Raw genomic sequence first — 70,590 nt, 5'->3', positions numbered from 1 at the left:
AGCTTCCCGCTAGCTCAGGCCTCAACGAATTGAGGCAGCCAAGTTCAGAGGTTGCTTTTGAAAATGCGAGCCTCCGTGACTAGCCCAAGGCCGCAGAGTGAGTCGGAGGCAGAGCCAGGACTAAAACACAGCCCTCCTAGTGCTGTGCTCTGACCCCGTTGCCTTTACTACGGCAGGGAGTAACCCAGTGTAGCTGCACATTGGCGCCGCTTAGAGAGGAGACACAGCCCTACAATCTCCCAAGTGAGCCGGAGGAAGGACAAGCCAGAAGGGGAATAGAGGCGGCTGTGAACTTCCTCCTCAGACAGTGCCATATCGGGGCTGGCAAAGGCTGTCGTAGGCAGAGGGAAAGGTGCCTGGCGGGTCTGGAGCCACACGTACCGTTAGTGAAGGCGACGACCAGCCAGATGTCATCGGTGCTGTTCACGTACTGATCGAAGATGCAGATGGGCTGGTCCAGCGTGAAGGTGGTAGCGGTGAGCTTCCCTTCCAGCGACTTGGCAGTGATCTGGGGCGTGTAGGGGACCATCTCTGGAGAAACAAACACACAGAGTGAGGCCGCGAGGCTCGGGGCGGATACGGGGCCCAGCAGAGAGAGGGGCGGGGAACCCACCGTTTCTCATTTCCTGCTGAACGCAGTGTTCCCCGGCATTGTCACCGGGCTGACGGGCCCACGGCAGTGGTGACCATGGCGTGAGCATTGCTGGAGAGCCCCCTGTCGAGAGCCGTTCAGCCTCCACACCCTGGGGGCCAGATTCTGAGCTCAGCTGCATCCGCGTAAATCTGGAGTAACCCCCCTCAAATGAGTGTGAGGCAGCCGGTGAGCTGTGACAGCTGCTTACCCTGCTGCCCAGGATGGGCTCGGGGTTCCATGGGGCTCCCCTTGGTCCCTCCTCTCGCACGCCGCCTGCCCCGCTTTGGAGCGGTGTAACAGAGCCAAATCTGGCCCTCGGTCTCGCAGCAGAGACCACCCGCCAGGGCGCTCGTTAATAGTTCCAGTCGTCGTGCCCATTTCACCCAGGCGACCAACGAGGCTGTTGGCTCTTATCAGCTCAGTTCGCTGCTGACCCGGAGCGGCCCTGAACCCGTGTCCGAGATGAGACAGGCTCAGTCGCGCCCGCCCGGGACCCTCGCGGGTCCCTCAGCACGAGTCACAAAGGGACTGGACGTGGCTCTGGATCACAAGCAGATCCAGCGTTATCATACTTAGTGCTTCTGGGCCCAAGCCCGGGCCTCTGATCACGAGCCGGATTCATTGAATGGACCCTACTGGCATCTGGGGCCTGCTCCTCAGCTGGTGTCAGTTGGCTACCGGGGTAAATGGGCCCTGCTCCTTTGACTTCCCTGGATTTACACCAGCTGAGGATCTGGCCCTCAGCATCCAATGTGATGGATGCCCCCCTCCCCCCGCAGCGCTGGAAAGAGCTTCCTGCACACCATCTAAACTCAGTCCCTTAGAGCAGTGGGAATCCGGAGTCAAGCCAGATTCACACTGGTTTAGCTGAGCAAAGTTCCCCCGCACCCATATGAAATTAGAGCAGCCTGTGTCGGGGAGAACCGGGGGGCCCGATGAGAGAGCTGCTGAGCCGAAGGGGCAGGGTGGGTCCCCGCGGCTGCCATCCTGCAAGGCACAGGGAGTCCCCGTTGTCGTGGGCCCGGCAGCTGTTGATGTCGTGTGGCGTCAGTACTGACGCAGCACCCTGCCTGCCCCTGGGAGGCAGTGTCGCCCCGACCCGGTGTGATGTAGTGACTCGAACCCAGCCACGTCGTGACGCAGCAACACAATAGCACCAGCGGGTCACTGTGCCCTGCTGGGCAAACACAAACCCGCGCCGGGAGCGCCGTCCCTGCTGATGTGCTCAGCACACTGCGGGCCCAGGACCTCCGCGCTGGCCTGGCCGCCTGGAGCCCAGCTCCCCTGGTGGTGCTGTCGGCGTGGTAGCACCTGGGAGCCCCGCTGCCCCCCGGAGCTCACCTGCTCTGGCACGACGTGGGCAGCGCCAGCTTCTGGGATCACGTGCCCCCCTCGGGCATGGAAAGGCCTGAGAGGGCAATTCAGCCTCTGCAACCCAGCCAGCCTGAGCGCAAGGCTCTGTATCCCCATCGCCATCCACCTCCTGCCCAGGCTCTGCTGAGGGACCGTGCCTGGGACAAGGCCCCTGCTCCCCCTCGCCAAGGGAAAGCCCTGGTGGGAGCCAGCCCAGCTCCATCCTGAAGCCGAGGCTGCCTTCCCCAGCGGGTAACCGCCCCAGCCTGCAGCTAATGAACTCGCCAAGCGTCTGATTGCTCCAAACGCCTTGGAGGTCAAGGGGGCCCCCCAGTGGGCTTCGGCTCAGGCCCCAAACTGCTTCCCAACAGCAGTCTGAGCTCCCAATACACGCAGGGGGGTTGGATTCCCCCCGGCAAAGACCTTCTGGGGAAGAGAAGTCCCCCAGATTCTCTCCCTCTGCTAAGTATTTAGGGGAAGAGACCCTTCGACTCCCCAGCTTTCTTCTCACCCATTCACCCCACGGCTTCTCCATTCCTCTCCCCACCCCATAGCGTCCCTCCCCACCCACCCACCCCATCAGATCCCCCTCTCAGCCCATTCACCCCACGGCTTCTCCCTTCCTCTCCTGACCCCAGAGTGTCCTTCCTCACCCATCCATCCCCAAACCTCCCCTTCTCTGCCCATTCACTGCATAGCGTCCCTCTCCCTCCACCCACCCCGTCACTCTCCCTTCCCTCCCCATCCACCCACAGCTCTGCGCCTCCCCGGAGGGCAGCACCACCAGCCCACTCTCCGCTGTTACAGTCAAAAGATTCACCTAGGACCCTGCCCGCGCAGAGCCCAGTCAGCACCAGCAGCAGCAGCAGCAGCGGTAGCTCCATCGCAGCCCAGGACAGCCTGGGTTCTCTGTCTGTGTCTTGGCCTGGCCTGGAGCACGCAGCTGGGACAGCGAGGTCCCCTGTGCCTCGCTCTCTGTCCTGGGAACCAGTGTGAAGAGGATGGCAGAGGGGGAAGATCTCCCCCCACCACTTCCCCACCCTCCCAGTTCAGATATGTCCCTGCCCCCAGGGTCTCTGCTGTGCCCTCCAGTTCCCAGCCACCTGCATTCCTTGCAGGCCCAGAGAGCAAACAGGCCGGGCTGGTTCTTCAGCCAAGCGCCAGGGCCCCAAAGGCTGGCAATGAAAATGCAGTTGCTGAGCTGGGAGTGAGGACAATCCCCTCTGGCCAGGGCAGAGAGAGCCCAAGGCTAGAGGCCGTTCCCCCTACATCACAATGGCCCCTTCTGGTCTTGAAAGCCCTGAAGTTGAGGGGGGTTTGGCAGAGTTTTCATAGCCTCCCATCCACTCACACCCATTAAATTACCCTCGGCGGTAGGAGGGTATTGCTGATGGAGACACAGGGAGGTGTAGGACCAGCATGGTCAGATGGGCTCAGCACCCACCCTGGGCCAGATTTTCAGCCCATCAGCTGCTGAGATCTTTCCACCATCTGTCCCCTCGTTCGGTGCCTGCAGAGGAGCGGGGCTCTTTGAACCCCTAGCCCACTGCGGGGGCGTGAATGTCAGCACCCCAGGTGCCTTTTCCTCCATCACCCAGCAGGGCGGCGGCGGAGCTAGACGTTGAACGCGCATCTCCCGAGTGCCAGTCCAACGTCGGGGCTGCCAGGCCACCTGTCCTGAACCCACTCCAGCCTTATTCGATTTGGGTTAATCTCTAGAGTGGACTGACCCAAACCCACACATCCTTCCACGCGGGGTCCCGGTTCAACTCCAGCTCCGAGCGTTATGCCTCAGGCCTCTGATGATAAACAGAACCAGGGTGATTAGTGGATGGAGAGCGCTCTTCATTCGTGCATTTCACAGTGTTTTACACCGATGGGTCAATATGCCCATTTTATAGATGGGGAAACTGAGGCGCAGAGCCCTCCAGAGCTGACGTTCTCAAAGTGGGCTCTGAGTGGCTCAGTATTTGAGCCTCGTGGCTTCGAGTGGGGCACCTCTGCAAGCCAGGCCCTCTATGTGTCCAACACTGGGACCCCCAATTGGAGGCACCTACATTTAAAGGCCACTTTTGACAAGTTTGGCCCCCGTGACTTACCCAAGGTCACATAGTGAGCAAGTAGCAGAGCTTCCTGACGCCTGGGTGGTGCCTTTATCCACTGCACCATGCTGCCTTATGGGCTTCAGAGCTGTACTGTGCACACGTCAGCGACAGGCTAATTCCTATGTTGTCCCACTCCCTCCTGGGCCTGCGGGGCTGGAAACACGCCTGCCCCCCCAGCTTCCACACAGCATTCCTGCCATTCCAGAAAGCGCAGAAAAAACTCTTCCAGAACGTGGTGTTCCTGCAAAGTGAGAGGGCCCTGCCCCCAGTTCCGGCACTGAGGTTATTACAGAGACAGGTGGATCTATTTGAAGGGTAATTAGGAGAGAGGAGTGAACAAATCACCAGGAAAAGGAAGCTCTCTGGGCCAAACTGCATTTTCAGCGGCCAGAGAGTAAATCGGGGCTGGGGGCGGGGTTTCCAATGACACCAAATGTTACCTAAGGAGAATCAGACAGGCTGAAATCCTGCCCCACAGAGATCTTTGGGACTTTTGCCCCTGTCTTCAATGGGGCCAGGATTTCACCCTAAAGGTATAAATTGGGGCCACTCATTTAATCCCAGATATTTGGGGTGGGTTTTTTGGGGAGCATTTTTGTCAGAGAGAGAGATTGATGGGGCCAAACGAACCAGTATCTGCTCCGCTCTTTAGAAGGCCCCGTCCTTGCACTGGTCATTCGGTAAGTACCGTGGCTAGAACCCAGGCCTTGCCGCTTGTGTGCAGAACCTGGCCAGATGCGCGGGACAGACGCACGCTGCCCATGCAGTGAGACACGGATGCACTCAACACAGACAGCAGGTTTCCAGACAGCAAAGCCACATACCTTGACACGTCTCTATTTCCACTGAAGTGTCATTTCAACGAGCTAAACCACTTTGTCCTTAATTCCAATAAGCAACTTTAAGATCTCCGGCGGGTTTCCATTTTTTGCCCCTCAAATTCACCTTTCTTGCCATGAGATTTGCCTCCAGCTTTCAAACTGTACCTCGTTCTTTGCTGTTCCTCGTTACAGGCCCCAAGGCCCACTTGGCAATGGGCTCTGCCCCCATTGACTTCCTCTGTAAAGTGGGGTAATGCTACCCCCCGCCGGGGGAAGGTGCTTTGGGCTCTGCTGGTGAAAAGCGCTGGCCGAGAGCTCGGCGCTATTATCACAGTCAGGCCGTGGGACTCTGTGCAGGAGGAAGGTGAAAATCAGACCAGCTTTAATATGGCGATTTACACCGAGTGATCAGCTGGCCCCTTGCCTCCATTTGGGATCTAGGGGTAACTTGGATTCCTGTTACCTTGGAAACGTTTGACAGCAGCCTGAAGGGGGGTTCCAAAGAGGATGGAGCTCGGCTGTTCTCAGTGGCGGCAGATGACAGAACAAGGAGCAATGGTCTCAAGTTGCAGTGGGGGAGGTCTAGGTTGGATATTAGGAAACACTATTTCACTAGGAGGGTGGTGAAGCACTGGAATGGGTTCCCTAGGGAGGTGGTGGAATCTCCTTCCTTAGAGGTTTTTAAGGCCCAGCTTGACAAAGCCCTGGCTGGGATGATTTAGTTGGGGTTGGTCCTGCTTTGAGCAGGGGGTTGGACTAGATACCTCCTGAGGTCCCTTCCAACCCTGGTATTCCATGATTCTATGTACACGCTAGGGTCCCCCATTCACATTCACAGCCATAACCGCCCACAGACAACACCCCCCCACCCCAAGCACTAACCGGGCGGGGCAGCCAGGCAGAGCTAAGCAGCAAGGTGATGGCAAGAGATGTAGGGAAGAATCAGCTCTGCCAGCGGCTCTACGACCCATTACTCATAAAGAGCCGTGGGTGGCACACAGCCTGGCTAGGGGCACAGCCAGGGCACGCCGAACGGCTGCACGGGGCGACCACGTCGTCCTCTGCGACTCAGCATTACAGGGCGGCAGAAGGATCCTCCGGTGTGGAGCCCCGCAGACGTGGTGGGACTCAGCAGCGCCGTGTCCTGCTGCCAAGGGCTGCTCCCAGGCAAGGCTGGGGGAGCTCTGCCGGTGAGCTGGCCGGCATTAGGCGGTGGCCCGCCTTCGCCACGTGAGACATTTGTGTGCCACCACGAGTCACTGGTTGATGGAGCCCCTGGGCGCCGTTCAGAGGCTTGGCTGACATCGTTACAGGGGCAGTCCCCAGCTAATAACAAACCAACCAGTGGCCCTGGCCTAGGCACTAGAGATAATTGGAGAGAACCTGGATTCTCTGCATTCCTTACCGCACGGCCCATCCAGCTAGTACCAGGCTCACCCGAAAGGGTTCACAGTGCCGGCCTAGTCCAGCTGCAAGCTGCACAGGCGTCCAACCCCCCTTTCCCTGCCAGGGGTGCTGCTCCAGTCCGGCGCCCCCATCCAGGCCTGCGAATGCAGCGTGCTAATGACTTGCCTCATTTCCTGCTATCATCGGTCTCCCCCGGCTTCGCAGGGAAGGTTTGGGGTCAGTTCTTATTGTATTCAAGCCGCCTCTTGCGCCCTGGGGTGGGCTCTGGGTGCGCGGTGCTCGGAGAGACTGCCGCGGCCGTAGGAGGAGATCGCGCTGTGTTTGCAAACACTGCCCAAGGCTCTGATCCCCCAGCTTCCGAACACTGCGGCCAGCAGGGGCCTGGCTGGTCATTTGGACAGTAAGCGCCTCAGGGCAGAGACTCTTTGTTCTGGGCACGTACAGCACGTGGCCCAAGGGGGCTGGGGCCCGAGGTGCTGCCGCTACACCAATAATGAATAAAACCGAGTCACCTCCAGCACTAAAGAAACAATCTCCCCTCGGCCGGTTCCGCTCCCTTGTAAGCAGCATCATAAGGCCCCTGGGTTCTAGCGCAGTGGGCCCCGATTCCCAGCGAGAGCCCCCGGGGCGACCTGCAAACCCCCCCCGTGTTCCGCTCAGAGACAACGCAAGCCATTTGCAAAGGAGGAAGCCCAGGGCGAAAGGAAATGCAGCGGGTGGGTGTGAGAAAGAGGGACTCTGCTAGGGCCAGACAAAAGACAATGGGAGGTTTCGGTCAGGCCTGTCCTGCCACATTGCAAGAGCTCCTCTGCTGCCCTCACCCCTCTCCCTCTGGCCAGGCGTCTGCTTTCAGCTCAGACAGGTCCTGCAGCATTGGAGGAGTTCCTCTGCTTTGCCCCGCCACCAGCTCAGACTGACGCTGTGGGAGTTAATCTCTTATCTCCCCCGCGTTGGGCTCCCCAGCTCAGACCCGCCCTGCGGCATTACGAGTGCCTGGCCGTCCTCATCTCCCATTCGGAGGCAGGGCAGGATCCCCATTTTACAGACAGGGGAAACTGAAGCACCAAACTCTCTCCCGAGCAGCTCCGTTCACGTTGGTTCAGCCCTGAGCGAAGGCTGCTGTAGCATCAGTCCTCAGCAGGGGTTAAACCGCACCTGAGCCTTTCACATGGGCTCCCCCTACCCTCCACTAGCGTCTGGCTGCACAACGTCCAGTGCAGGCCTGCCCCACGCTGAGCAGGTTGGGGAGAGCCCCCAGGCTGTTCCACACACGCTAAATACCGTCTCATTCATGCACAATATCCCAGAGCACGGCTGGAAGCCCAAGATGCCGTCCCCACGGTAATTAGTGACCCAGCTGGTCTCGCAAGGAAAGTATCGTCTACGGGGATCGTCACCTTGCCGAGGTGCTGCGGCTGGATGAGCTCTCCCCGGGTTTCCGGTCTTTAGTGAGCTGGGTGCTATTCCCCTGCGGCCAAGGACCTGCTCTGCAACCGTGGCCAAGTCGCTGGCCCTGGTCTGTGCCTCAGTTTCCCCAGTTGTAAAGCAGGGAGGACGGTGGTGCCCTCCTCTGTAAAGTGCTTTGACATCTATGGGTGAGAAATGCCACAGTGTGTCACTGTCCTCAGGGGATCGGACAGGCCCCTGCTGTTCTGTTCCTCTTCCCTCTTCCAGCTGAGGACTTCCGCCCCTTGAGAAAGATTTTACTCTGGCCTTAGCCCATCTCAGCAGATTTGTCCAAGCTCTGTGGTGGGACAGGAGCAGAAGGGACTCCAGTCGCTCTCCTCTCTTGACTCGGTCCCTAGCAGCTGCCCCTCAACCCCTGTGACAACCTTCAGGAGCCTCACTGTCAAGTCACCCCCTGCCCCCCGGTCTCTGCTGCCAGCGATCTCTCCAGCACGGAGGCGGAGTGTATGCCAGGGAATAACATTGGTTTCATCTCTGCTATGCCTGTCCCATGCTGATCCCAGAGCAGGGCAGGGAGCCAGGAAGGAGGAACCTGGTAGGGGGAAGGAGGGACAGGGCTAGCTCCAGCTATCATTCCCTCTTCCCCCCACAAATCTCTTCCCTTCCCCACAATGCCCCCATAGCAGCACCCTCATAATCCAGTCGTGATGGTGCAAGGACTGGGCAGGGCTCTAAGGTTAACATGGGTTCTCTCACTCAGTTAACCCAGTAACGAGGCAGGATGTGAGCAAGACCCTTGGCGTCAGTAATGCCTGAAGCCCCGGTCCTGCAACCACTTACCCACATGCTCAGCTGAGCTCAGGAGTTGTCAGACCAGTGGTCCATCTCACCCACTCTCCTGTCTGGGATCACTCACATGCTCCAGGGTAAGCACAGGCGTGGGGTACTCGCCAAGCCAGGAGGAAACAGGTTAAGAGCTGGATCACCTCTGAGCTGAGCTGCCCTGGGCCTATCCCCAACTCTCATGGAATCAGGGAGCCATCATCTGGGAGGAGACGTCAGTCGCATTGCGGTAGCAGCAAGGAGGCCCAGTCGTGGACAGTGCTAGGCCCTGTACAAACACAGAGCAAAGAGCTTATCATCCCCTGCCTCCTCCACCCCCGCATCGTTTGTTCAAACAATTGCCGGGAGCCTGCTGCGCTCAGAGGATGAACGCCAGCCCTCGCTTGGCTGCATCCTGATGCCGCTACGGGGACAAGAGGTTGGAACAACACATGCAGCACTTGGTGAACTTGCTGCTTGGTTAGTTCCTTGTTCACTGACCTTTTAAAACTCCCCCACCGTGTTTATACCAAAATGGGCCACCCTGGTGCCTGGTCCTGGTTTGCCATTCCCTGGTTTGCTGCTTCTCTCTCCCTGGCGTCCTTTCGCCACATTCCTCCAAACTGGTCTCCACTGAAATTCAAACCGAGCTAAGACCAATGGTCCAGTTCCCTAGAGGTAGACAGACACCTGGCCCCATTAATTGCAACGGGAGCGAGGCACCTAAATATCTCTGAGTATCTGGGCCATCTGCACTAGGGGGTGGCCTGGGTTTAGTTACACTGGTTTCTAAACCAATGTAGCTAGATTGGTGCAACTTTTGGGTGTGGAGCCATGCACAGGCTCCGGCCAGGACACGAAAGCTAGCGCCAGTCAACGTAAGCAAGGCCGTGTCCACCCAGCCACTGCCATCGACCTTGGCTCGCCGCCTCTCGGGGAGGTGGAGCTAAGGGGGCGAGTGACATTTTAGTGTAGACACTGTTAGGTTGATGTGAGCTGCCTTGCGTTGACCTATCTTGTGTAGACTAGAGCTTAGCCTCACTAACTTGACAAAGCCCTGGCTGGGATGATTTAGTTGGGGTTGGTCCTGCTTTGAGCAGGGGGTTGGACTAGATACCTCCTGAGGTCCCTTCCAACCCTGAGATTCTAACTTACTCCTGCCTGGAAGGAAAGACACTTACCCCTCCTCAATTAACACTAATGCCTGCCCGGCCCCACTGCTGGAGTTGAAGGGAGGACTCTGGGAGGCCCCCTGGTTTTGTTCAGCCAGAAGCTGCAGTTGGGGAGGGGTTTTCTGGCTGTCACGTGCTAACCTGTCTCACCCAGGGACTGCCGCTGCTGGGTCTCAGCTCCTGTTGGACAGCTCTGTAATGCTGTAGGACAGTATCCGAGGAGGGTGGGGAATTGACCACAGACCCTAGACTCTGCTGCTGGGGAATGACACGCCCCGCTCTTTCCTCGAGACCTGCGGCACTATTTGCAAAGCCTCTGCCAGGAAAGGCACAGCTTGCACTGTGCTGCAGACCACCTCGCTACTCCTCATTCGACAACAGCACCATGAAAGGGAAGTCCCAATGACTAGAGCCCATCCACGGACTCCAGGAACCGTCCTTCCCCCTGGCAGGATTGCTCCTGCTGTATCCCTGCCACACTGGGTCACACCTGATGGAGAAGCCCTGCTATGGCAGGACAGGTGGCCACCACTATCTTTTGCTGAAGAACAGGAGGCCTGGCTCTCTCCAGCGTTAGCCAAACTCCAGGGAAGGACCACGTATCAGAACAAAATAGACTAGAGCATCAGACACACGAGATTCCTTCAAGGCTAATGACAACTCTCCATAGCAATGCAGCGTTTATTAGGAGCACAGCACATGTATTAAATCAGCTACCCGGGGAGAAGGGGGAGAAAGGATGCACTCGGCAGTGTCTGAGCAGTGCTCCGGTGCATTAGCCAGATGAGTACGGACATTTCTGGCCACTTGTTTGCTGATCCAGAGCCAGCAAGACGTCCCTCTACGCAGTGAGGGAGCAGGACTGGGACTTCCCAAGGGCTTCGAAAGTACACAGAGAAGCGAGTTGATCGGCCACCTAGGGAACATATTCCAAGCATGCCCTGGCTGCAGCAGGAGCGCTCCGGTGTCACGCCCGAGATCCCAACATCAGGACCCTTTGCTTATACAAAAATAACCTGCTCTCCAGAAAACAGACCGCACGTGATTCCCAAATACCATGTTATTGCTCAGAACACAAGTGATTAGAGACAGGAACTTAAGGCAACAGGAATAAGTGCACTAGCCGCCCGCCAGAGGCTGGAGCAGGCATTCGCTGTGCATTGCACAGACGCGCCGTGGAGCCGGGACAGAGGCGAGTTACTGTCTCAAGCAGGCCTCGGTGACGCCCTGAGCCGCCAGCTCCGCCAGCACATTGTCCAGGTAGTTGGGGTCGGGGTAACCGTGGCCGCTGAGATTGGTGTCCATCTCCGTCTTGTGGTGGATCTCGTTCCACACCACCGTGTTGCTCTCGCCGGTCGTGCTGGAAGTGCCTACGGTGAAAATCAGGCGCCTCTTCCAGGCCACCCTCAATAGATCCAGGACCTAGGGACGGCAAAGGGGAAAGCTCGATTATCCACCCAAGTCCAGGGCCGATTTCCCCTCCCTGCAGTTCCCTCCTTTCCCAGGCTCAATGGCCACATGGTGGGAGCGCTGCCCAAGTGGTGAAGGCAGCATGGCCTAGTGGTTGGGGCAACAGGCTGCAAGCCAGGAGCTCTATTCCTGAGCTAGCTGGTGCAGATCACATCCCCTCTCAGGTCCCGAGTTTCCTGGCTGTACAGTGTGGGGGAAATGACACTTAACCCCTTTCGCCTGAGGATCTCAAAGCACTCTGCAAAGGTGGGTAAGTATCAGTATTAATGACCCGCAGCACCAGCAGGCCGACTTCCTTCCCTCCCAGAGAGGCAGGAGATGCAAGCCCTGCTCCCTCTGGATCTATGCAATATCCTCCTAGTCCATCCCTGGTATGGGTACAAGCTAGCACCGACGGCTTCCAGTGCCTTTCCCCTCCTCCAAAAACATGGTATTAAACCAAGGAGATGCGGAGATTCCACAGCCTCCCTTATCAAACTGCTCCCTTTACCCAACTGTCCTTGCAGTTACCAAAGGGACCCACCCTGCCAGGTACTGAGTGCCAACACCCACTCAACTCAGTGGAAGTCCAAGGCACTCAGCTCCTTGCAGAAAACCCTGCCTGATCGTAGGAGGCGCGAAGTATGTGCTCGTGCTCCAGGCAGAGGACGCACCAGCCATGGACTAAGATTGCAAGTCACTTGTGATTTGCAAACTTAAGAGCCACCACGTGAATTCAGTTACTGCACAGACGGGGAGCAAGTGCGTGGCTCTTGTAAGACTTGAAGTAAGTCCATTCAGCCCCACTGGAAAAAGGTCGAGCGCCGGTTACTGGCGAAGTCACCACTTGGATCAGAACTTTCATTACCTTTCTGCCCTTCTCATTATCGGGAAGGTAACAGTACCGGGGAAAGCCTCTGGCTGTGTATGGCATCCCTGGATTGGGGTGCTCCGGCCCCTGCAACAGATAAAGGCAATCAATCCTGTACCATGCCGGCTCCTTTAGTTCACCGTCTGTGTATTAGGCGCATGACGACAGAACCTGGGTGTCTCAGTCACGGAGTAGGGCCTGGGGGATGTTCAGACAGAACCGGAGACAGTCGCTGCCCTGAGGGGCTTACGGCTGCCTGCGTACCTGAATTCCCCTGCTAATGGAGTACACGATCTGTATCGTCCCGCAGTCCTGGTGGCCGGGAAGGGACTGAGTGAAAGTTGAAACCTCCATCTTCCCTTTCGGCTGGGTGCCCGTCTTTTCGCCATAGATGGTTTTACAGGAGGGGCACTGCAGGCTGCCATCCTGTGGGTGAAAGGGGTCACTGTCAGCGGGATTTCACGGCAGTAGTGAGGACACTGGCACTATTATCGGTATTGCCGTCCTGGGCCCTACTCCTGGGTCAGGACCCGGCCGTGCTAGGTCTCGTAGGGAAGAGTGGGCCGGGCCGGTGCAGTACCTTGTTCCCATTGGCGTACATGGCCAGCACGCAGAGCAGGTGGAAAGCGTGCTGGCATTTGGTCAGTTGCCCCACCGCTTCCGGCTTGATTGTCTTGCACTCACAGGCATCACTGTAGCCAGAGGGCGATGCCAGCTTTTCCATACAGATGATACAGTCCTTGAAACAGAGCAAGGAGAGACGCCATTTACCGTCAGCATTGGGCTGCATCCAACATTAGCTCCGTTGATGCATCAGCTTGCCAGAGAGACTATTTAGAAATTAGTCTTCAGTGGCATTAAAAACCCCCTTTGAAGTCTGAGGAAGTCTCTGCCCCCCCCCAGAGCTTTTACCTGTTGGGAAAACATTGATTCTTCTAGTTTATTTGACTTGTCTATCGGTGTGATCTCTAGAGGTCTGTCCCTATAATCTAATTTTAAAAAAGTATTTCTACAACACCTCCCATCCTGAAGGACCCCAAAGTCCTATACAGTAACTCCTCTCACTTAATGTTGTATTGATCTTACGTCCTTGCTTCATTACAGAACATGCTCTTGAAAGTTGTGCAATGCTCCGCTATGTCGTCATTTGGCCGCCTGCTTTGTCCATGGCTGGCAGCCCCCCCCTCAGCTCCCCTTTGCGACCCCCAGCACCTCCCATCCGCCAGCGGCCCCTGCGAATCAGCGCCTTCCCCCTCGGCCCCCACACCTCCTGCCCGCGGCAATCAGCTGGTTTGTGGCGTTCAAGAGGCAGGGGAGGGAGGGGGGAGGCTGTGTGCCGCTTCCTCGCTCCTCCCCCAGCCTCCTGAATGCCACGAGATAGCGGATTGCTGCATGCAGGAGGCGGGGTGAGGAGAGGGAAGGCGCTGATCTGCAGGGTCCGCTGGCAGGTGGGAGGCGCTGGGGGGACGTAGGGGAGCTGGTAGGGGGGCTGCCAGGCTGTTTAATACCGGTTTTAAATTGCTTGTTTAAAGTGTATATGTCTTGTCTGGCAAAAAAAATAAATAATAATAATAATTCCCTGGAACCTAACGCCCCCGCCTCCCCCATTTACATTAATTCTTATGGGGAAATTGGATTCACTTGACATCGTTTTGCTTAAAGTGGCATTTTCAGGAACAGGACGAACGTTAAGTGAGGAGTTACTGTACACACCCTGAAACCCTAACCTCTGGCTTAGAGGCCAGCAACTAACGAGTGCACGGCTGGCATCGGACGTTTACACCCTGGAGTTTTTGGTGAAAGGTGGAGGTGGTGGGACGAGACGGTTTTCGTAGCTACGGGAGGAGAGCGCCCTGGAAAGCTGGGCCAGCCCAACCTGGGAGCGGGGTTCGCTAGCCTGGTCTCTGCCCGTGAGCAGCGTACTCGCTTACAGATTAGAAGAAGCCAAACCTCTTCACACTCGAGTATTAGGCTAAATAAGGAGGCAGCCTTGTGTAACTTCCTATCCCGCCTCAGAGCTCCTGGAGCCAAAGCGGACTCGGGGGCGCTGAAATGTATTTTGTTAGCTGCTGAGCAAGGCAGTTTTCCCCCCCATTAGATCTCTGTAGGCAACACACATTTGAGCTGCATATATTCTGCTGGGAGGTCCCATTGCAGCTGTCTCCTCAAAGCACTAGAGTCTGCACACGGGACCCTCTAAATAAATGTCCCAGCCTTTGGGGGCACTTTTACCAGTCTAAGGTCCCAAGTCAGCATCCACCACTGCCTCCCATTCGTTTGGGTGCTTCCCAACAGACAGGGAAGTTTGGGCTGCTTCAGACTCTGGCTGTGTTGGAGTCTGGAGAAGCTCCAGTTCACACACCCACCAGCAAGGCAGAGAGCAGTGGTGTCCCAGAGTAGGAACAGGGACCCTGGAGTGTCACTCACATGCATTGTTAGGTACGGTCTGGGAGCTCAAGGCAGCGTACAGGCCTTGCAGAGAGATTCCAACCAACAGGCCTTTTCACCTAGTGCTGACAAGACCATTAACAGGGGGTCCATTGGGAAGTCATCTGTGGGCCAGATCCTCAGCTGGTGTGTGAGCATAGCATCTGTGAAGTGACCAGCTGAGGATCTGGCGAACAGTCTAAAGAATTGTGTAGGTTTCACACGAGCCTTTCCCGATATGCAGTAGGGCGGCCTCTTATCCAGCCCACAACTGCTTTCGTTTCTTCCGTTCTCCCCTCTCTGGGGGAAGAACACTGTGATCAGAGACTCCTGGGAGTCCTCGCACTCACCTCATCAGCGGGGGCTCCTCTCAGCTCTTCCAAGTATTTCCTCACCACCTGCTCGTGCTCGCTTGGGCTCACTGAAGAAAGGGAGGGAAGAAGAGAAAAAAAAAGCCCATCGGGAAATAAAGATCCCAGGAGGTACAACATGAGCGAGAGGCGGCTAAGGAGGGAGGAAAGCAAAGCAAGGAAAACGGTTAAGGGTTAGAGTTGGAGCAAGTTAGTCCAGCGGGGGCCATAGTGACTGGTCAGCGCTACTCTGCTACAGGGCTCAGGTGCTACGGGTGCAGGAAATGTGTCGGTTTTAAGGCCAAAAAAAAAAAAAAAGGGACCAGCGCTCACACGTCCTGCAAAACACAGGCCAGAAAATGTCTCCCGGTAAATGCCAAAGAGATAAAGAATCAGGCTGTAAAAGCTACCACTGCGCGGGGCGAACAGCCACTGCTCCATCTGAAGTCAATGGGAGCTGCGGATGCTCAGTCAATCTGAAGCAGACCTCAGGATCTTCTCTAGTCTGCCGACACTTTGCTGTCCTATGCCCTCCCCTCATACTAGACACTGCCACCTTTCAAAGACCCGTATTTTGCTACCCTGTGTCTCAGAACCAGGCTCAAGGACCATACACACTGCAACGATGGAAGAGTGCCATGGATCCTACATCATTGGGACACATACTCTATGGATCGTACATATTTAGTCTGAAAACCATTATCTATATGCACTAGTGCTCCCATCCCAAAGAGAGCCCGGCAAAAATCTCAAGTGAAGACACAACCAAGGTCAGACCCAGCACTTGTCAAGGTGTTCTCCTTATGCCAGGAAGCAGCACGAGAGTGCAATAAGCGTCACTGCTGGATATTGCATTCCTAGCAGGAAAGCAAACCCTTCCTCGGAAAGGAAAGGGCCTTTCTTGTGAACGTCTCACGGCTGATCTTGGCCGGCAACTCCCATGGAACACAAGTCACTGGGGTTTCTAAAATAAGCGGGTTTCTTAATAAAATGGAAGCAAGTCTCCAGAATTATTAACTGGGCAGAGGCCCGGATCCACAAAGGTGTTGAGGCATCCCACTGATTTCATGTAAGTTGTGCCTAGGATCATGGCCTGAGGATCATGGCCTGAAATCCTTATATTCACCTGAGTTCTCCCCAAGCTGAGCGCCAGTGCAAGCACATATGCCCCACTGCGGTCCCACGGCTTGCCCTTCAGCACAGGAATGGATTTCCTTCCTGCTGGTACCTCAGGGTATCCTTCCCTCCCCACCCACCACCCTACCCGGACTCTGGTCTAGGACCACCGCTGGGGATGGGGAGGTACAGCGCTTTTCACTGAGCTCACCTACGTGGCAGAGAACCCGTAGTGCCACAATGGTGGACACTGGTCCATGAGGCTCTGAATGGAGACTTCTAGTCCCCCTCAGGTAGGACATCAAACAGCTGTCAAAGACCAGCTTCCTGCCAGCCCTGACATGGGCCGTGGGGCCAGCTGCTCCCGACCAGCATGGTTAGGGTGGCATTTCACCACACTCCTTCCCACAGGTGAAAAGCCCCCTGGAGGCTCCCCCACCCCTGCCCTGAAACATGGGGAGAAGGAGGAAGAATCCCAAGTCATGGCCCTGACCCAGCCCAGGTGTAGGAAGAGAATGAACTCCTCCCCTTGAACCCAAGGAGATGGGATGAACCACTCCCTCCCCCAATGGCAATGCCCCCCCAAACACGCACACAAAGCTCAGGTGGGATTTGCAGACCATCCCGTGAGCTGCCTGCTGAATGGCAGCAGGCTGCTGGGGCTGGGTTTGGCAGAGGGGCCTCGGGGCATCCATGCCCAGTGCCCACTGAAATGCAATGAGAGCTGGGCAGCTCAGGGGTTCACCTGCTCTAGCAGACACCTTGACCCTGAAATTCGGCACTCAGGGGGTCATAAAGGACAAGGGGGCTCCATTAAGCAGCTCACTTGCCTCCCAAACGGGTTAGACTGGGATTGGCTCCTTGTGGGACGGAGGCGCTCAGGAAGCCCCCACCACGCAGCTGGGAGCCAAGAACCTGTGATGGGTCACACGAGCCAGGGCAAAGTGGGCCGGTGCCCCTCGCGCTGTCACCAGGTGCCACGCGACCCGACGGCAGGGCGACAAAGCTCCTTACCAGTAACCGTGTCCATCATAGACGCGATCAGGCTCTTCCACCAGCCTGTAAAGGGAAACATTTGCACAATCGACGTTATGACTCCACCTAGCAGAGGGCAAAAGAGAGGACTAGTCACTCAGCTGGTCTCGAGTGCTCGGCCACTCCCTCCCCACTCAGCCCTCCTGAAAAGCCAAATAGACTTACAGACGAGAGCGGGGCCGGAGGGGTGCAGGGTGGGGGAAGAGGAGTGCCACGACAAATGCCATTACCAGTAAGTAATTCTTCCTTGCCCCTTCTCCTCTTCCTCCATCCCAGCCAGCAGAGCTAGAGGGGCCCACAGGACCTGGCAAAGGCAGCTTGCAATGAGGAACTCAGGCCTACCACAAGGCAGAGGAGTTTCAGTGGCTGACGCTCCAAGCCCCTCCACCCAAGAGGACACCACGTTCTCAGTGTCCCTGGAAGGGCAAAACTGGCTCTCAGCGTCCCCTGGTCAGGTTTCCTCCATTTGCCACTCCAAAAGGCATTTCCCTAAGCGCCGCAAACACCCTGTGCGCCTCCTGCAGGGTCCCCAAGAGTGAAGGCTCATTAAGGCAGATCCACCTCGGTGACCCTGTCTTCCAATTCTGTCACCCTGTTAACCCCACCGCTGTGGAGCAGGATGCAGGCTCCTGGGCTCAGGCGTGGCCAAGAGCAGGCTCTCTAAAGGCAACTCAATAAACAACCCCACCACCAATGAACAGCCTAGGTTCCAGCACTCTCTCCGACAGCTCGGAAACGCTAACAGGAAAATACAGGAGTTACAGCTTGTTTTGGTCACTGAAGAGAGCAGTTGTGGTTACACAGGGATTGGGTCTGACGGGCACCATTCATGCAGAGTCACTTTTCAGAGTAGAAAGTAGTTTTACGAAGCAGACAGAGAGGACCATCCACTTTTATGCGAAGGTGACATTCCTTGATCAAGTGGGCAAAGGTTCTGCTGCCTCAGGTCCCTCCCTTTGCTCTGGATGTCGGACAAATTGGTCTCTTCAGTTCTCAAACACCTGGATTTGGGGCACAAAGAATTCCAGGGGCACTCGACAGCCAGCTTTCACCCAGAAGACGTGGCCAGGTTCCAGGCTACATACCGATGAATAGGAACGCACGAATGAATAACCCTTCTGGACAGTGAGAGGGGAGAAGAAAAGCTACCTTGTCCGGTAAGAAACGATTCCATTGCATCTGCCTTCCTGGATGAAGAAAGGGCTATTGAAAGGCTACTTTCTGAGGGCTAATTCTGACTTGCACTGGAGTCAACGGCTAAACTCCCACTAATATCAACGGGACCAAGATCCAGCCCAAGGCCTGTAGCTCCAGGGAAACCCGCCCCATCAAGACAAGAGACCCCCCTGCCCCTGCAGCAGAGTTATGCTAGCAACAAAGAGTTTCTAGCTGATGGCCTGGAACAGAGATTCCTAGATTTTAAAGGCCAGAAGGGGCCACAAAGACCCTCTAGTCTGACCTCCTGAAGAGCACAGCATGGAGAACTTCACCCAGCAAGCCCAGAACTTCAAATAAGCACAAGAAACTAAGGTCCAGCCAGGCCCAGGAGCCCCACTAGCACAAATGGCTGCTAGTTACACCCCCACAGTGCTAGTCCGCGAGAAGCCTGGTCTTAAGGAAACCCCACTGCACGTTGTGAGACAAGATTAGGGACCAGGAGCTCGGGCCTGTGCCAAGAAATCCCATCCTCATGCTGCCAGCCATCAGATTCCCTGACGTGGAACGCTCGGGGCGGGGGAAGAAATGGGGGAGGAGATCTTCCTGACTGACCTGACAAGTGGGCTCAGGGAGAGAAAACCATGATGGCCAGGGCCAGCCCGGGACTGAGCAGATGGCAGGGGCCCTGCCTCAGTTTGCCTATTACTCTCTGAGATGTAGGAGGCAGCAGGATGCTGTTCCCAAGGACCTCACTCAGAGAACGGCTTAAAGGGTCTGGCGAAGATGCTTAGCGTCTCTGCTCGGCCAGTACAGATGCAATCTAGCTGGGCAGTTTCTGGGCTCATCCAGCCCTTGACAAACTTAGCAGCCCTCTCCAGGGGAGCACAGACAGTCCCACGGACAGGAAGCAGTGGCTTGGCATAGCCACAAGAACTGGTGAATCCCAGGGATTCCCCCCTTCAGCTGTGGGCATAACTGCCTGTCTCAACAAGCCAAGACACAATGACCACATAGGGAAGCCTCGGTGGCCAGGCTACAGCACATGCGCCTACAAGGCTGAGAGACCCCACAGACCCCTCAAAGGTCCTAACTGACAAAAGCAGCTCTAGGAGCTAGCATGTACCAGCTGGGCCTAGAGGAACCAGACACCCACCGCAGCACAAACTGATACCAAGATCCTCACTGTAGGCAGGTCCGTACCTGAGATGGCATCAGGAGCCTGTGAAACAGACACTTCAGATGATTTCAATACAAATAGCTCAGGGGTTCCTCACCAGAAGGCTGCCTGCGTTAAGGAGCCCTTTTGAAAGAAGGCTCTGCCCCCCACCCCCGTAGATCACAGCTAGACCCAATTTCAGAGAGGGAGCTGTTTGCACTGCCCTTTGAGGGAGCTATTAAAAGGAAGAAGATTCACCTGTGGGAGAGGCCATCCCTGATTGGGGAGGAGCCATGGGAGATTATAGGGAGGAGTGTGTTTGGGGGAGCAAACCAGGGATACTCAGAGAGGGGAGAGTGTGTGTGTGAATTTAAACACTGTCCTGGTCTTAACTGATAACGCCACTCTTGTATTCAGCCTTGCTATGGGGAGCCAGGGGTGGGACTGGCTCAGGGAGGGGTGTGTGGTGGAGGAAAGATGTGTTTTTTGTTCCTCATGGAGTTGGCCAATCGGGATCTTCATGAAGCTCCTAAAGACACCAACCCAAAGGGGGGGGATACGAGTGACCAGCTGCCAGTCACTGGGCTAGGTGGAGAGGGGTGAATGCACATCCTTGGAATGAAGGAAACAGACGTAATCCTGAGGGTACCAACCTGGGCTCAGGAGACCTGGAGTCTATTCCCAGCTCCACCACAGCCCCATCTGTGTGACCCTGGGCAAGTTCCTAGCTCATTCTCTGGGTCCCTAACCCTTCCCCGCTCCCACGGACCTTTGGGCTCTCTGGGTTGAAAGGCTCTCTTGGCATGAAGGATTACTGTTCGGGGTCCGGATAGTCTTGTGCAGGACGGCCCTGACCCCAAGTGTTGGTGGACTGTGAGGTTTATCCTTCTGGCCATGTCCGGGGACAGAGCATGAAAAGAGAGATGAGACAGAGAGGAAGAGATGCAGGCAAGGACAAGGCCCTGACGTTTCTCAGTCTTCTCCACCACAGCTCGGTTCTTTAGGTGGGGTGGCATACACAGCAAGTGTGAGCCCTGGGGGTTCGGAAGGGGTCAGTGAGAGCCTCTACCCCAGGCCTGACGGACTGGTAAAGCAGCGTGTGTATCTTCAGGTCTCTCTTTCCAGCCCCCTGAGATTAGATCCAGCTGCTTGTGCTCCTTCCGTCCTAGAGAGGGCACGGTCGCCTCTATGGAAGCTGAGACTCTCCTTTACTTTCTAGTTCCCACCAAATGCGAGAGCAAGACTGCACCATTCACGGGAACCTTCGCTGCGATTCTGTTAGGTAAATTAGGTAATAATTGGAGATATACCAATCTCCTAGAACTGGAAGGGACCTCGAAAGGTCATCGAGTCCAGCGCCCTGCCTTCACTAGCAGGACCAAGTACTGATTTTGCCCCAGATCCCTAAGTGGACCCCTCGAGGATTGAACTCACAACCCTGGGTTTAGCAGGCCAATGCTCAAACCACTGAATGTTGCCCTCTGAATGTTCGTAGCCTTGCGCTCATCCAGCGCCGCCAGAGGAGATAGAGGTCGGGGGTACTGGGCTCCTGCCACCAGGAGCCCTGTGAAAATCTTACCCAGCAGCTTATTTGATGACTGTAGACTTGGGTTCTTCCCCCAGCCAATGGGCATCTCACCAGGGCGAAGGCAAGCTCCCAGCAGGATTGATGGGATGGGGACGGGGAAGACACTCTGCCCAGCCACGCTGTCAAAACCATCCCCCCGCACCCCTGGACTGGCCTAGCCCCAGGGACACGATGGAGTCTAGCCTCTCAGAGCCAAAGGGAGGCCCGTGGGCCCTCGGGCAGCAGGAAAATCTCAGCTTCAGCCATGGGGAGATGCTAGGGTGGAGGGGGGCGGGGTTGGTTCCAGCTGCTTGGTACCAGCCAGCAGGAGCGGGAAGGTTGAGTTACCTTGCGTGGGTCCAGGAGTGTTTCTAAGCAATCCCTCCTGCCCCCTCCATTCACAGGGGCAGCGCCGGCACCCAGAACAGGCTGACTCCCTTTGGCGCCAGAAGGGGGAGACCCGGAGCCGAGCAGCGCTCGCTATGGCCTGTGCTGTCAGTCCCCTCTGCCACGGTCCCAGGGTGAAGAGAGGGGGTCCCAGCTCCCCCTGCCCAGCACTTACCCTGACAGAAAATCCCTGTGGGGGGGGGATGTTCCTAGAAGGCAACTGCCACGTTAGCCTAACAGTTGTGGAATGCAGGGGGCTGGAGGAGGAGGGGAGGGGATTGGGTTCCATGCACGGCTGGCAGGTGGGACCAGCCGAGCAAGCCGTGCAGGGCTGGAAATCTCTCAGGTGGTTGTGGTCGCTGCGAAGCCAGCAGCTCCAGCTTTCCTCGCAGGGAAACAAGCCTGCTCTGCAGGTTCTGGGCCAGCCTGGAGGCAGACAACCGGCCCGCAGGCTTGTGAAGCGCTTTGAGATCTATGGCTGCAGAGCACGGGCTGAGCCCTAAGCAGCAGATTAGCTACATGGACGGCTGCAGGTGACGCTCAACACTGCCCACTTCTTCCAAGGTGGCCCAGTCTGGTAGCACGTCAACGCCAGTCTCAGGCCCGTGGCTGGGATCTTGAGCTCGGACTGCGGGATCAGGCACCAGATACCTCACTCTGGAGCGTTTGCTTCTGGGCTGTTCCTTTCTAAGATTCTTCTTGTCCTCTGGGCTGGGAGCTGGAGAGGGAAAGGAGGCCGACAAGGAGGCGGCAGCAAAAGGACAGAGGGAAGCAGCTGGCTGGAGTTACGCCAGCAGCGAGGTCTGCTTAGGAGGCACCATAACACCATCGACCCGTGTGTCCCTTTCTACAGCACAAGACAAATGAAAGCTGTTAGCGAGATTCACCCACATGCGGAAATACTGAGGACGCTCCTTGCTCCAACCTTCCGCGGCCCAGACGCATAAACCCTGGGTTCTCCCGAATTATTTATGGAGCACCACATAGGAGCGTGGGGTTTTACAGAGCAACTAAGGAGAGATCCCCTGCCCAGAAGACCCCCCAGTCTCTGATAAAACGAGGACAGGAAGAGGAGGCTAACCCTACAGAGACGGGCTAGGACAATGGGGTCATGCAGAGACTTCGAAAGCTAGGATGGGTCTTGCTGGGCACAGCGGCTGGGACACCCGCCTCAGAATACTGAGGGTTCTGCCATCTCACAAGCTAGAGACTCCTCTGAGCCTGGGGTATAAAATGATCACACACTCCTGTGGTGCTGGCCCTCTGACACCTGCTGCTACACACGACACCAGCTGAATTCGTAGCCTCCTGCCGGCTCTTTTCGCTTTGCATCTCCGCTAAGCACTGCGCCGATGGAGGGGAGCAGGGTTTTTGCCGGCCTCAATGTTGCACAGGCCTGTATCCACAGCAGAGGGCCCCGTAGGAATGGGTATGTAAAAAGGCATCACAGTTTGGCAGGATGTAACCTAGCCTCCATGGGGAGGAGCGGCTTGGGTCACCCTATGCAATCTCCTCTGGCACTGCGCTAACCCACAGCGCCAAGGGGAAGGTGCCAACAGGGGAGTGTTTGAGAGCAAGGGGCCCCCCATAGGTTCTGTCTCCTGCCCTGAGCAGGATGGATTCATTCACTAGAGGACTGGCTAGTTTCTACCAAAGAGGCACCAGATTTTGGCACATTATCCCCATCCATTAGTATTATGCCAATAATTCCCATGAGAAGCTACAAGAGCCCTGTCAAGCCCTAAGAAGCTCCCGGCAAAGCTAGAGGCCTTGGGTTCAGGGCAGCTGGAGACAGGTTTTCAAAGATCTCTGCACCACAGGCACCACGGGAGGTAACCAGGTTCTCCAGGGGATACTAGCGTGCCTCATGCATGCCAGCTGCTCAGCTCTTTTGAAAATTCAGCCCCAATAGTGGGTGCTGAGCATTTGGGAATTTGGAAATTTAGAAAGAGCTAAACGCAGAGACCTAAGCAGTTATACCTACCAAGAGGTTAAGACACAATCTGAGAACAACCACATATGATTCACCAGATGTACCACCTTGTATTACCCCAATCTGTAACTTAAGGATATTTGCTTCGAGGCCTTTGTCCAAATCTTTAATCGACCCCCGCCCTGGTTCATCTAACACTAAACACTCTTCCATGGCTCTTTTGCATCAACACTGGGTTGAAAAAATACTACAGCATAATCTAACCATCTTGTCCATCACCCACCGGTCCTTTGGTGCTTTATTGATCATTTGGGAAGGGAAGAAAGGTTCAAGGCGTGAGGATAAACCATTTTCCTAACGCTGCCCATTTGCTGGAGAGAGTAGGAGGTTGATAAGATGAGGACTTTCCAGGGATAACATTTCACAGCTGTGTTTTGGGGGCTTACAGCAGTAACACACCTCCTTCTGGAGATGAAAAGGAGCCATATGGTTTGCAGCAGCTATTATTTCACACACAACACATGGAGACGTTATTTCTCATTAAAGTTAGGGAAAGTGAGTTCCCCCCTCCCCCAAATATTTTTGCACAGCTTTCTCCTGTTTTTGAAGCCAGGGGATTTAAGCTTCAGCTACACTGAGGGCTTGCACACACTGATGCCAGTATAATTTACGTCACTCAGGGGTGTGAATAAGCCTCCTCCCTGAGTGACGTCACTTACACCGACCTAAGCGCAGGGGGGGGATAGTGCTATAGTGGCAGAAGAGCTTCTCCTGCTGCCACCTGCCCCTCGCGGAGGTGGATTTGTTGTGCTGACGGGACAGCTCTCTCCTGGCGGCACAGAGCGTCTGCACTACCAGCACTACAGCTGCGCTGATGGAGCGTTTCTAGCATAGACTCGCCCTCCATTGAATAACCCAGCTGTGCCCGACGTGCTTTCGGGCAGTTGGTTTTTCCTGTTCTTTGGCATGGATGAGTCCTTGAGTGGAGTTTTTATTTCATTTTCCTCTTGCTAATCCCATGTCTCTAGTGACCTCAGAGGAAGGACCTCCCTTGAGGCAATCGGGAGAGGCTAGAAGACCAATGCGGCATAGGACCCTTGGTGGAGGAATCCGTCCCCATTGTAACAGGGTGCTCTGTCCCTTTAAGAAGGGGGTTTGAGACCCCCTTTCAGCTCTTTCCTGTGGCATGAGTGTGAAATGAATCAGGTACAGGAGGTACTTTCCTTTAGTTCCTCACTGCTCCGGTCTGCAGCTTTCTGCCGGCCGAAGGACAATCGGCAAATGCTTACGCTCATCTGAGAGCTAGCGGGGGTGAGTTGCTGGACTAGGGCGGGCGACGGATTAGCCACGCCCCCATGGAGAAACAGACCAGCAACTGGGAACACGAGGCAACCCCACCCTGCTCCTGCCCCCCAAAAACCCACCTCAGGAGAAGGGAAGCTATGGCTGAGGCGCTAGCTAGAGAACCTCATGCTAGGTGGTTGGTTCTGAGACAGCCAGGAAGAAGAAATGGTGGGGTGGCCCTAATCTCAAGGTATTCATTGTTTTACTTTCCCCTTTGCACTGATGGAGTCCGATTCTCTTGCTGTAGCTTTATACCAAGGTAAAGATGTTGTGTTCTCTGTTTTACATAAGGTAGAAATGCTGAGGCAACTTGAAATGCACTAGCTGTATGAATCATCTATACCAGAAAATCATCTGCGGAACTGAGAGAACAACAGGGTATCCACTAATTATCTTCCTCAGTCAATACAGGCTGGGCATTTGCAGAAGAGCACCATAATCCACTTTGGGTTTCTTTAACTCTTTCTTTTAAACAGCATGTAGCTTGGAAGTGCTGATGCACAGATCTGATCTCTTCATTAAAACGCTCTGTGAGATCAGCTGTGAAATCCCGCAGTGCTGCTATGGAAACAAACTGCAACAACACAGGCATTTGGGATGGCTGATGTAGGACTTAAAACTAGCCATCAGCGAAATTGACAAAGTTCAGCCTCCTGGGTTCTAGGATGCTAGAAGCGACTGATGTTTAGGTTCAGAAAGCATCCCACTACCACGCCTCTGGGCACCCGAACAGAGAGATTCGAATTATTTACACAGTTTACTGATGCCTTCACGCAAGGATGCATCAGTTTACAAATCTCGCTGGGATACAAGAATGTGTGTGTTTGTGATGCAACAACTTATGAAGCATAACAGGACCAAAGGGATAAAACTGTCATTTCTGATCTTTACAGCTATCAGATCTACAAAGAATGACTGGGCAAAAGATTAATTAAAATGAAACACACCCTTGAAGTAGCCCTTGCTTATTTCCATGGCAGTAATGGCTAAGGATCTCCAGCAGGGACAGAGGCCTTTAATACTAGCAGGGACATAATAATTTAGAGGGCCTGATCCTGGGAGGTGCTGAGCACCCTTTATTCCCAGGGAGCTGAATGCTCAGAACCTCGCAGGGTTGGGCCCACACCACATAAAGCAAACGAACCTCAATGAGCAAACAAAACGGTTAATGGAATAAGTCATTCTCCTCTTCCAGGGGGGAGACACCCAACCATTGTGTAGTAATATGGGACATCTGTGCTGGAAAAGGCCCGGCTAGGGAAGTACGTCCATGCAGCACCCCTCAGACCATGCCCGAGTGCCATGAGCGATCATTCGCCCACTGACGTGGTACCACCCCTCACTCATTGCTGGAAGAAAAGCTTGTATTTCCTCCAGCAGACAGAGGTGCTGGTACCCTGAGGAGGGTTGGTCCACGCGAGTTACCTGGCGGGCAGTGAGGCGAATTCCCACAGTCCGGCTGGCAGGCGATTGGCAAGTCCCAGCAGGCAGACTGGGGCAGGAGGATTCAGCTGAGCGTGTGCAGTCTAGGGCCAGCTCCATGCAATGTCAGAAAGCCCCCAGCTATTCCCCTGCCAGGCTGGAACTGCTAAACTCATTCAGTGACTCTCACAGCTGGGCCCAGGGCACGGCTGCAGGAAGCACTGCTCCATATCTGGGCTCAGTGACGCTAACAGCTCTAGGCTGCATGTGAGGATCACTACAAAAGAGATCTCAGCCAGGGCGGCACTTAACGCCCTCAGCAAACAGGGGAGCAGGCCTGCTTTTCAGGGTGGCACTAGGGCAATACACATAATGCTCCAGCCGGATCAGATGGAAGGAGAAGGGCTAATGGATTAGGCAGGAGGGCGACGTGACATCCATCATGGGAACACTGACCCCTCTGTTCTCCCGGGGACCGACACCCTCCTCTGTCCCTTCTGTCGGCTTCCTGGCTCATTCCCCATCACCTTGAAACTCCCGAGCCCTTTCTGAGTCCGGCACCGCACTGTCCTAGCCCCATTACCACCCCTCCCGTCGGCAGCGTGACATCCACTGTGCTCCTGCTTCACAGCCAGTCACTCACTCATAGTGCGACGGTGCTTAGAGGCTCCCCTTGCGCTAGGCCCTGTACAAACCTCCTGTCACCGCCCCACAGAACTTACAATTGGACCGAGCTAGGAGGATCTGTCTAGGGCCGGATCCTCAGCTGGGGCAAAGGAGAACAGCTCCATTGAAGTCAATGGGGCTATGACCAGAGTCTAGACCTAATCTCCTATTACACCCACCACACCCGCCTGTTTCAGCCTCGCCTGGTGCCCTTCCCCACCCTGTTCCTTCACGCTGCTCCCTGTCTGTGCGAAAGCTCCAGCAGGCCAAGCAACCTCCCTCCCGCTTCAGTTCCTCCGGCTGCATTCGGTGGCAAGCACCCCCCTGCTGTGACTCACCCCTCCTGGGCCTTCAATGCAGCTTGAACTGCAGCAGAATAATTCAGAGCCCTAAACAAGTAAATCTGGGACCCAGGGAGCCCAATTTAAGCTTGTGGGCCCAGATCCTCACAGGAATTTCGGCCCCCAACTCCCACTGAAATCAGTTTGGTGCAGGGCCGCCCGGGGGAAGTGGGGGGAAGTGGGGCAATTTGCCCCAGGCTCCAGGCCCCACAGGGGCCCCCACAAGAATATAGTATTCTATAGAATTGCAACTTTTTTTTTTTTTATGGAAGAGGCCCCGGAAATTGCTTTGCCCCAGGCCCCCTGAATCCTCTGGGCAGCCCTGGTTCGGTGCCTAAATACCTGAGGATCTGGTCCTCAGTCATTCTGAGGGCATCTTCCCGCCCCCCAATTAGATCAGAAGCACGTTGGCACAGGCACCCCTCTCTGTATGTGGGTGAGAAGTGCCAGGCAGGGTGTTTCAATCATACACGTTCTGTAATAACGCCAGCAGCTCAATGCCCACACTGCCAGGGCAGAGCTCTTCACCCAGCTCGGCCCTTCATCACTGCTCTCCATTTCCACGCTACGTCTCTTCTCCACCTCACCTCCTCTCGTTCCTCCTGCCCATTCCGAAGTCTGGTGTCCCCCACTCCTTGCTCATCCTCCTTTCCTTCCTCTCCTCTTCCACTTGCAGCCTGGTGTCTCTGTCCCCTTTCCCTTCTCTTCTGTTCCCCTCCTTTCATTACTCCCCCAGAATCACTCTCCTCCTGCCCATTCCATCTCCCTCTCTAGTCCTCCCTCAAGGGTCCCCTCATCTTCACCTTTCTCTCCCCACCTCCCTGCAACCCACTTCCCTCCCTCCATTGACTGCCAAGATCTCCAGTATCTCCCCCCCACCCCGCAAAACGCATTCATAGAACCTTTTCCCTCTGCCCCTTTAGTGACCCCATTGGGGTTTCCAGGTAGGAGGGGGCACCAGTGGCACATGGCTGGACAAACACCGGTCAGGGACGGTCTAGGTGTACTTGGTCCTGCCTCGGTGCAAGGGGCTGGACTAGCTGATCTCTCCAGGTCCCCTCCAGGCCGACATTTCTATGAGTCTGTGCTGCTTAAACCTGCTGTGTTGCCTCTCTCAGCCCTCCTCCCCCATCTGCAAACAGCCCAAAGTGCAGAATGAGGGGGAGGGGGGCACTCTGATGGGAGGCCTGGCCAGGCAGAAGTGGCGCATCCCTAGGACACTCCCTGCTAGCTTGAGACTTGGCAGCTCAGGCTGCAGCTCTGGGTACAAGACCCGTTCTTTCTGGTAGTGTAGTTCCGCACCAAGTGCCCTCTTCAGGCAGAAACCTGGGCCCAGCAGCTTCACCTGGGCCGGAAAGGGAAACTATCCCAGTGGCTCTGGGGCTGGGCTGGCAAGCAGTCAGCACACTAGCGCCAGGATGGAAGAACCTAGATTTCCACCTTAGCTCTGCCGTTGGCCTTTCCCCATGGTAGAGCACAGGGCTGGGCTGGCACACACAGACACGCAGGCCCGGCTCTCCCAACCCGGCCGGCGGCTTGTGAAACAATGACCTCCACAAAGCTGAGCCTGCATGGCTTGGGAGATGGGGAAGGGCAGGAAGTGGAGAAACCACTGGGGAGATGACTAAGCCTTGCACCAGGGCCCCGGGAGCTGCTACTGCTGTCATTCTGGGCAGAGATACTGAAAACCAACACGCAGCCGGCCCCGTTCCACCGCTTCAACCCAATGCTGAGCTGTAGGAAGTGGCTTTAACACATTTCATCCGGCAAAGCCCTACATGGCCAGGGAGTGAGTTGTCTGAAAGACACCTATCGGAGGGGGAGCCGTGGGAGTCTGGAGCTGTAAAAGCAGCAAAGAGTCCTGTGGCATCCGACGAAGTGGGGATTCACCCACGAAAGCTCATGCTCCAAAACGTCTGTTAGTCTATAAGGTGCCACAGGACTCTTTGCTGCTCTGAAAGACGCCTCTTTCCCTGTGCTCAGGGACGACCTGCAGGGCCACCCAAGCTGAAGACCCACTGGAGAGCAGCTGAAGGATGTATTCCACAAGGGCCCCACAACTCTGGGACTCACCAGCTCCCTGGTCAGCAAGGGATCCCCAGCCCACTGGGTCCTGGGCCATGACTCTCCTTGGTGCTACAGTAATACAAATAATAGATAGTAATAACTGACCTCCAGAGTGCCCAGCGAGCCCTGGCTGTCAGGGATAGAGGATCCTGGTGGGACAGGTCTGAACTGAGTGTCTGGCTGCCGGGTTATTCAATGTTAATCACCGGTTGAAAGGGGTTGGGTTAGTTAGAGGCACGGTCTATTTTTACAAGCTTATTTTCCGATGTACCAAGGAGCGTTTAGAGCAAGGGAGAAGAGCCCTGCTCCTCTTTATGAAAGGAGTGCACCAATCACGGCAATTTAGACAGGCAGGCCAAAGGGGGGGACGGGACGAATAGTGAGCGCAGAGATAAAGAGAAGGAGATTGAAGCAAATACCAGAGAGTTTGAGCAGCAACTACCTTTCTTGGACACTTTCCTCCCTTCCTTAACTGAGCTGTGTTTTTTAGTGGGTCTACGGGTGCTGGCAGGTTGTGGCGCACAGGTCAGACGCACAGGAAGTCCAGTGGCTGACATCAGCATAGCCGTCATGCCTACAGGGGACACGAGGTCAACATGCAGGAAGGAAACAAGGCGGAAATAAATTTATTTAAAGGGGGGGAGGGAAAAGGAATAAATTTTTCAAAGAAAATAAAAAAAAACCCTTGATTCAAAGAACCCAAAGTATTTGTAAAGCAAATAAACGGGAAAGGTGATTCAGTTTGATTTCAGTGCAAGGACAGGAACTGGGGAATCCAGAGGAGGGAACAGCTTGGATAGTAAATTAAAGCGGAGGAATATGTTCATGAATACGATAAATGCTACCTGAAGCCGCTGCTTTAAGCGGCCTGTCTCCACCTCGGGCTTGGAGCCTACGGATTAGCGGTGAGGTAGGGCTCCGCTAGTTAGATGGTAAGTGCCTCTAAGGCTCAGCTCTGCGAGGTGGTGAGTACTTCTGACTCCACATGAAGAGGCTCAGCACTTTCCAAATCCGTTCCTTAGATTGTAAACTCCTTGGGGCTGAGACTGAGGGCCCTGCTTTCCTTTACGCTGGTGTGAATCTGGAGTGGCTCAACTGGTTTCCATGGAGTTACGCCGGATTCACACCAGTGCAACAGCACAATTGGGCTCACTGTCATGTTCTAGGCCTCGTACAGTCTGGAACACGTTGTCTGCACATCGACCCCGACTCATTAAAACACGTAAGCACATGCTTAGCTTCACGCATGACAGCATCCCATTGACTTCAGCCGGATCTCTTCAGTGCTTTGCTAATCAAAGCCACAGGACAGCACTGTCCTACCATGGATTTGTTGAATTCAGTTTCTTAACGTTAATTATTCCTCTTAAAAGGACACCTGTTCCCTAAAGGGAACTTGGCACAGACAAAACTTCAGGGTTGACGCTATTGATCTAACGCTGCAACATTCACTATTGAAATACAGGCCAGTTCCAATCCTGTAACGTAACATAATGCAATCTAATGTAATAAAACTGCCCTAATGCTGACATATTCAAGGAACCGCCTGCCTGCCTCACTCCCCAGCAGAAGAGCATTCGACCCTGACAGACACCAGGATATTTAGAAAATCTCTTTTAAATGCAGCTCTTCACAGTGGTCAACTTTTAGCAAGAGTTCACCACCAGGGTAGTACATGAGATGTAGCGATGTGTATTTCCCTGTTCTTAGGGCACTGATTCTCAAACTTTTGTACTGGTGACCCCTTTCACACAGCAAGCCTCTGAATGCGACCCCCCACCCCCCATAAGTTAAAAAACACTTTTTAATATGCTGGAGGCAAAGCGGGGTTTGGGGTGGAGGCTGATAGCTTGCGACCCCCCACATCATAACCCCCTAAGGGGTCCCAACCCCTAGTTTGAGAACCCCTGTCTTAGGGTTCCTCCTACATGAGGAGTGTTGGTAACCAATAGCTTATAACTCTGTTAGCTGATACTTAAAAACTATTTTGTTTTTCAAACCCTTGTTTGGCTGGGGAGGGAAAGGCAGCATAAAAGATGCACAAAATGAAATGGTTCTTTAACTAGTAGAATAAAATACCACATACATGCACACAAGCGAAAAGCAACTGAAAACAGGGTATTATCATGGGACGTCTCAGGCGACACTATCAGCTCGGCCTAAAATATAAAACTCACTAAGAGCATCTATGGACTTTGCAGAGCCAAACGTCCCTGTGCAAGGTCAGGGCGAAATGCTGTCCAGTAAGAATTCTCCACTCGCAGCACTGACGGCGTTCTGTACCCATTTTACAGTAACTCCTACAGCTCCTTCTTATACAGCTGCAGACAGCCCCTGACTCTAAGACCTGACAACCTCAGGGTCTGATCCAAAGCCCATGGAAGATGAGAGACAGGAAAGATTATTAACCCCTTTTACAGATGGGAAAGTGGGGCACAGCGATTAAGTGACTCACCCAAGGTCACCTGCAACACCTGTGGCAGAGCTGGGAATTAAACTGAGATCTCCCAAGCCACAGTCCATCATCTTAACAACAAGATCATCCTTCCTCTCTAACAAGCGACTACCAGAGGTGCAAGGCAGTGAAGAACTGGGCCTGATATCTGTATCCTTTCTACAGCACTGCAAAAGCTATCACAGATCGTTCCTCTGACAGGCAAGGATTATGGTGATAGGCATTTTAGAACTGCATGTCAGACTAAACCAGAGATGATGCAAGAAACAAGGCAACCTCTTTTAAATGGAAGATTGAAAGGGGGGAAATGAGAGAAAAATAAAGGGAAGAGGAAAAAAGGATAGAAGCTAGAGGAGGGAGAGGCTTTTAGGAGATGAATGAAGTTCTATCCAAGATCTAGACACATGCACATGGATAAACTACAAGCCACGCTCCAACAGACATGAAACATCGTTTTTTAACTCAATCTCCGAGGAACGTCAATCGCTGGGATTCCTTTCACATCACTCCTGCTTACCAAGAGACATGAGAAAACGGAAGCCCACTGCCTCCTCACCAGCTAACGGCGTCTGCCACACACCGTGCTGGAGGCCAGCACTCCTGATCTCCAAACACCTTCCACCGTGGTGGACTGCGACACCGCAACACGCACGCACTCCTTAAGCGGCAGCAATGGGACAGGAAATGCAGAGAGCGCCCCCAGCGGTTGCGGTAAAGAGAGACTCTTGATTTTTAGTGGGTGAAAACATTAAGCTATTGGCCTATTGTCCTGGTTCAGAGCTAGGTTCTCAGCTGTTAGAAATCAATGTACCTCTGCCAAAGTCAGAGCTATGCCAGTTTACACTGAGCTAAGAATCAGGCCTATAAGATTACCAATGAAAAATGCCAGTCAGAACCGAATTTCTTTTTAATCCTGGACTAAAAACCTGGTTCCTGCAAGACTGCTGTGCACCCTTGATTTCCAGTGCAAGCCGAGGGTACTCCTCAATTTCCAGGAAGCACCGAGCACGACTAGACCTTAAATCCTTTTGCAATATCCTAAGCATTTCCACAGCAATGGGACGCGACCTTCTTTTCATTAATGGAGAATACGTGGATCATTTTTATTCCAGCCTTCTTAACCTCAGCCATTGCAAGCACGCTATTTCCGACTGGCTGCACATACGTGCCACCGGCCACTTTTCATTGGCCGAAGGACGAACAAATTCATTCTTAGCATTGGTGGGTATGGACCTGCTGAGTTTGGAGTCAGAACACCATTCAATTTGCTTTACCACGTTTATTAAGGATTTTGGCTACAAAAACTCAAGTGTTTTGTGCCTCTCTAGACTGTCAAAATGGTCCTAACGCAGGAAGATTCACAAATCCACACTGGAATATTAGCCCTAGGAATAACACACTTTCATATTCAGAAGGAGACAAGATATATTGTTCTCTGTAGAACCAAGGCATCTCCTGGTTACATTTTCGAACAAGCACCATCGCACTGTCTCCCATGCTGCCCCTGGCGCTTGGGAGGGGCTCCCTGTAAACGTCTGCAAAGCTGCCTCATTAGCCTCCTTCAAATCCCTCCTCAAAACTCCCCTTTGCCATGAAGCCTATACTTGACAACCGGTGGAGTGCTGAGTCCACTGCCTGTCACCAAGAGCGCCTCGCTGTTTCCCTGTACATCCCTATTGGTCCCAATCCATTTGCCTCTTGTCACATTTAGATTGTAAGCTCTTTGGGGCAGGGACTATCTTTTTGTTCTGTGTTTGTACAGCTCCTAACGCAACGGGATCCTGATCCATAACTAGGGTCCTAGGTGCTATGGTAATTATACTAGCTCTCAATCCAGAGCTTTTCATCTGGAGATCTCAAAGCACTTTATAAAGGAGATCAGTATCATTATCCCCATTTTACAGATGGAGAAACAGAGGCAAGGTGTGGGGAAATGACTTGTCCATGGTTACTCTGCAGGCCAGTGGCAGAGCCAGGAATAGAACCCAGGTCTTTTGAGCCCCAGTCCAGTGTTCTAGCCACTAGGCAAAACTGCTTCTACTAAATAATAAATCAGCTTACAAGTTTCTGATCAGGCAGGGATGTAAACACAATTCTTCAGCTTGCCACAGAGGAGAAATGGTAAAGCTCCTCTTAACTGTCATCTTTATTGGACAATTTGATTATGTTAATCAATCAGCTAAAGTTTGTAAGGAACTTCGAACATGGTCCAAGTGCATCTTCAAATGTACACAGCTGATATGGAACTGAACAGTTAATGATCTAAGCTTAACTGCTCGAGGGAATATCACTGAAATATTGTGCGTATGCCATTAGAAAGCACAGGAGCTGCAGAACTGTGCACCTGAAAAAACTGAGTTAACAGATTTTTATGGCTACAAGGGACCATTATGATAATCTAGTCTGACCTCCTGTAGAACACAGGCCATAGAATATATCAGTTTCATTAGTTAATCTTTACCAAAGCAATAATGATCCCAGTGTGCATCTGGGACAATATACTAACAATGCATATTCATGGTGATGAATCATCATAAATAAAATAGAAATGTATTACATGAACTTTATACCCACACAGCATGTCAGGAGGTGAAACCATATCTACTATTCAACATAGACAGCAATGATCACATGACATCACGAGCAATTCCTCCTCGGAGCATCTAGCATGAAGGCAGGAATATGGACGAGGTGAACAACTGGGCTGTCTTCCTCCTCTACTGTCTGTTGTCTTTGGGGAAGACACGTGGCAGAGAAATCAAACAGCACGAAACGAAGTGCGCAACAGTGACAAAGCACATCCTTCCTGAAACCAAGGAATCACTGAGCAAGAGGCCAGTGCATCACTCTTTGGGCTCACTCACATTTGAATCATTTGCGTAGCCAGCAGCTGTTTTTCCCGTCTAACACAACACAGGAAATCTTAGCACTCAGCAATCAACCCTTGTGGACCCTGATGGTAAAAATTACTTGTGATGCTTCCTTATGCAGATAAGCCGGCTTCGCTGTTGAAACGGTGGCTTATCATGCTTGACTCCTCTTCGGCACCCGGAAATCACTGGGTACGTCCACACTGCAATCAGGAGGTGTGACTGCAGGTGGGTGGACAGACCCACGCTAGCTTAAATTTAGCTGGCACAGCTAAAAATAGCAGGGAAGCAGCAGCAGCCCAGACTGTACCAGCCCACCTGGAACCCAGGGTACGTAACCACGTTCCCAGCTCTTGCTCAAGTCCATGCCGTGGTGAGCTCCTGGCTATTTTTAGCTGTGTTGGGCGGATTAAAGCGAGCGCAAGTACGCCTACCCGAGCAGCCTTCCGACTGCAACCCAGTGACACTGTTAACTCTGCCTCATCACTGGGGCTCCTGGCATCAATTTAACATGAGGGAGCCAATTACTTTTGTATCCATTAATGACAAGTATTTATAGGCATGTGCCCAGCACCTTAGAACCAGGGCACGTATTACGAGGCTCAAAGAAGGTATTTCTGGCTCTTTCTATTACCACGCTGATCTACGTGGGGATGAAACAGAAGAAACAGCACGAGGATAATTCGTGATTTAAACTAAGTTTTCCTTAAAGTTGGCTAGTGAGTGGCAAGAGCTTTTTAAGGAATGCAGATTTCCCACTGCAGGAGAGCGGCAAATGAGGACTAAACTTTTGTCTAGGAACAGGATGGGTTTGTATTTTCAGAGCTACTCAGCCGTGCGACACATACAGCACTGCAGCGGCACCAATCAATCCGAAGAAGTGGGTATTCGCCCACGAAAGCTCATGCTGCAAAATGTCTGTTAGTCTATAAGGTGCCACAGGATTCTTTGCTGCTTCTACATGTGTGTTGTAAGCCAGGTTAGCCTCACCTCTGGCAATGGTCACAGCAATCAAGGATCTAACTGGTCTCCCATTCAAAGAAATTCTTACTGTTCTGTGCTGTGCAAGGACTGAAGATGGGGAGCACCCGTCAATGAAACGGAGTGTGGCAGGGGCAGAGGTTGTGTGCGTACAGGCTGGATACGTGAGCAAGCCAGAACTCGTCACTTCGTCCGGCTGCCAGGTTTTGTTCAAATGTCAAGACCTGCCCAGGGACCGGAACTGTCCTTTGAACAACAATGGAGACCCTACGCAGTATTGCCAACTCTCACAATGTTAGATTGATATTGATCTTCTGATACTGATCTTGTGATATTGAGGGTTTGGTTGTTTTTTTTTCAAAGCCCCAGCCCCTGGAATCATGTGGATACATGAGAATCTCAGCTTGCGTTTTAAAAGAAGATCATTCCTGACCTCCATGGTTATGGAGCTTTAACGCTGGAAACCAGGGGCCTTAACGTATCAAAAACCAGAAGGTAAATACAAAGAACCCCAAAGTGTACTTTTAGTATGGTGTTACTTTTAGTTACTAGGCCCGCTTCCAACATGTGGAGGAGCATCTCTGACTGGTATCCAAAGCTCCTGAGACACCAGTCCATTCGTCCCAGAATATAACTAGTTTCCTAATGAATGGCCAAAATGAGAGAGAATCCAGCATAGCGATAGATTTATTACTCTACAGCAGCTGGCTAGGCTTAGTTTGGTGCCTGCTTTTTTCACCCCAGAAGGGGGTCTCTCTGCACAGCCAACGATGAGCAGACTATTAAGATTGGTGGTACAGACCGTCACTGAACTGCCTCTGTGAGGTTCTCACATGGCTCTATGGCTCTCCAGTGACCTGCACAGACCTTCCTGCTGATCCACAGAACAAAATAGTTTGAGGACCGCGCAGTGGAGCTCAGAAGGTGTCCAAGGAGGGGATCTTCGCCTTATTGAGTCATCTGAAGCCTGAAAAGTTGGGGAATCAAGATCAACAGAGGCTTTTCAAGTTTCCAAAGAGAGGTCCTAAAGTTACCAAAGACACAGTAGCCAAATAAGCTGGGAAAGAGAGGTCACCAATTAAAGGCTATGTCAAGTAAAGCCTTGATGAAATTCAGTATTCCTGTCCCCCAAACTCCACTACCTTCTGTTCTTCAGAGATGTTCCTGGGCATTTTCTTTCCTTACACAGACTAGTTAAGCTACCCACACCCTTCCTCTGTGACTTCTTTCACAATCATGTTCTAATATAGATTTTCTGCTGAAAAAGAAAAATTGTGTCCTGCTGTAGCTCCCTCAGACCTTTTAAAGGCTGCTACACTGAACAAAAGGCGACATGGTGCTTCCGTTAAAGATGACCACCCTCCGCCCCAGTCAAAGCCAGGCTCTGTAAAGATTCAGATCTAAACAAGAGGAGCATTTGCCTTTTAGAAGCTAGCATTTGCCCATTGATCGCGCCCTAGTCTGAGCATTTCTGGGCTCCAGTAGTGCAGTGTGCATCTTGTCAGTTGCTTTACATATGATCTTGCAGACCTTGGCCTCATTTTTAAACTAAAGAGATTAAAAAAGTTTTAAAATTCTTGTTCCTGCATCCCCTGCGTCCAACAAGAATAGAAGAATTGATTGCAAAAGTGACTTTTTAAACAAAGGGGGTGGTAAAAGGCTGGTGCTATCGACCGGTTATCTCCTGGAGTTCCTCTATATTAAAGCATGCCATCGGATGAACAATCTGTTCAAGTCCAACTGCTTCTTCCAGACTGAGAATGGATGAGCCGTATATGGAACATACCAGGAGCCGGTTATTAATACAGCTCCGATTCAGCAATACCTTTCAGCATGTGCTTTGTTGAATCTGGATCTATACGGTTAACCTAGACGTGCCTATAGAATGGGTCCATTTGACGTGTCGCTGCAGATAGTAACGAGCCAAATTCAGAGCACGTAAAAAGGTGAAACTCCACTGAGGTCAGCCACTTACACCAGGTCTGAGTCTGGCCCAAAGTCTCACGTCCACTAAGTAGGTTTGAGAATTTTTAGCGGAGGGAGGGATCAGTTTGGCTTAACCTTTTCGATGATTTCCAATATGGCATTGCTACGACTAACTGGAGAGCACCAATAGTGCACTAGGCGCTTTCTGGATGTACAAGGACACGACTACAGACACGGCCCCTGTGCTGGAGGACGGACACACCCAGGTTGTGGAGTATTCGCCTCGGTAAGCTCCCCCGCTCAGAAGAGCCCACAGTCCAAACAAAGGATGGGAGTTGGAGAGAGCAGTGGAGGATGTTCTGTTACGTACTGAAAGATGTCCTGCCATGCAAGGGCAACATTGGACAACACCATACGGGCCTTGTGGCCGTTCTGTCCTGGGACAGCAACACTGTACTGTGCTATTATTAAAGGGCATGGACTGCATTAGTATGCAGAAGATATCATGTGATCAGCAGAGCATCCAGTTTCAGAAGATGCTACCAAACTAGAATCCCAGTTGCTGTGCACTAGCTGAATTAAGAATGGCAAACATACCGGCAAGCTTTCCACCCTCTGGGACACAGACAAGCAGTGCTTACATGGCAAACCGCACGGGTGTGGGATCATTATCCAGGCAATGCCGTTTAGAGTCGCGGGCTGCAATTCTACCCTGAAAAGCAACTATGTAAAAATGGATTCCTCCTTCCCTGACAGATCTGCAACCTGGGAGTATTCCGAGTCAGAGCTGCAGACTCCAATGACAAACGTAAGCTCCTCCTACTTCCTCCCGCAGGTACAAGAGAACTCATGCTTCATCTACAGCATTGCTAACCAAGTTCCAAATGCTTGACTCCACCCCCTAGGCTACAGTGCCCGACTTCCCCTCTCTGTCAGCCTTTGCCCTTCTAGGTAACAAGTCTACACACTGTAGCATTGTAGAAAGACAAGGGTGGGACCGTTCCCACCCTATTACCAAAGCAAGAACAGCAATACAAAGCCAAGTAGGTACTTACCGCAATGTGGTTGAGAAAAGCCTACCAGCCGCTGGTGTGTGCACTTTCTATACATTTTCAAACACACTAGCTTTATTCTCTATTGCGTGCCAGGTCCTGTCTACACGACAGGACACTCTAGATTCTGATCAGAGGCTACGTGTGGAAGCAAGTTACAAAGGAACGGGAAAAAACCTAGGGAGAAAACAAGTAATCGAGGAGGAGTCATTACCTGCCAAAGCTTGGTTCACTTTGCTGGGCTTGGGCATCTCGACCGGCAGATTCGGGACACTGGGGAGAAAAAAAAAATAACAACAACAAAACGAAATGTTTAACATCACCGCACGGATGACAGACAAGATGGGGCAATTCAGCGGCACGTGGCATTCTGGCCAGTGGCCACTGAGAGAACTGTGCTTGTGTTAGCTGCATTTTCCCATCGTACCCTAGCAAAGTCAATCACTGCAGAATTAGGTCTCTGGTGCATACCAAAGTACAGCGGGGGATACAGCAAAGGCAGAAAGGCATTAGACCTTCCCAGTGACTTGCTGCACTGGTGGCTGATGCTAATGGAAATAAAAGCAACCTCACTGCAAAATAATAATACCAACTACTCTCATATAGTGACATGCAGCAGTAGATCTCAAAGCACGTGACAATGGAGATGAGCCCCATTTTACAGGTGGGGAAAAATGAAACACAGGGAGGTGAAAGTCGCAGCAGAAGTCTGGTGTGAATCCCAGTCCGAGCACCTTATCCACTGGACCCAGGGGCGGCTCCAGGCACCAGGGCACTAAGCGCGTGCCTGGGGCGGCAAGCCACGGGGGGGCGCCCTGCCAGTCGCTGCGAGGGCGGCAGTCAGGCTGCCTTCGGCGGCGCGCCTGGGGGAGGTCCGCCGGTCCCGCAGTTTCAGCGGCAATTCGGCGGTGGGTACGCCCAAGGCGCGGGACCAGCGGACGTCCCGCAGGCATGCCGCCGAAAGCCACCTGCCTGCCATGCTTGGGGCGGCAAAATACATAGATCCGCCCCTGACTGGACCGCACTGGGAAATGGGAATGGGAACGCAATGGGAGGTCCAAGAGACCTAAAGGAGTGAGGTGTCCAATTTCCCTTTAGTCTGACCGCCCCGCTTGGAAAGCCCAGCCTAGCGCCTTTAGGAATTGTGGGGGGGAGGGGGTTTCCAGCGGCCTGCAAGGGGACGGAATTTGAGATACCTGGGCATGGGCCGCAGAAGCGTGTTCTGCCGCCGCCGCCGATTAGGAAGGAGAGCGAGGGCAGCAGATTGAAAACACACAGACAAGAGGTCACAGCAGGAGGAAGAGGGTCCGGGTTATGTGGAGCGGGGAAAGGAGACCAAGGGCTTGTCTACACGGACAGCAAGCCAGAGCGTGAATCTACAGCACGCTAGCTGGCCACGAAGTCACGTCCCGTGTGGACCCTGCTATAGCACAGTAGATTCACACCCTGGCTTGCCGTGTGGTAGCCGCCCATGTAGACAAGGCCCATATAAATGGAAAGGGAACATCCAACTCTGATGTTTCAGGTACTGGGGTTGAGAGACCACTTCAGTCTAGGATGGAGTATTAGCCAAGGAGGACTGGTGGCCGTGCTCTGCAGCAGGGAGATAGTCCGTCAATCCCAATTCACTCAGTGTAAGATAGGAACAATCATGTTTTACACTTGCACAGTGCCTGTCACCTCAAAGGAACCCCACAGGGCATCACAAACTATGCACATACAAGACTACTGAAATGCAGCCATCTCTGGGGTGGAGGGAAGAAAGCAACAGGCACAAGCACACAGCACAACGGAGGGGAGGGCAATTTTGCACAGGATATTAGAGCAAGAGAAGCGGCAGCACCACTTTTACAAAAAGCAACGGCCACGAGGTCTAAGGGCTCTGGGACGGATGGACCGATCCCCCCTCTCCCCCCACATGCCAAGAGAAGCTTCTGTTTCTAGGCCAAAAGAAATGAGATCGACCGCCATTAAAAATCAGATTCCAAATACTGCACAAAGCAGGTTCTCTAGTTAATAACTTTCAAAACCCACTTTCCTGTTTTCTCCCCCCATTTCTCCTCCTACCTGACGTGCCTTGAGACGCACTGTAACTCAGACAGAAGTTATGGGCTCAAGGCAGGAATCCACTGGCTGAGGTGCTATAGCCTGCGTTTTGCGGGCAGTCAGAGGAGAGGATTATAATGGTTTCTTCTGGCCCTACGAATCTGCATCATGGTGTTTTCCCAGCCGGCTATTTCAGTGGCTGGGTTTTCCTCCTCACACTAAGCTGTCCAGAATTTCGCAATCTTTTCAAGTGACACATCCCTTCACTGCTCTCTCTAAGGGCATGATCCCAAGCCCACCGAAGTCCCTGGAAGGGCCCCAAGGGATTGCCAAGGGCTTGGATTAGACCCTAAAATCCATTTCATTCTTCACAACATTCCTCTTCTGATTTGGCCGCTTCCTAGCAGTTCTCTTCTTGGTGTTTTTTAATCTCTTTCCTCTCTAGCCCAATCTCTTCCCACACCCCGTTTCTACCCTCCACCACCACCCTCCCCGGTCACCTCTCAGGAGCAGAGCCACAGCAAGGAACGTTTTCGAGGCTCAATGAGCGAAGGTGAATTTGAGGATCGCTCTACCAACATCAATGAGCTGACAAGCCTGAACCAAAAGGGCTCGCCTCCTCCCTCCCGAACACCGCACAGGACAGAGCGACGTCCCATCCGGAAGAGCTGTTCTCTCAAGTTCTAAGCTTTGGGTCTGCGATCCCAGCACATGACAGCTGGAAATCCCCCCAGCTTCACTATTCTGGGTGGAGCTATCTCCCGCTCCACCGCACCTCCATGTCATTACACACCACACCCCCACACCCCAACAGCTAGCCTTTTCATCCCCCGCCCCGAGTGGAGAGTTGCTGACTCTAGTGCTATCACTTCACTTTTTTTTTCCTTCTTGTGGATGGCAGAAAACACTAAAAAATGCAACCAAATCCTTGGCTCTGCGGGGAAGGTGGGTGGATAAGTGAGGCTCTCTTACAAGGTATGTCTTCAGAGAATGACACAAGAACGGCATAGCTCTCCTCCCCATTTGCAAGAGTACTAAAAAGCTCCAGAGAGGCCTCTACAGATGAGAGAGAGCAGCAGAGGTGCCTCATGTATAATTCCTCATAAATGCAACTTCAATGGTGGTAACAACACTGGAAGCTCAAGAGCAGCAGGGCTCAGGTGTTTTTACCACCCTGCACTCGTGGGCACTGGTGGTGAACTGCACGTCCCATTTTTGCCAGCTAAGGAAAGAGCAAGTAATGCAGATACCCGGCATCCACTAAGTAGTTGTACGTCCCGCCTCGCCGGAGTAGCTGAACTGGCGAAAGCACCACTGCCCCCTGCAAAGCAGAAGCAAAATCCCTCAGCTGGAACAAATATATCGAGGTTTCCTGTCACTGCTACTGTATATAGAAGGGTGGAACATTGGCTAATCTGTGCTCAAAATGTGCGCCGGACGCCCACGAGGACAAGCACACCATCTCCTGTGCCTAGTGCGTATTTTTTCGTTAGGGTCACAGACCCGAGCCTGGTGAAATGGAGGGAAGTGATGGGTCCTCTTGCTGGATAGACTCCTCACCATATGGTTTTGCGGGTCTATTCAAAGCCACAGTCCAGGGTATAAAGTTTTGTGCCAATGAGTCACTCATCAAAGACTGACCCTAGATGCGGGAACCACAGGGCAAGCCAGCTGACCAAGCTGCAGCGAAATGAATTGGGAGCATTTTGTCCTTCGGCTACACGAGATGTTAAGGAGTTGGGCAAAAGGGCAGAGCCTGAGACTCCCGCTGTTGCTACCATAAACGGAGCTACAGCAGAAGTAATATTTTGGGGGGCAGGACACGCCCCTCAAAGACTCCTCTCATCTGCTGACATAGTCAAGCTCATGGAGCAGTATTTCCCTCGGTCCATGTCTCCGACAGATGCCTGCACACCGACGCGTCTCACCAGACTTCCCAGACACTTGTCTGAAGCTGCACGAGACAGAGAGGCCTTGCCGTGAGACTACTCGCTGTTACGTCAGCGGCATCTTTGTTTTAAGAGCCTTTATTTTAAAGCCGCTCTCTCTACCTTGGCACAGGAAGAGCTGACTGGGTTTGACCCAGACTAAATCGTTCTGAACAAGTAAAGCATCTGCCACACATACATGCTCAAAGAGAAAAAGGCAGACATGACAACACTGCTGCATCACCTTCCTTGCAGGCGCCGGGGAAGAAATCAGACCGTCTTTGACATCCATTTCGTCTGCAGTTGCCTGTTTAGGACAGAGTGGATTTTACTCCCATGACACCAGAGTGCCAACGACTCTGGGCAACTCACACTAACACGCCTAAAGCTTGGGGTCTGTATCACCCTCTATCCAGCCAAAGTTCTGCAGCCCCCCATCACCACAGCCGCTGAGCCCCTCCCCGTCTTTAACGCAGCAAGCCTCACAGTACCTCTGTGAAACAGGGCACGTTCCCAGGGAGGGGAAAAGGTGGGTCAACCCCCCTCACTGGGGCAGCCCTTGCTAAGGGTCAGGACACAGGCACGTCCCTAAAGCAATACCCCTCTGAAGGATAATTAAGCCGATCTAAGTCTCCATATGGACAGCGCTAGGTTGGTGACAGAATTCTTCCATCAACCCAGCCATCGCCTCTCAGGGAGGTGGATTACTGATGCGGATGGGAGAACTCCTCCTGTTGGCGTAGGCAATGTCTACGCTCCACTGGAATTTGACCCACGTGTTTCTAACGGAAACAGTGCCAAGCTGGGGAACAGTAAAAGTTTAAAGCTTGGATTAAAACCCCAAAGTCAAATAACTCCAAGGCCTTCGGAGTACAATAGTTCTCTTATGTTTTGCAGATGCCTGATCATTTTGTACCGCCTGCCTGAACAAACAGCTGCTCGTAGAGTGATGGTGGAGGCCCGTCAAGCAGAAGCCTGAACAGCTGCAGAACTGCTTTTACTGTGGCACAAACAGGAAGAATTTGCTGCAATAATTTACCTTAAAGTGCCTTGGCTATAATGGGGACATGACATGAAGCATTGTTTTAATGGGAACCATAACACCTAGCTCTTTTCAGCAGTACATCTCCAAGCACTACTCAAAGGAGGTCAGTGGCTTTATCCCCATTTTACAGATGGGGAAACTGAGGCACAGAGAGGCAAAGTGATTTGCCCAAGGTCACCCAGTAGGTCAGTAGCAGAGGCAGGAATAGAACCAAGGTCTCCTGAGTCCTAGCCCAGTGCCCCATCCACTAGGCCACATTGCTATGCTGTAAGTACACTGAAGCTGAGGGAGGTTTGACTCACTCAAACTAGCCACCTGAGCTCAACCCCAGGGGGCTGGGCAAGCTTTGACTTGTGTGGCTAGCAAGGTGGTGCAGTGGCTATAATCAGTGGGCTGTAATGAAAACTCTTCCCACCCACCCCTTAGTAGCCTGAGAAAACTCCTCATGTACCCACCCAGTTGGTCTTCTGTCCATGCTCTGAATAACTAGAGCTAAGCTGCCGATGTGAATAAGGAAGCAACAGCACGACAGAATCACTGGGCTTGGGAAAACTCTGTTTCTACAGAAGATCTGTTCCTCTTTCCATCAATGTTTTAAAGGTTGCCCAGGCTCTCTGCAGCACTCTGTATTGCTCTCTTAGGATGCAAATGGCCATGCCTGACCTGATTCTGAACAACAGAAAGCAGACTGAGCACTACAAACCCAGCCCCAAAAATACATTTCCTGCTTCAGAGTGGCCCAAACTCGCCGCTACTTGTGTTTTTACAGAGGACACAGAAGTCTAAATCAGATCTCACTCAAGAGAGACATTTTGCGTTGTGACACCCGGCCACCTGGGGACGTCTACACTCCAGCTGGGAGGTGTGTGCCCCAGCCCGGGTAGACAGATTCGCACTAGCTGTGCTCAAGCTAGTGCCCTGAAAACAGCAGCGTGGATCCCCGCCCAAGTGGATCCCCTCTGGGTCTGAGCGCAGGCGCATAGCCCGGGACTGCGCATGCCGCAACAGCCACACGGCTGCTTTTGGCAGGCCGGCTTGAGCGAATCAAACCTCCCAGCTGCACCCATGGATCGTTAGCAGTTAATCCTGAGCAACATCAGGAGTAAAATCACCTGCTCCTGGGAGGCAGCATGGCTGGGTAGGTAGCACACAATGAAAATTCTGGACTCCCATTTCACAGAATTCTCATCACACTAGCTAGATTTCTTTAGGGTTTTTTAACAAAATGGAAAACAATAGAAAGTGGTTTGCTATTCTTTGTATCTCAGCTGTGCTATGTGAACACAGTGAGAAAGTCCCTGCCCTAAAGCGTTTCCCTCCTCGTCTACAGACCAGACAGGTGACTGGTGGGAGGGGAAAAAGAGGAAGTTGCAGAGCAGGAATCCAACCCAGCCCTGATTCCCTCCTCCTTGCTCTAGCCACTGCGCCCTGCTGCTTCTCACATGGTGCTCCACCCTGACAAATGCTGAACATCTGCCCACCTCCAGTACAGTCAATGCAAATTGTGGGTATTCGGCACCACACCCATAATCTGCAAATACTGTGTATGTCAAACCACTGTAAACTCACCCCCGCTTTGATTTTTAAACTCACAGAAACTAGCTTACAGCTATGAAAGCCTCCTGCCACCACATGCTGCTGAACTGAACATTTGGGGCCAGAGCTACCCTGGGTTCAATTTCAGTCACGTTAATGGAATTACATCAGGGATTACGTTGGCCCGCTTTATAATTATTACGTTGTCGAGCGGCTTCCCGCAGCAGTGTTAGATCTTCCTTTATTACATCAAGGACGCTTCTTACCAACCGTCAGCGATTTATTCCTCTCTGTAATTAACCAGCGCGATGCAAAGAGCATTACTACGCTGCGGTTCCCAGCGCTTTGAAATCCACCCTTTCCCACTCCTGGGGTTATCTTCAGAAAGCAGCCGAGCTCCCAACAGGCCCAGGGCGCCAGCAATTGTCAGGTGCTGACTGTGCTGTAGTTTCTCGCTGCTACACATCCGGCTGGCAGTGGGAATAGTGAGCACACCATTCTTACAGAGAGGTGTTGCAGCTGCCAATTTCACAGCGCTTTGCAAAAGAAGGTCGGCGTCCCCACCCCCATGTTACAGATGGGAAAATAAGGCACCGAGAAACAAAATGACTCCCAAAGGCAACCCAGTGGGGTAGTGGCAGGGCCAAGAATGAACCCCCTCCACCCCCGTCTCCTGAGTTCCAATCCAGTGCCCCACCCACTGGGCCATACTGTTTCCTGCTCCTCTCTGTAATTCCCTTGATCTAGCAATGATTCACGGGAATCAGGAATTTAACCTCCCTTTGAAAAACGTGTTGAATCCCTCTGCACTGCCCAGGATAAATGTAAACTTAATGCATTTTGTTCAGCTGCTCCCCCTGTTCAAACCATATTCTAACCTGCCATGTTCTTGCCAGTGTAGAGAGAAATACACGTTATAATTGTGTTTCAGACCTAGGTATCCTCCAGGGGGGACGCACGGTTGCAGCTCTGCCTATTTCTTAATTCGGTTACATTCAATTAAAGCTACACTGATCTGTCGCCAATTTAATTCTGAATATGAGCATCCACACAGGGGTTTAATGTGATTTAACTAATCCACTTAAAATTCACTCGTATTAACTTTCCCGAGGGCCCCCCTCTCCATGTGTAGACAAGTCTTTGGACAGGAAACACCCAGAGATGAAAGGAGGGAAAACCTGTTCATTGGGTGGTTGCTCTGGAGACCCAAATCTCTTCACTGCCCCCTGTACACACAGGTCAGCGTCACAAAACCCAGACTCAGAACGGTCATCAGACCAGTCGGGGCTCTGAGCGCGGCCTCCAAAACTGGCAAGGGTCCGTCACAACGGAGATGCATCAGCAGAGCTCGGTGCTCTTGCCCTTATGTTCACTGACACTGAATCAGCCACAAACACTAACATTCCCCTGAAATGTACAAGCGACAAAGGAGGAGACGCATATGGACTGTGAGGGAAGAAAAGAAGAAACATTTTGCAGAAACAAAGCCTAGCTGAGGAGGGAAAGGGGAGGAGGGGGGATCTAGTGTATAAAGTAACCCAGGAATGTCACAGCTAGAAGTAAAATGAAACACATTGTGAGAGTCGGCTGCTCGGGTTTCCTCTAATACAGGGGTATTAGAATCTTTTCTGTTGGAAAATGGAATTTCACAAGCTGGAGAACAGAACCCCAGACAGGAATAATTAACTGGGCTTCCGACTCATGTGGAAAGAAAGGGAGAAGCCATCCAGGGCTGTCTGCTCGGGGTAAAATCGTCCCGTTCACAGCCTGCCTTTTACATCTGCTGCTATTTCAGGCCCAAATTACCCTCACTGTCCCCCTTCCCGTTGAATCCCTGTGTGTAGGGTCAGACGGGGGAGGGAGAACACAAGAAAACCCCCAGAGATTCAAAATCCAGAGTTAGGAGGATGCCACAAGGCATCCAGAAACATCCTCTGACACGAAGAGTTGCACTGCCCATCCTTTCCTGAATCCCAGGGTTTGAGCTTACTCCTCCGAAGCTACTGTCCTCTCCCCATCAGTGCAAGCCGCCCCAGAGTCTCCCCCAGCTCTACTGATAGCCATCTGCCAGCATCAAATCAAGGACCAGCTTTTCAAGTGAATTTCACATGGAGTGCACCCGAAACAAATGACAAGGGAATGGCTAGGATACAGGCTAATATTAGATATCATCCCCCCCCACCCCTCCAACCCCCCCCACAGCTAAGGCAGAAACCTCCACAGCCAGAAGCTCACAGGAAGAAAGCCAACAAAACTCTCACCTTCCAAACCAAGTTCCAGTCCCCCAAATTTGGCCTGACACTCTCCTCACAGCGATGTCAGTGGCTCTCTCCTGCTCCATGCACTGACTCTAACAGCCAGAGGATGATCTGGAATGAGCTAGGGTCAAGCCACAAAGGCAGATTTCATAGTCTGCAGGTAGGACCACTCCTGTCTCACCTTTTGCAGGTGTCTCTCGTTTCCCACACCCCTCCAGTGACCCTGAAAGGATAAGCCATATTCCCTGTGGTGCTGCATTGTTCCCAGCAGATGCCTGATCAAGTAACCCCTCTACAAGGCTTAATGGGCCATGGATTACTGTGAATGTTGTGGGCACCACACTGTCTGCAAGTAAAGTCAGCCCGTTTCATGGCTTCACCAGTGGGCACCCCCACCTGCCAGGCGACGGACCAGCTTCCTCCAAAGCCACCTTTGATATACTAACAGCTCACAGCCAGGGCTGTGAGACTCAGTCCAAATCCTAACCACGGCCCTAGGGAGCAGTTTTCAATGGGTCCCAAAAGCTTAGTGCACGTGGGGAAGAGAAGGAAATGCAATGGCTCTTCGGGCGCTCTGGTACTATGCTGCTCAGTGGGGATTAAGAATCAATCCAGTCCAGCATCAGTGACAAAGCATATTAGTTAGGAGTGAGCTTATCTGAGCATCCCTTAATGCTCCTGAGATGACAGAACAGTTTGGTTCTGTTTGTGAACCAGTGTTTCCAAACCGGCTGTGTGTTTAGTACAGGAAACAGTATCCCACAAAGAGCTCACGCCACCCTCCCGACTAACAGATTTATCTGGGCATAAGCTTTCGTGGGTAAAAAACCTCACTTCTTCAGATGCATGGAGTGAAAGTTACAGGACTCCATGCATCTGAAGAAGTGAGGTTTTTTTACCCACGAAAGCTTATGCCCAGGTAAATCTGTTAGTCTTCAAGGTGTCACCGGACTCCTTGTTGTTTTTGTGGATACAGACTAACACCGTCGCCCCCTGATACTTGACCACCCTACTGCTAGTACCTAACCTAGTCTTAGGGAAGGTCTGTCTTTGGGTGATGTCTGCAGTACCTCTCTGTTCGTTCCTAAAGCCTCCTCCTACATGGCTCAGTACGCACTTCGCAAACGATGTATATAAATGCCCCACTGAAATGCAGCCACCTCTGGGGAGGAAAGTCAGCAGCCAGCTAGGCCAATAGCCTAGCGCACTGTGTAGTAGTTTGGAAAGAGAAGGGGAATTTGGGACAGGAAGAATCTTTTCCTCATATGCAAAATGCTAGAGATTTAATGTTCAGCCAGGGCTTCATCTGTAAACGTCTCGTCTGAATGTAGACTATAACACCGCAATATCAGAAATCAGAGTAAATGTTTCTTTTTAAAATCAGGACACTGAGGCTCAAAAATAATTTTAAAAAAACCATTCAAATCCCCCTTACTACCATCCTCTTGTATTAACAATACAAAGCACTTTAAAAGTCCTATAGACTATTCAACCTTCATGTTGTTTATATTTTTACACTGGATCAGCCTGGACAATTCAACTAGCCCAGTGAACTAGCAAGTTCGTGTTCAGATTCTCCTGCACACATACGATGTTATTATTATTACAGTGAAACACACATAGCTCTGTATCAGCGGGGTGGCCGTGTTAGTCTGGATCTGTAAAAGCAGCAGAGAGTCCTGTGGCACCTTATAGACTAACAGACGCTACATAGCTCTGTGACCGGACACAGCACTTTACAAACACATGGGCTCAGGCAAACTTTCACTGGACATGAAGTTCTCCCACTTTCTTTCCAGGAGGCCACTCACACGAGTAACAGCTACATGGGTAATACTTTGCAGGATCGGGCCCACAGGTAAATCACGTGTTGGGTCCACAAACAGCTTTGCAAACACTGCTAGGGGAGGTTTAAATCCACAACAGGGAATTGTTGTCACTGGAAATCAGACAAAAACAGTCACAAAAACGTTTCCATTAGTCCTAGTTTTGGTAATGTCCTTTTTAAACCACAAATCTAAGAGCCAACAATATTTAGTGCTTTTCATTTACATAGCGCCAAACGTTTTACAGAGGAAGGTCAATATTATCCCCACCTGGAAAATGGGGAAACTGAGGCACAGTGTGGTGAGGTGACTTCCCAAGGCCACACAGAAACTCAAAGGCAGAACTGGGGAAAGACCCAAAGTCTCTTGACTCCCGACCCAGTCCCAAAGGAGTTCTTTGAATTCTGCTGGGGGCAGGGGAGTTGTGGACAGAGGAAAGAAAGCCTCCAGAGAGCCAAGGAGATCTCTTTGGAGTCATTGCCTGGGTCCTGGCATTGTGATCTTCAGACCATGCAGACTGCACCTTTCAAGCATCTGAAACTGACTTAACAGGCCAAGCAGGTTTCTTGTGTTTTATTGAGCAGAAAGCAGGCAGTGCGGAGAGATGGAATGCAACGGTAACAAACTGGCCCATGAACTGAGAGAGTCCTTGCAGCAAAGTGTACTGCAAACCATGGCCTTTTGTATAGCCAACAATTCATTTTTTACATATAGCTACATTACAACTTGTAAACGGCAACCTGCAGGGGTCTCTGGGCAATGCCCAAAATAGCGGGACAGATAAGCAGCAGCTTAATTTCTGAAACAGTTTTCAGAAATCACTGCCTGCCGTTATTTTGGGATCTCTATTCAGCTGTCCTCTCCGCTACTGGGGGAAGTGCACATGATACCACACTGCACTTCTCCGCATGAGGCCTGGCCAAATGATGCACAATAGGACTGAGAAAATTCAGCTCTTTAGAAAGTGCAGAGAAACCAGAACGATTCCAAGATCATAACAGCTGGGAAATGAGCCCCCTGACTTCCGAATGCTTTCCAATGGGACAGGAATGCTCAATCTGATTTTGCACCACAACAAGGCTGCTGAGACAGCAGCTTCCTCTAGGAGTGTTAATTGCACCTCGGAGAGTTTAAAGAAACATTATTTAGTGATCAACAGAGCTCTGCAGTTTGGATGCAGTGACCACATTACATTGGAGTTTTCCTTTCAACTCAATCTGATTCTCCATCAGGAATAGCTTTGTGTAGCGCTCCCTTATTTGTTCTGTAGTTTGAGAGAGGACGGGAGATGTTATTTGTTGATGGGTGAAGGATCTGAAGTATCATAAAAGCGGCACATAAGCGACATACAAGAGCAACAGCGGTCAGGAGAACTGGAGAACCTCTGCACCGGAAAAATATGCCTCCAGCCAGCGAGTCTCAGGGATTGTCTACACTGCAAAAAAACCACACCAGCCCCAAAACCACACACACAACTGGCGGTACAGTCTCAGAGCCTGGATCCACTGACTAGGGCTTGCAGGGCTAAAAATAGCATTGTCGATATTCATGCTTGGGCTGGAGCCTGGGCTCGGAGACCCACCCTGCTCACTGGGTTTCAGAGCCCGGGGTCCAACGTCTACCCTGTTATTTTTAGCCCGACAGATAACTCGGGCTCTGAGTTGAGTCTCGCTACTGCAGGCTCCTCCCCGCCCCCTTCAAGTATTGATAAACCCCTAGAAGAGTGTATTCCTGACTCTTGTGGCTGACCCGCTGTGTGACCCTGGGGAAGGCCCATCTGTGCCTCGGTTTCCCCATCTGTAAAATGGAACATAGATCTACCTCCTGGGTGGGAGGGGTTTGCGGTCTTAGCTCTTCTCTGTTTGCAAAACACTTGGAACGGAAAGTGCTTTACAACTAACAATCCACCTCTTGCTGCTGCCATTTGTAAAGGGAAAGAATCCTATGCAGGCTGGAATGTTTCTGAAGAAAGGAGGACATCAGCTTGTTCCACTTGGGGAACTGAGTCAGGCTGACACTTCTGCTGCTGGGAGGGAGCAAAAATGGGATGTGTCACAAAAGAGCCGTGTCGCACTAAAACCCAGAGAGGAAGCAAGCAGGAGAACAGGGCTGAGAGGTGCACATTGGCTTGTCAGTTTACAGAGCCTCATCAGGTCAGGTACACACTGGAGTCTCCTCCCTCTCTGAACAGATAAACAGGAGAGGGCACGCTCAGCTTCACTGCTTTCCTGGGAACGGGGGCACGAACCACTCCAAGAAATGTAACACCATGACACAGAAGTGGGGCAGCTCTAGGGTGAGCAGACAGCAAGTGTGAAAAATCGGGACGGGGTGGGGAGTAATAAGAGCCTATGTAAGAAAAAGCCCCAAATATCGGGACTGTCCCTATAAAAATCGGGACATCTGGTCACCCTAGGCAGCTGTTAAAGGCAGAACAATGAAATGATCGAGAAGAACTCCTACACCCACCTCTGCACCCAGTCACAACACAGTCGCCCCCTCCCCAACACAGCCACGACGCTCATTGAAACACTTACCTTGTAGCGTAGGCAGGAACCAAACATGTCCCCGCCCCAGTTCCCTTTGCCGCGCTGTAGCCCAGTTCAGGAGACACAGCTAAGAGCCCACTTACACCACAAGATGGAAACCTGTCTCACCGGGGTCAGGGAACAGCCAACCGTGCAGTGGCTGTAGCATGAACAGAATTCTGCACCGGGGAGGACTGTAGTGACGCAGAATCAAGTGAGACCAAATCCCTGGATAGAACATGGGACCAAGTGCAGCACTTCTGCTCCACCTCGGCTCCTCTCTTGAGAGCATTCGGAAGCCGTCCAGAAGCCCTCACCAGAAAGCGGAGAAAACAGAGGCCCCGAGCAGCCAGCCCTCACGATGCAAGCCTCCGACTGTGTTTTCAAAAACGGACCTTTTTGCTGTGCTTTCAGTCCTGCCACGACAGGCAGACGCTGCTCATGGCTAAGGCTAAGATTTTGTCATGATTATTTTTTAGTAGAAGCCACAGACAGGTCACGGGCAATGACCAAAAATCCACGTGACCTGGTCCTGACTTTTATTAGAAATAACTATGACAAAATGGGAAGTGAGGAGGGTCCAGTACCCACGGTAACTGGGGCTTCTGGGTCCCCAGCTGCCACTGCAAGCTGGGAGCTGGGGGGGGGCCTGGTGCAAACCCCCTCCCCAGCCACTGGTGGTGGCTGGGAGCTGCAGGGAGGGCTCCCTGCTGCCTGCATTGGTTCGGAGCTGCAAGAGCTCCCTGCTACCCACAGCGGCTGGGAGCTGTGCGATCCCTTGCTTCCCGGCAGCCGAGAGCTGCTGGGCCCCTGCCAGCTGACACCTCCAGCCACGCTGCCCCGGGGTTGAAGCGGAAAACGTCACCGAGGTCTCGAAGTTATAGATTCCGCGACCTCCGTGACAAGATCTTAGCCTTACTCACCGCATCAGAGCACATGGAGAACAAACCGCAGCTCTGATTATCCAGTCAGACCTCAGCATTTAACCTTATAAAGCTGGAGGCTCTGTCAAATATAATGGGTCAAATTTGTCAGTGGCATCACTCCACTGACTTCAGATATGCCAGAGATGAACCTGGCTTAGTGCCTTCAAAGGTGAGCAGCACAAGAAAAACAACACTGGATTTATGCTTTTTCCTTTTTTTTTTTTTTAAGTTCTTTGTCCTGATAAAAGACCTTCCCCGATTTTTTAATTTCATAAAAACTAAACTTAGAGCTATCAAGGAGGGACTTTCCTGGATGACTTACTGGCGGTCTCAGACACACGCCGTGAGCACTCTCGGCCCGTCGTTGACGGGACGGGGTTCTGAACGCGACTCTTTTACAGCTGGCTGTTTTTGGGGGGGCTTCTGTGTTAACTCAGTTTTAAACTGCCTGAATAAAACCCTGTCCCTTCCATTGACCACCTCCCCCTTCCTGGAATGTGCCGCATCAGAATCCTACCAAATTCTCCAGGAGCCCATAGAGACTTCTAGAGAAGACCTGGCCTGGATTCCTAATGTGAAAAAACAAGCGGGGAAGGAGAACACAATAGCTTCCTTCCAGGCCACCTTTATCCATCACAAAGCAGCCAGACAGGGCAAAACTACATTTTTTTCTTTCCTTTGTCATATCCAACCACTGTTATGTGGGTCTGGACTCAAATACCTGGTACGTGGCAAATTCTAGCAGGTTAGACTATGCTCTCAAAAGCCCTAAACGCACTCGGTTTCTGTACCTGACTCCGTTAGACGCCGACAGTCCTGGGCTTGGGCCTCCGGCTCCCCCGGGCTGAGGCGGCGCCCAGGCACTCTGTGTATTGAGTCTCGGCGCTGACCTTGCTCCAGACAAGGTTGGTTTGTTATAGGGCACAAAGCCGAGCCCAGAAGAGCTTAGTGCAGCTGTCCGACTGGAAACCTGCGGTACAGCCGACGAACTGGGGAGGTTTATCATGGAGTGCCGATAGCGCGTGGTGATGGGGCCAGTTCCGCTATTCAACAAGCACTGCTGACAAGAACAAGCCACTCCCGTGTGAAGGGGCCCCGTGGCCGTGGTCACCGGATACGGGGTGTCCATGCGCCTCTGAATACCTCGTCGGAACCTGGAGCTCTTGTTGGTCTGGACCAGCGAGACAAAATCAATGTCGTAGCTGTAGCCCAAGGAGCTCAGGTCTACGTGCCGAAGGCCATGCGTGAAGGCTTGCTCCAGGAACACACAGACATTCATCTCATACGGAGACCACCCGCCTTCGTCGTTCTGCCACTCCCACACGATGCCCTGCCCGGCCGCGGAGTCTTGAGCGAAGAGGTGTCTGCGGACGGATCGCATGGTTCCTGGTTCAAGAGAAACAGACACTGGACGTCAGTCGAGACCACACCAAAACATGGCAACGCAGTATCTATGGAGAAGTGGCACCCTAGGGTGCTTTAAAAGTGCTTATGGGAGTCAAGCACCCAACTCCCTTTGACTTTCCATGGGAATTCGGCATCCACTTACTTAGGGCACTGTAGGAAATCACACGCAAAAGGGACAGTGGGACTTTGCTGAAGTCACCACCCAAGGGCCAACCACCCAGGCCTGGTTGCTTAGTAGATGTGGGTCTTTTGGAGCTTGAACAATCCTGGGAGATGCTTTGAAATGGCCACTTTGCCAGGTACCACATACACACGTGTGCGCGACAGTCCGAGGCAAACCTGGGAAAGCAGTTTGAAAAGTCTAGAGAGAGCAGCTGTTCTTACAGAGGGAAGGGGAACAAAACCACAGCAGAGTTGCTGGTTCAAGGGTTATTCCAGACCAGCAGCGGGAGCTCAAGCCTGCTCACATATCAAAGGCTCTGCTTTCCAGCAGCAAAGTGATCTGAGAAGCACATTTCCCCTGGTTATTTTTATTAAAACCTGCTCAAGAAACCAACCAATAAAAGAGGAAATTAAAAGTCAGCAAAAATGTCTTCCCCCAGCAGGGACTGAACCAGCGCAGGCACCGGCAGCATCAGAGGGGCCCCCAGAACTCCGCTCCCCCACGGTGCTAGTGTCTTTGGGGATGAACACATAAGGGGAAGGACCAGGGAGGCGTGAGCAAACCTTCACGTTCACAGAGGAAGGCTTTTCAGCAGCTACAGCGCTTGTACAGGAGAAGCACCCGGGGAGAACGTTCAAAAGCACCCAAGTGGCTCACAAGCCTAAGTCACCCAGGCACATCGGAGCCTCAGTCCCAATGACTTTCAATGCCTCCTAAGTGCCTATGTCACTTGGGAAAACAGGAATCAGGAGCCTAAGTCACTTAGATGCATTTGAACATTTTAGTCTCATGGGAACTCCCCTGGAGTCAGCCTCTTCCTACATTGCTCTGCGGGTTTGGTTTGGATTCCAGGATAATGTGTTTGGTTAATCATATTTTGCGCTCTTTGGGTACAGCATTGTGACCAGTGTTGGGCTGTAGGGATCTGACTTGCAGGTGTGTGACTTCAAGACCCTTTATAGAGGTGCAGAGCTGTTCTAGTGACTCACTATGGCAACCAGATCAGGAGGGTCTCATTAGCTCCAACTCCAACGCCTACAGGCTGAGAATTCCTTCAAGGTAAAAGAGCCAGAAGGAAGGAACAGGCGGGTCAAGGAACATCTCTAGGAACAGATGGCTCAAACAAAGGCTTATGTCTGTAAGTGCAGTCCTGCCTCAGGGTTCTGTGACATAAGTTAAAAATAAAGAAAGAGATTATGATGCATAATCTATTGTGAGCGCTGCAGGGAGAGCAGGGTGGGGACTTCCCTGATTTACGAGAACCTGTCATCCACGAATGCCCAGACGCTTTGCAAACATTAAGCCTCGTGACCCTGTGAGGTACCCATTTTATGATGGGGAAACTAAGGCACGGTGTCAAAGTGATTTACCCAAGGCCATCCAGTGAGTCAATGACAGGACTAGACAGGAAAAGAACTCAGGAGTCCTCACTCAACCACTGGACAACGCTGCCCCTCACATACCCCATTACATGTGTCCACATGAAAAAAAGAGTTTCATGATTACTTTAAAGCACTATCTCCAATTAATACGACCTCACTAACTCATATGACGGCTGTTTTGTGGTCCTCCAGCATATTACAGAAATTGGCTACGTGGCTCTGGGGGCTCAGAAAGTTACAGATCACTGCTTTAGAGGTTAGCTCAGCAAGAGACTGCTCCATACAAGAGCTCTCGGTTTACTCTGCGGTAGCAACAGAAAACTGGCCCGTGACAAAAGAAAACATGTGACCAACGCTACTTAAGAGCGACTGAAAGCAAAGGAGCTCTAGTAACTTCCCCAGGGCTACCCTTAGATCCAGCCCTTGTAGCTCAAACATCAGGCTTGGAAACCCTAGTGGGTCAGATTCTCAGTGTAACGCTGACATCAAGAGACAGGCTGACGTCCACCAGCCGAGGAGCCGGCTCTGGGATGGGAAATCAGAGTACGTGCCCCAAAGCAAGTTCCAGGAACTGCTCCCAGCTTGCTGCTCCCTGAAAATGAAGCGAAGGAGGGGGCGTGATCTTACAGCACACCTGGATCCGCAGCGAGACACACAGGTGAAGGAATGCGGGGGGGGGGGGAATGGGGATGAGATCGCAGCCTTGAGGTGGAGCAAAGGCAAAAATTTAAGAGAGAGGCAGAGCAAACCTCACCCCTGACAGCTAAAGCAGCCGCCCAGAGAGTCTGTACCATGGACAGACCGCAAGATAAAAGCAGCACCAGGGCTTTCAGAGCATGGAACCGCAGCACCCACCACCCCCAGCTGTGGGAAGAGGTGGCTTTTGGGACAACATACAGTGTGAGGTGGTACCGCCCTGGGATACCCAGCGGGCAGGGCATTGGCCGTTCTTATCTTGGCCACACAGCCAGTGGTAGCTTTAGGACAGTTCCTGAACCCGCCTGATATTTACTTCTAGCTACGCTGCGCAGACCAGCAGCTGAGGCTGGCTTCTAATCCAGCGCCTGAGATCCGCCTCTGCAGCTGTCGCTCCCTTTCTATGGGGATGTTAGACCTGTTAACACTGGCTTCCTGTTATTCTTCCTCGCTTCCTTTGAAGAGCCTACTTGTCTGTCTAATAGCAGCAGGGAGAATGCAGTGGCCTCTTTTTCGCTCTGTTTAAAGATTTTCATAGGAACGTTTCCTGCGGAGTTTATTTTATCTCCAGCGCATTACAAAGGTCAGCTGGCTGATCATTTACAAAAGGTTCATGTCGAAAGGCAGGGAGCCTTGCTCAAACGGGGGAGCTTTGAATATAACCACCACCAGAAGGGGAGGGAGTGGGGACAAGAGAGTTTTAAAGGATCACAGTAAAATGCAAACCGAACAGGTGGCAACGTGTCTGCGGTCCCTGCAGCAACGGATCCAAATCCCAGCCAGGCCATCTCGGTCCATCGTCCCTTCAAGATCAATTTACTGAGCCCCATGCACTCACGGGGAGGGGACTTTCAGATAAGATCCTCAAAACAGAGCCAGCAGCACCGACATTAAAGGTTCCATTATAGTTTCATATGAGTAGAGATTTGACCCCAGGGTCCTTTGCCAAAACGTTCACTCCGCCACCCTAGCTGCTACCCTCCCTCCACCCCAGAGCTGGCTGCATTTCAGCAGTCCCTGCCTGCATGAATATAATTTGTGAAGCGCGGTGAAATCTTTTCCAGTGAAAGGGACTAAGAGAAGCAAGATAATAGAGCATCAGTAGCTGCTTTCAGAGAGATTGCCCCTCTCCTGGGGGAGGATATTCTAGTCACAGTTTGGCCATTAGCACAGAATGGTGCTCCCTGGGTGGTCCTCCAGCCCAGCTGCTCACAAGATTCCACCTACACCAAGAACCAGATCCAGTGTTGAGACCATTTGAACTCACCACCTAGCTGGGACAAAGCCCATCACTTTTACTGATTCAATCACCTTGTCAGAAAAGGACCAATTTCCAAGAGTAAATGGGGGGCCTAGAGAGAGGGGATCATTGGCCACTGCGGACAGCAAGGCCTGAGAGTTAGGACTCCTGGGTTCTGGTCACTGAGCAGGTTGGAAAGAGAGAATTATGTGCCCCACCCAAACAAGGCTGCTGGATGCCTAAAGAATATTCAAAGCCACTGGTGCTAAGCCAGCGACAGACACTCCCAAACACACTCATCTTGTCTCTCACCCGGGACACCTTCCTAGCCAGGTGTCAAAGCCCCAGGTACCTCCCAGAGCGGTGCCCAGCCCAGCTGTGTGCTACTCACCCTAACATTAGAGCAAGAAAGTAGGAATATGGGCCGGGGATATGATCAAGAAGGCCATGGCCGTCCTTGCTTACAGGCCTGCCATTTAGGAATCATCCGATCACCCCTCACGCTCCGTGAACACGGCTGATTTACTGGATTCAAGAAACCTGAACATTATTTCTGCCCTTCTCTAAGGCCCTCAGAGCGAACCAAGCCTTGCCACATCACGGGAGGCAGGTGTTCGCTCCATTTTCCAGATGGGTAAACTGAGGCACAGATAGGCTTGTGCTTTCAGAAGTGGCCACTAATGTCGGCTGTCCACTTTGTCACCCCCAGGTCTGATTTTCCAGAGGTGATGAGCACACAAAAACCCCATCGAAGCTGTAGGTGCTCACTACTTCCGGGGATGGGGGGGAGGGGGAGTCAGCCCCTAGGTGCTAAAGGTGATCATCCAGATGTAATAGCCACTGAACGGTTGGCCTGAGTGACCTCCTTGGGTTGTGCAGTGAGTCAGGAGCAAAGGCGGGAACAGAACCCAGGTTTCCTGGCAACTAATCCTGCACCTTGCCCTCAAAAGCCAACCTCCCTCCTCCCTGGAGGGAAGGGAAAAAAACAGTGGGAAAGGAAAATCAATGTGAAGGGGCAGTGTTCTAGCACTGCCCTATGTCATTCTGTGGGGATTGCAGGCATGAGCTCAGCAGCGTTCACAGGGTGCTGGGCCAAGCCAGAGTGGCTGGGGCTGCAGCCGGGGAGCGGGGGGCAAGGGAATCAGACACAAGTGTTTTAATCACAAAAAGGCCTTTTTATGCAACTCCTCTGAAGGGATGTGCACCAGGGGGGGCTGGGGGGGGAGGAATATGGTTCTAAGACCCCAACCTTGCAAAGCATTTAAGCACATGTGCAATTTTAAGCACGAGTGATCCCAGTGAAGCTTTAAGTGCACAGTGATCTGAATACAGCCGGGAAAGAGGTTTCTTACCTGTGTCCTGTCGGAACTGCATCAGGCTTGGTATGTCGATGACATAAGGGGCGAGCGTGGCATCTGCCTGCCCCAACGGGATACTGCTGCTGGCCAGCCCGGCTCCCGATCGTCTCCCCTTCTGCGCAGGGGCCTGGAGCGCCTGTTCGATAAAGCTGCACACGCCCCCTCTGTATGGCCTCCACCTGCCGAACTCGTCCTGCCATTCCCATACAGCCACTGCAGGCAGGGCGGTATGCCCTGGCACGGAATTGGGGAGCCCAGGTGGCCCAGCAGAACCGCTTCCGGCACCCAGCGCTGCTGCCATTTTCCAAGGTCTGCAAGCGAGCCGAGTCAGAGCGCGTTGTTCACCTACCCTCAAACCATCCTCTCCAAGGGCGTATGTCAGGCCTGCAAAGAGAGAGACAAGACATACAGCGCTAATAAATAAATGTGTTGGCCTCTAAGGTGCCACCAGGACTCCTCGTTGTTAGAGCTAAGAATGACAGCCCTGAGCGAAGAGCAGGCAATCCTGCAGGTAGGTGGCAAAATCTATGAACCCGGTGGGGAGGAAATGCAGGTGTTTTTCCATGAAAGAGAACAACTGGGAGGTGAAGTCACTGAACAATCCGAGGGGAAGTGGTAACTCAGAAGCGAATCAATTTCAAAACCAGCGGGTTAAATGTAGTCTGGGGTCCTACCCAGGCCTGAATCCTGCTGCCAACGTTGAGGGGTTTACAATCAAACCGGCAGTATAAGCTTTTGGGGGCAAAGACTCTCAGGGTTAGACCCCAGGCACATTATGTCAGCACTGACAAGCAGGCCAACATGTGGTGCAACAGGAACCCAGGATTTCCAGTGTTATTCGTTACAGGTATTGCAATAGATCTAGAGGCCCCGATCCAGCACACAACCAAGAACCAATCACTGCCCTCCTCCCCATGCCGCAGTCAAAGGGTCAATCTGTGTGTCACACTGTATGCTAACAGCCTTCTAAAATGACCTGGGTCCTGAAAAGCTCAAGAGCAGGGCACCATTTAACCAACAGAGCAGCCATCCGTCGGCTGGAAGGTTTCTTCCATCACAATCAGAGGCATGCGTCCGGTGAGATGCAGGTAGCAACGGAGCCTCCACTGGCATACGCAGCTCTGCAAGGCCCTTTGGGAGGTGGGCGCTGTGGTTTGTTATTTCCAACTCATCCATATGGAATAAAGCAGACACACCCAGATGGCTGCGTTCACAAGAGGAGAGCGATGCATTTTAAAGAAAACGACAGCTAATGAGTCATTCCCATGCAGTTCTACCCAACGCCCCCGGGCTTACGAGCCGCCGCTGGCAAATAAGACCCCCCCCCTCAGATCATTTGATTAAAAAAAAAAAAAAAGAAGAATCTTGAGACATTTGCTGCTATCACTTAGCATCTCCCAATGTCCCAGGGGTGGTTATTTTACAGCTTGGAATTAAAAGTCACTTCAACAAACCCCAGGTGCAAAATCTCAACACCTGCCTCGTGTGTTATTTTTACATTGGATTTCACACACTGCTACTCAGCATTGCTTGGATCATCTCAGTTCAGAGCTCTGCTGCAGAGTCTTCCATCTCCTCTGGTGCCCAGTGTATGCAAGCAGGGGGTACTCTGCGCCCCACTGGGAAAGGGACCCCCGTACATGAAGGCCTCCTGCCTTTCCAAATATACGGTGGCCTGGATACCCATCAGCAAAGCAGGCCATCCGGGGAGGCTCTGCTTTGGAGGGGGTCACACAATTGATTTATGCTCCTTTGAAAATGTAGTGGCAGCAGAAGGGAAAAAAAGAGGTCCCGGCAGAAATAGATCTATTAACCCTTTCACTTACGTGGTAGCTTTCCCCCAAAGCACTACGGCCTCAAAACCGAGGTGGGGGTAGACATCCTCCTTACCGACTGTACAATGAAATCCTGGGTCACGATTGGCTGAAAAGAGTCACCTAACAAACTGTCTACTGTTGACCTCTGAGGAGGTCAACAATGCTTAGCTATCCGGAGGAGCAGCAGCTGCCAATCAGCACTAAATATGCAAATCAGGGCATCCTGATTGGCTGCAAGTGAGTTCCGTGTAAACGAAAATTCACTTCCTAGTAGGTAAGTGATACTGGATCAGAAAACTGAATCTAAAGGGATGTGGGCTTCCCAGTTTATGCACCTAAATGGAATTCTAGCCTACAGCTGTGTGCAAGGATTATGAAATAAACGCAAGTTCCATGTCTTGGGCAAAGCACTTTGGCAACTTGACGTTAAGGCTGTATGTTTCTATTAGTTACTGAAGGGTATCGGGGTAGGGGATTCCTAAGGGAAATCTGTACTTTCCTTTTTGTTTTCATTAAATAAAACACCCAACCCCACACTCAATCCATCCCCCCACCCCCAACCAGTGACACACACATTTTACGAAGCCTGGAAATCCAAAGTTAAGGTCACGCACGCCCTGAACTGTGATCCTCACCCCTTGCATATCTACCGTTATTGCGTGTAAGATGGAAACAGTTGGAGGTAAATTGTGATAAGGACTTTATGAACTTCTCAGTCTGGCTGCTGATCTCTCATATATCTAACATCCACTGCATTTCCGTCACTGACCAGCAGAGTCATGGAACAGTGAAGAATACGGCTGTGGTTTTGTATGAACATATCTACCACAGATCTCCCATGACCCCGTGGCCTATTGTGTCAGCTACTAAATTCAGTGGTCCAGCTCTTCAGAGATCTGCAGGCCCAGATGTAGTAGCTACATGTCGGTGCTAAATCTCACAGCAGAACAACTTTGCTTTTAGTTTTAAAAAATACATTCTCCCCTGTTATTAACAGCACGTTAGATTGTAAGGGTCTAGTTTATTTTTCACCATTTAGCTAGACTATTAACTTGGGCTCTCATCCAGCAATCAGACCCGCATGGGTGGATCTCTGCCCCTGGGGAGGAGCCTCATGTAAGGATCCACCCACCTGGATTTGACTTCAGGACTGGGGACTCTGCCAACAAAAGAAGTTTGGTAAGTTTCAGTTTTTCTCCTTCACAGTCACTTCCTGCTTCTCAAGTCCTAGCAGAGAGCAGCAGAGCTGGGTTCACAGCACTACCAGGCAACGTTCAAGCCAAAGTCTGTTTCCACTGAAATTTAAAACACAAGCTGGAGAAAAAACAAACAAACCCAACAACTATTCAGTTGTGTAAAAGCCTTTTAAAAATACATAAAAAACTGAACTTTGGCTCTACAATCCAGCTGACAATGTCCCTTTAAAATGTCTGGATTGAACTCATCGGTGATAATAAAAACTCAGTGACAATGTAGCCTGCCTCACAAGTGGAAAAGAAAAGGCCAGGGAGCCCTAGATCCATGCTGTGGATGTAGGCGGTTTTCAAGTGCTGACAGAGTGGGATTCTTTTAAAGCACAGGGCTTTTCGGCATGTTATTCGAACAGGACAATGCCCAGGAAAGATTTGCAAGGATCACTACACCACGCTTAGGAAACGCGAAGTCTGCAAACAAGCGACTACATCTCCTCACGGTCAATAGATTGTATTTGAAGTCAAAGATTCCTAGGTGTCTAGGCGAGGGGTCTCCAACGGGCTGACGACTCAGCATCAGGAGGGTGCGTTTGTTACAGGACTGAAGGAAGCCCATACCCCCCCCCGCAATTCGGAAACCCCAAAGGGAAGATCAAACTAACGGCCCGGCTTGCCAAGCCCCACAGCAAATCAACTGAAATTTTAGTTTCATTCTGCTGTGAATTTACAGGAGCAACAGAGGCACTACCATGATCGTCAGCCATTGTTCAGAGCTCTCTGTGGGTGCCGGGGGAGATACCTGGAAAGAAACAGGAGTCTCCACAGCTGTAGAGAAATCTCAGGTACTTGCGCTGTTCCTCGGCACTATAGGCTAAATCCGGCCCAGCCTGATTCCACCTGGAGCAGCCAGGTGAAATTTACTAGGATTATATCTGTTTTATTCATAGAGTTTAAGGCCAAAATTCTGATCACCTGGTCTGACCTCCTGCATAACACAGGCCAGGGACTCTCACCCAGTGATTTTTGCATCAAACCCTTAACTTCTCTGTGGGCTACAGTAGATCTTGCAGAAAGATATCCAACCCGGACTTGGGGGTTCAGGGAATGCTATGGCCTGTCCCCCCAACTTGACCTGGGATTCATGGGCGAGAAATGACCATAGCTCTTGCCTAGGAATCAGGAGACCTGGGTTCTATTCCCAGTTCTGCCACTGACCTCTAGTGTGACTCTGATCGACTCATTACCACCCTGTGCCTCTGTTTCCCCTCCCAACCTTTGTCTGTTTAGACTGTAAGCTCCTTATTGTTTCTGTCCAGTACCTAGCACAACAGGCAAACAGAACCAGTAGAATGATTAGCCAGAACGAGGGTGAGAGACCCTGAGCAAAGAGGACAGAAAGCAAGATAGAAATGTTTTGGTCAATTCTAGGGTAGCATTTGTGTCTGCATTTCTCTTGGCCATCAGCGACGCTCACCATGAGAGGAAGCAGCCAAAAGAAACTAAACTAAAACCTGCTCACTAAAAATTCTGAAATCCCTTCATTTGAAAAATCATATTAAAGAAGGAAAATCCCTCTGAGGGAGGAAAATGAAATGAGATACGGAGTGAAACAGGTACCCCCAGGGGTGGGTAAACCTATTTCAGGCACAACCCTGTATAGGAAATCCGAGCTGTGTGTGGTGCATTCATTTGCATGCTCTCCACGGTGGCTCTGGGATGATTTTTTTGCCCACTTGCCAGGTAAAATTGAGCCCAGAGAGCCAGCGGGTTTCGCTTACGTCTCCGCTGGTAACTCAGAGGTGACATTTCATTTCCCCCAAATATAGGGCATGTCTGTATTGCAATCACAGGGTGCTCGCATCCTGGAGCGGTGAAATCATGGGCAGTACAGGCCCACCTGGACTACTGGGTAATAACTTGCAGGGCTGGCCAAGCTAAATCACGCATTGTCGTGACTTCACTGCTCCATTACCAGAGCTGTCTAGATTAGAGCTAGCTTGGGTATGTCCATTCAAGCTGCAGTCACACTTGTGATTATAGTATTGACATACCCATCGAGAGAATACCTCCTCTCCAGACCCAGGAGTGGAACTATGCCAGGGACTGCAGGTAACAGGCTCCAGTACCCATTACAATGAAGGGATCAGAATAGGAGGCTGCCCTCTTTGCTCTGGCACCTGGATTCCAACATGCTTTTAAGAGGAGTTTTAAGCTCAACTCCCATTGGCAGGTGAGCCACCGGGTCCTTTAAATCACATCGGATAACGCTGTCTTCCACCATGGCACATGCCAATCCGAAGCTCAGGGAGACACAAGGGGGCTTTAACGAGATATGGCATGCCACAAGTGCGGATGCATCGGAAGAGATGAACATCGCACTGCTCATATCCACTTGCATAAATACCACAGGGCATTTACAATCATCTGCCGATAATCCGCTACCCACAAGGTTCCTTTCAGAGCTAATCTCAGGCTGTAATATCAAAGGGGGTTTTCGAGGTAGAAATGCAGATCCACCTGAATACTAGAGAAAGTATTATTAGCGAACGTGGGGAAGGAAATCAGACAGCCTGACGTAAGAGAGAACTGAACTGTATGCTAGTTCTTCACACTACGCAATGATCACGCTTTCACTACAATTAAAAAATTAAGACTGCACCCTGACTCAAGGTCATCGGAATGACTTTCCAGCTCCAGAGCCTTTTCACGATCATCATGAATCGTTAGTATTTACAGAAGAGGCCTCGACCAAGCTCAGGAGACACTAAGGCTACACATACTGCAAGTCCCATGCTCAGGTGCCCACTGTGACATTGCACCCCATATTCTTCATAGTGATATTATTATATGACGACGGCATAATTATGATGCATTTTGTACAAGTGTCATTGGAAACGTTATGATTTTGCGGAATATGATGATGTTATTTGTGTGCATGTATCATTTTTGTATCTGAAGTTACGAATATTGACCATGGACCTGTATTTCACATGTAGTCACACCTGGGAAGTAATGGCTGCTATTACTCAGCAAGGTGTGCCAGGACCTGTGACTAGACTCCAGCTCGGATACCAGTGTTTTTCCACAAACCGAGTTTGGCACAAAGGGTTCCTGCCATATGCTAAAGCTATATAAAGGCAGAGAGTGACCTCACTGGTTGTTCTTCACTCCCCCACAACTGAACACTTAAGAGAAGCTCCTAAAGAAAAGGACTTGGAATGGGGGAGGGAATCCCAAGACGCAAAGCAAGTGCAACTTGTTCCTTAAGAATCAGCAAGCCTGCTTGTATCATCAGCCCGGGTGAGAATGCGCTAGTTCATATCCTACCTTTCTAGTATCTTAGGCTTAGTTTGCGTTTTTGTTTATTTACTAGGGGATCTGCTGGGATCTGTTTGCTGGCCCTTATAATCACGGGAAATCTATCTTTCTGTAATTAATAAACTTATTTTATGTTTTCATCTAAACCAGTGAGTTTGAAGGAAGTGCTTGGGAATCTTAGCTCAAGGGGCAGGGGCATTTCCTCTCCACATTGAAGTGGAGGCAAACTAGATAATAAATTCATACTGGTCGGGGTTTTGACCAGGGCAGGACGGTACAGCTGTGGGGTCCTAAGCTGGCGGTTATTTTGGCTGTAGCCTCTCTACGGTTGGTTCATGCAGTGGCTGGACAGTCTGTGTGTTACTGCAGCTGCACGTGTCCCTACCTGCTGGTGGAAGTGTAAGTCCGGGAGCGGGTCTGCAGCTTGTCACGGTAGCGTGGACAGCAGCAGCGGAGCCACAGCAGAGTACAGACTCATGGGTTTCAGTGTGTATACATGAGCAGGGGAATCACGCCCCTAGCTCAGTGTAGACGTACTTAATACAGAGCGCTCCCCTCAGATCATACCAGTCCAGAGACCAGCCTGCAAAAGACTAAATTCTCTCAACTACTACTGAAGCCAAGGGGAGCTGAAAGCACTCAGCACCTCCCAGGATCAGACCCTCCATCAGGAAGGTTTGCACTCAAGAAACAATGTCAACTCAAAGCTGGCCAACACTTCAGATTCTGTATAAACATGTTTACACCAAACCCAAGAGACATGCAGCCATTTGTTTCTTTTCATTCCAGTGGAAAAGGGTTTTATACAGATATTTTAGGATGCTGTTCAAATGCAAAACAAGAAACAGTTGCTTTTGAGGGTGGGGTTTTCCACTGAGAGCCTGAAAGTGAAACTGAAGTTTCCATTTTTTTGTTTATATTATCTCAACAAATATTTATTTGTCCAGGCTGAGAGAATCACAACAAACAATCAGCATGAACAGCAAAAAGAAAATGACATTTTCAACACTCGTTCAGTTTTAGTAAACCAAGTGCTCTTCGTAACATGGGCCAGAATTCTGATTGGAAATATTATTAAGAAGTGGTCAGTGTCCTTTTAAAGAATCAAACTCAGAAATGACTATTTATATGGTAGAGCCATATATAAATAGCACTGCTAGTGAAGAAGAGTGGGCTAGTGGTTACGGTACTACCCTAGGAATCCGGAGACGTGAAGGAATCCTACCCTAGGAATCTGGAGATCTGAACTCTCTTCTCTGCCACAGACTTCATGTATGACTCTGGGAGAGACCCCTCTGGTTCTGGTTCTCAGCGGTAACATGGGTATAGCACAGGCTGTTGTGAGGATACACACAGTGAACACCGCACCATCCTCAGTTACTACAGCAATGGGTGGCCATGTAATACCACAGATATTGCCAGGAACAAGTGACAGTCTAAAGTCCAGAACCTACAACTGGACCCTTGTGGGTCCAAATGCAGGAGCAGGACCCAAGGGCCTCATCCAGTAAACAGTACCAGGCACGGTGTCCCCGGGGGGCTACTGGTAGCATGTGCAGGATCAGACCCCGAGGAAGAAAAGTCCTACAGTTAAGACAAGAGTAACATTTTCAAAAGTACCCATATGGCGCGTAAAGCCTCCCATTTTTTTTTCAAAAGTCACCATTTGGGGGGGGGCATGTCACAGCAAGCAAGAGCAGCAGCGCAGCAGCAGCAGAGCCCAGTCTAGTTGTGTAGATGTTTGATACCTGACGCTTAGGGAGTGGGGTCTTCAGAGCTGCCACGGGATCCTGCTTGCTGTGTCAAAGTACTCTGAGTGCCCTATTTCTCACTGAAACTAAGTGAGGGCAGGGGACTGGACTCGATGACCTCTCGAGGTCCCTTCCAGTCCTAGAATCTATGAAAATGGGCCTTTGGCACTTGAAAAGTTAACCCCAAATCAAAATTAATCTAACCCCTCTCATTTCCATAAAAGGCAGCTCCCACAGAACTTCCCTTTAAGTATCTAAGCAAACTGCTTTAAAAGATGCAAGACTAAAAAAAAAAATCTTTAGGACCCAGACATTTCATAACTTTTGAGAATGAAAATAAATTGCTATCTTAAAGGGTCACCATCAGTTGAAAACCCTGGCGTCTGTATGAAAGTGCTTTCCAAGGAACAAGCAAAGGTCGGGCTACACACCCAAACTGCTCTGATTGAACTAAATGGGTTTCTAAACAGATTTAGTTAAGTCGGCACAAACCCCTTGCAAGCTAAATGTGGACATCCGCTTATGAGGAGTTGATTGTGAGTTAGCTTGCGATGGCGATGAACTGATTTAGTTACAATAGTGGAAGGATGACACGACAGCCTCAGCTCCATTCATCAGTGCGGCTTACCCCAGCTCCAAGCAATGATACACTGCACCAGCTCACATTGGACAGCTCTGCCCATCCATGGGGTTTGCACAGGTACAGCTATAGGGACGCGTTAATCAGGACAAAGCCTCTCTCTATTTTTACAGCTTTCACATTGACAGCACCTTGTGCACAGTCAGTTTCACGGTTGCCACTCTAGTCAGTTTCCCCTGTTGTCTGCGGGGGTTTTGCACACAGCAGTGGGCGAGGGAGGGAGAAACATTTTAAAAAATAGGAACATGTGATTTTAAACCCACACACATTGGCAGGAGGACTTGGGCAGGTGTGAGATCTGAAACTATTACTCATTCTTTTAAAAGTGACTAGCTTTAATTGGTGCCACTTTACACTCTCGGGGTATAGTTATCTGCTAAAAGCACCTGCCAGAGACCAGGGTCCTATCTGAGTGGAGATAGTCGATATCAAAAATGAAAGCAGTGATGCTGAACTGGACATGCACGCACTGCAAGGGGGAATAACACTGACAGATTGTTTGCAAAGCTGGGTGTGCCACGCTGGAGGAGGCTGCGGGTGGAAGAGGGGGATAGAGAGGGGTACACCAGGGCTCCATGCTCCTGGAGCTGGACAAGCCCTCTCAGAGCCAAGCGCATGGGGTGACGGGAGCGGGGGAAGTGGGAGGAAGATCTCCAGAACACACAGAGGCTGTAAGTGAAGTGCCCACCCAGAGTAATGAGACGTGACCAAACCTGAGGAGCGGTTCAAGCGCTAGGCGCAGACAGATCCCCTGAGTCGCAGAGACGCACTTCTCACTAGAGAAAGGAAGAAAGGAAGGGATCAGTTACCTCCATCCAAATCACCAAGGGAACCCCAAGTTACTCCACTCATCGTCTCCCTGCCCTCCCAGAGATACCCCCAAGGACCAGACCTCAGACTAGACCAGACGCCTACCCTCCTACCTACCCCCCCAGGGGTCAGACTCCTCCGTCACTCCCCTACCCTCCTACCTACCCCCCCAGGGGGTCAGACTCCTCCGTCACCCCCCTGCCCTCCTACCTACCCCCCCCAGGGGTCAGACTCCTCCGTCACCCCCCTGCCCTCCTACCTACCCCCCCCCCCAGGGGTCAGACTCCTGCGTCACCCCGCTGCCCTCCTACCTACCCCCCCCCCCAGGGGTCAGACTCCCCCCATCAATCACCTCCCTGCCCTCCTACCTATCTCCCTGGGGTCAGACCCCTGTCACTCCCCTGCCCTCCTACCTACCTCCCCATCACCCCTGCCCTCCCCCCTTCCTCCCCCCCCGGTCAGACTCCTCCGTCACCCCCCTGCCCTCCTACCTACCCCCCCCTCCAGGGGTCAGACCGCCCTGTCACTCCCCTGCCCTCCTACCTACCCCACCCCCCGTGTGCCAGACCCCCAGGCACCCCCCTCCCGCCCCGCCCCGTTCAAAGGCCCGGGGCGCCCCTCACCGTCACTCCGGCTCCGCTCCGGCCGGCGCTGGGCAGGAGCAGCGAGAGCTACTGGGGGCAGCGCCTTCCTTCGCAGCCGAGACAGCGGGCCCAGCGCGCATGCGCGCTCCGCGCGGGGCACCCTGGGACTTGTAGTCCGGGGCGGCCATCGGCCTTCGCCCACATTCCGCCTCTAGCTCGCCCTGCCCCAGCCGCAGCAGGAGCCACCTGCTCGGGGGGATCCCCCAGTCCAGTCCCGCCGCAGCTTGGGGGCTTTACTGGGGCTCTCCCAACCCCCCACTGCCACAGTTTTGGGGGGCTTTATGAGGGCTCCCCCACTCCAGCCCACCCCCAGTTTGGGGGATTTTGTTGGGGGGTCCCCCCATTTCCCCAGCTGTGGGGCCTTAAGGTGCAACATCCAACCTCCCCCTATAGTTTTTTTGGGGCCTTACTGGGGCTCCCCCAGCCCAATTGGCACCTTCTAGACCTTTGAAACCCCCCCCCACACACCCACACACATGCTGTGTCCCCCCCCCCCAATTCATTGGCCTGATCCTCCTTGGACTCCACATGTGCAGGGAGTTTGCTGACAGACCCATCCGTGCCCAGGTGGGAGGCGGTTCAAAGCCCCTCTCAGGCGAGCGCACACGGTCAGGCCCCGCTCACTCTGTCCTGGCTGCCGCCTTACATAAGCAGGACCCAGTTCTCAGACACCCCTGCCTGTGCTTGGGACAGGCAGGTGCCCAGTGTCGCTGACCCCGGCGGCTCCAAAGCCATGAACCAACCCCCCCACCCTCCAAATCATAAGATTGGCTTAAAAATCATGAGACTTGGGTTTATTTCTTTGCCTTCGGGTCACACGCTGGTCCTGTTTTCAAGCTTTTCTCTGCATCCAGGAAGGCTAGCAACTCACTTTTGATTTAAATGACAGCTGAGAGTCTCACATGACTCTGGCTGCTGGGGCTTTAAGAAATGCCACAAATATTGCGAGACTCGTAGCCTCCCAGCTGCTCTAACTTACCTCTCTTCCTATGGCTCCTTGTCTGGGAAGCAGAGATAGTCGCAGTGCAGTGCTTTAGGGTTACACCTCTGGTCCGGTCCCTACCCTAGGGATTGGGAGCAGAACCCTTATACCATGTCTATACTGCACAGGGGCAAGTTCTGCCCACTTCCAGGCACCTTCATGCCATTCCATTTCCCTTCTCAGTTATCACAGCCCTGCTCCTTCTCATATCCTTTTTTCTCTTAGTGCAACAGCTGCCTCCTCTGCATCTCCTGCCTCCTGGAATAGCCTCCCTGGATTTCCCCAGCTCCTAAACTCATCATCTCGTTTCAAATCTTCTTTGAGTCTCTTCTCTTTCCTTGTCTGCACCTCTTACTGGCACAAGGGGAGGGAAATGACATCTATCCTAAAGCATTTTCAGAGAGAGGTTGGATAAAAGCTGCTACCCAAAATGTTATCAGATTCTATTGACTTATCAAGGCCTAATGGAAACAACCTGTTACAGAGACAGCTAGTGAGTCTGGAAAATGGGATTAAAGATGGGTGTTTTATGATCTGGGGCTTCCCGCACAGAAAATCTAGTTTAAAAAAATTGTAATCGGTCATCAGTCACTTGGTGTTTTACAGAAGATTTACTTATGCAGATTAATCCCCAATCCCTGTTAAATTGTCGGCACTGTTTAGCTCTTTAGCCCTCTGACATCAAACAGGCTTAATAGGACTGAATGAGAACCAGGGGGCACCTCCAATGCCAATATCTGATGAACACTAATCGTTACATTTTTGCCTTCAGGTGATAAAGGCAGGATTAGGGAAGCGGCAC

General features: G+C 52.0%; 2 protein-coding genes across 5 annotated transcripts in view; both read right to left on the bottom strand.

Moving 5' to 3' along the window:
- UPK3B (uroplakin 3B) overlaps positions 1–2,871 on the bottom strand; it is a 9,016-nt gene extending 6,145 nt beyond the window's left edge. Inside the window, exons 1-2 of the mRNA XM_039508461.1 lie at positions 2,780–2,871; positions 382–566 (exon numbers count right to left, since the gene is read on the bottom strand). Coding sequence (XP_039364395.1) covers positions 382–566; positions 2,780–2,871 — 277 coding nt within the window. The remainder of the gene's footprint in view (positions 1–381; positions 567–2,779) is intronic.
- A 7,513-nt stretch (positions 2,872–10,384) lies between these two features.
- Positions 10,385–68,876, bottom strand: DTX2 (deltex E3 ubiquitin ligase 2). Of its 4 annotated transcripts, XM_039507672.1 has the most exons (11): positions 68,786–68,876; positions 68,066–68,128; positions 58,628–59,017; positions 53,179–53,773; positions 38,509–38,567; positions 29,453–29,584; positions 14,819–14,889; positions 12,622–12,780; positions 12,306–12,467; positions 12,039–12,128; positions 10,385–11,143 (listed from the first exon to the last, which is right to left on the bottom strand). In XM_039507672.1, the coding sequence occupies exons 3-11, from the start codon at positions 58,932–58,934 to the stop codon at positions 10,919–10,921; spliced, it is 1,800 nt and encodes a 599-aa protein (XP_039363606.1). In that variant the 5' UTR covers positions 58,935–59,017; positions 68,066–68,128; positions 68,786–68,876; the 3' UTR covers positions 10,385–10,918. The 4 variants fall into 4 exon arrangements, with proteins under 4 accessions (XP_039363606.1, XP_039363605.1, XP_039363607.1 ...); XM_039507671.1 differs by lacking the exons at positions 68,066–68,128; positions 68,786–68,876 and adding an exon at positions 60,460–60,594; XM_039507673.1 differs by lacking the exons at positions 29,453–29,584; positions 68,066–68,128; positions 68,786–68,876 and adding exons at positions 16,949–17,035; positions 60,460–60,594.
- Positions 68,877–70,590: the final 1,714 nt, after the last annotated feature.

Source organism: Mauremys reevesii, linkage group 20 (assembly GCF_016161935.1).
Source record: "Mauremys reevesii isolate NIE-2019 linkage group 20, ASM1616193v1, whole genome shotgun sequence".
NCBI lineage: Eukaryota > Metazoa > Chordata > Testudines > Geoemydidae > Mauremys > Mauremys reevesii.
Note: the sequence above shows the minus strand (reverse complement) of the source record. Positions and strands in the feature narration are given on the sequence as shown.

Bases quoted from the DNA above. Each gene is read 5' to 3' on its own strand.
- DTX2 (XM_039507672.1), bottom strand. From the start codon at position 58,934: ATGGCAGCAGCGCTGGGTGCCGGAAGCGGTTCTGCTGGGCCACCTGGG. The intron at 12,781-14,818 runs GTGAGTGCGAGG...CTCTGTTTCAAG, and splicing joins GAGGAGCCCCCGCTGATGAG to GACTGTATCATCTGTATGGA. The intron at 12,129-12,305 runs GTACGCAGGCAG...TATCTGTTGCAG, and splicing joins CCATTAGCAGGGGAATTCAG to GGGCCGGAGCACCCCAATCC.